Source organism: Anolis sagrei, chromosome 5 (genome assembly GCF_037176765.1).
Source record: "Anolis sagrei isolate rAnoSag1 chromosome 5, rAnoSag1.mat, whole genome shotgun sequence".
NCBI classification, from domain to species: Eukaryota; Metazoa; Chordata; class Lepidosauria; order Squamata; family Dactyloidae; genus Anolis; species Anolis sagrei.
Window position 1 is genome coordinate 103,040,505 of NC_090025.1, and position 51,521 is coordinate 103,092,025.

The 51,521-nt window shown below is 40.6% G+C and overlaps 1 protein-coding gene across 1 annotated transcript; it reads left to right on the top strand.

Annotated features, from left to right (window-relative positions):
* The first annotated feature begins 210 nt into the window (after positions 1 to 210).
* Positions 211 to 49,800, top strand: LOC132776434 (fatty acyl-CoA reductase 1-like). Its single transcript, XM_060778088.2, has 12 exons — positions 211 to 408; positions 14,014 to 14,235; positions 21,363 to 21,538; positions 22,577 to 22,756; positions 27,571 to 27,748; positions 27,993 to 28,037; positions 31,269 to 31,387; positions 31,890 to 31,957; positions 37,151 to 37,322; positions 42,292 to 42,421; positions 44,392 to 44,519; positions 46,194 to 49,800. Exons 2-12 carry the CDS (start codon positions 14,047 to 14,049, stop codon positions 46,354 to 46,356), a joined length of 1,548 nt encoding a protein of 515 aa, XP_060634071.2. The 5' UTR covers positions 211 to 408; positions 14,014 to 14,046; the 3' UTR covers positions 46,357 to 49,800.
* Positions 49,801 to 51,521: the final 1,721 nt, after the last annotated feature.

Sequence of the window (51,521 nt, forward strand, 5' to 3'; positions counted from 1 at the left end):
GGCGCGCGCCCTCCTCACTCCGCTCAGCGCGTTGTGTTCATCCAGGCTCTGCTTTGGGCAAACTGACAGGGATGAGGCTGGCTGCTGGACGGAGCAGAGATGAGGCGGCGCGAGCGCTGGCCACGCGACCGACTCTGGCCGAGAGTAGTAGCAGCACTAGCACGCAAGGCTCCACCATCCCTCCCTCCTCCTCCTTCTTTGGTTCCCTCTATCCTCGGCGGGAAGGCAAGCGGGAGAGAGAGGCAGCCTCGCCTCGCCTGGCCCGGCCTGGCCCCGCCCTCCGCTCTCTCTCTCTCTCTCTCCCTCCCTTCCCTAAGCGCGAGGCTTCCTCCTCCTCTAAATCTGAGGTAGAGGAGCCCACAAAGCAAGCAAGCGCCTCTGACTGCCGGGAACCCTGTGGACCCTCAGGTAGAGTCGGCTGCGCATGGGCGGGAAGCGGGGGGGAGGGGAGGAGGAGGGGGAGAGAAGCATCCCCCTGCGGCGCGTGGACGGAGGAGTAGATTGGAGCCCCGCCGGAGTAGATTGGAGCGCGTGAGGAGGAGGAGAAGGGGGTCCCTCGCGCCACCTCACGCTGCCTCGCGCTCCATCCCCCCTCCCCTTCGATATCTCCAGTCAGCGCTCCAAACGAGGCAACCAAACGGACCCGGCTAGGCTGTCGCTCTTTTCGCGGTCCCTTCGAAAAGGGAGAAGCGAAGGGAAGGGCGTTTCCGAGGACGGGAAGGAGCCGCGGTTTGCCTTTCACTCCCCTGCCGCCTGCCTTCCTTCCTTCCCCGAGGGCGGGAGCGCTTCTTGCCGTTCAAGTTTAAAGACCGGCTTGCCGGTTCCTGTTTCAATTAAGCTGGTTGGTGCGTGGAAATTGGACCGTGCTGGAGCCCGCCTCGTTCTGTCAAGAGATTTGACAGCCCTCCGTGCGCCTTGGCGGGTGGGGAGGCCACAGCTGCACCTAGACCTCAGAGACGGATGTATATACATGTGTGTGTGCGCGTGCATCTATTTCAGAACATTATGTCATATGTATATACAATATATTGTATTATATTATTGGAATAGCACAGGAGACAATGGCTCCTCTCTCTTCACTCTGGCCCAGAGCCACAGTTGGCGTTGGGGAGAGGGGTCTCCAGCTGATGGCATATCCAGGAGACAACGGCTTCAAACTACAAGAAAAGAGATTCCACCTGAACATGAGGAAGAAGTTCCTGACTGTGAGAGCTGTTCAGCAGTGGAACTCTCTGCTGAGAGTTCCACTGCTGAGAGTTCCAGGGGAGTATGGTGGAGGCTCCTTCTTTGGAAGCTTACATTAGGAAGAACTTCCTGACTGTGAGAGGTGTTTAGCAGTGGAACTCTCTGCCCCTGAGTGTGGTGGAGGCTCCTTTGGAAGCTTACATTAGGAAGAACTTCCTGACTGTGAGAGCTGTTCAGCAGTGGAACTCTCTGCCGCGGAGTGTGGTGGAGGCTCCTTCTTTGGAAGCCTACATTAGGAAGAACTTCCTGACTGTGAGAGCTGTTTAGCAATGGAACTCTCTGCCCCTGAGTGTGGTGGAGGCTCCTTTGGAAGCTTACATTAGGAAGAACTTCCTGACTGTGAGAGCTGTTCATCAGTGGAACTCTCTGCCCCTGAGTGTGGTGGAGGCTCCTTTGGAAGCTTACATACGGAAGAACTTCCTGACTGTGAGAGCTGTTCATCAGTGGAACTCTCTGCCCTGGGGTGTGGTGGAGGCTCCTTCTTTGGAAGCTTACATTAGGAAGCACTTCCTGACTGTGAGAGCTGTTCAGCAGTGGAACTCTCTGCCCCGGAGTGTGGTTGATGTTCCTTCTTTGGAAGCTTACATTAGGAAGAACTTCCTGACTGTGAGAGCTGTTCAGCAGTGAAACTCTCTGCCGCAGAGTGTGGTGGAGGCTCTTTCTTTGGAAGCTTACATTAGGAAGAACTTCCTGACTGTGAGAGCTGTTCAGCAGTGGAACTCTCTGCCCCAGAGTGTGGTAAAGGCTCCTTCTTTGGAAGCTTACATTAGGAAAAACTTCCTGATTGTGAGAGCTGTTCGACAGTGGAACTCTCTGCCCCAGAGTGTGGTGGAGGCTCCTTCTTTGGAAGCTTACATTAGGAAGACCTTTCTGACTGTCAACAGTGGAACTCTCTGCCTCTGAGTGTGGTGGAGGCTCCTTCTTTGGAAGCCTACATTAGGAAGAACTTCCTGACTGTGAGAGCTGTTCAGCAGTGGAACTCTCTGCCCCGGAGTGTGGTGGAGGCTCCTTCTTTGGAAGCTTACATTAGGAAGAACTTCCTGACTGTGAGAGCTGTTCAGCAGTGGAACTCTCTGCCCCGGAGTGTGGTGGAGGCTCCTTCTTTGGAAACTTACATTAGGAAGAACTTCCTGACTGTGAGAGCTGTTCAGCAGTGGAACTCTCTGCCCCAGAGTGTGGTAAAGGCTCTTTCTTTGGAAGCTTTGAAACAGCCTGGGTGGCTATCTGTCGGGGGTGCTTTGAATGCAATTTTCCTGGGAATCACTGGGTTGCTTTAGTTTTCCAGGCTGTATGGCCATGTTTCAGAAGCATTCTCCCCTGATGTTTCAACCACACTTATGGCAGGCGTCCTCAGAAGCTGTGAAATCTGTTGGAAAGTAGGTAAGTAGAATTTATATATGTGTGGAACGTGCGGGATGGGAGAAAGAACTCTTGCATTGCAGCTTCAACACCCGGCTGCTTCCTGGACATTCCACAGATATATAAACCTCACTTGCCTAGTTTCCAACAGACTTCACAGCATTCATTTTCCAGTCCCAATTCAAGGTGCAGGTCATCACCTATAAAGCTCTGAACGGTTTGGGACCTGCCTATCTTTGTGACTGCATCTCCTACCGTAAACCTTCATGATCCCTTTGATCCTCTGGAGAGGCCCTCCTTTTGCCCCTTCTTCCATCATGGGCACTGCTTGTGGGTACGAGGGAGAGAGCTTTCTACACTGTCCCCCCCCCCCCCCCGACTTTGGAACTCATTACCAGGTGAGATTAAGCAAGCCCCTACCCTAGCAGCATTTAAGAAAGAGCTAAAAACTTGGCTTTTCCAATGTGCCTTCGGAGAGTGATCATCCAACCCATTTTTGTTAGTTTCAATCTACAATTTGTTTACACGATGCACTTTCCCCTACCCCTAATGAAGCCCAAACCCCACTGCTCCCCCTTCTCGGGCTCCTCCTTTACAAATACACTTTTTCTACTTCCTATCTCACCCAGGGTTTTGACATTTTTAACATTTTATCTTGTACATTTGGCCTGCCCTTTGTGATTGAGTTTATTATGTTATTTTACATTGTCGATTTTATTTTGTTGTATTATTTTTCGGCTCGGCCTCATGTTAGCCGCCCTGAGTCCCCATTGGGGAGATGGTGGTGGGGTATAAATAAACATTATTATTATTATTATTATTATCATCATCATCATCATCATCACAGACCTCACAACCTCTGAGGATGCCTGCCATAGATGTGGCGGAAATGTCAGGAGAGAATACTTCTGAAACATGGCCAGACAGCCCGGCATCCTCAGAGGTGTGAGGTCTGTTGAAAAGTAGGCAAGCGAAGTTTATATCTCTCTGGAATGTCCAGGAAGCAACCAGGTTTTAAACCTGTGAGGCTATTCAATTCTAATCAAGGTGGCCAATTGCAACATTCACACTTGCCTCCAACACACAAGAGTTCTTTCTTCCATCCTGAACATTCCACACATACATAAACCCCACTTGCCTAGTTTCCAACTGACTTCACAGCTTCTGAGGACGCCTGCCATAGACGTGGGTGAAAAATCAGGAGACAATGCTTCTGGAACATAGCCATTCAGCCCAGAAAACTCAAAGCAACCCAATAATAATAATAATAATAATAATAATAATAATAATAATAATTTGATTCAATTCAATTTGTCGTAGATACACTCCTTTGGGCTTCACACAAACTACCAATTTGCCATAATGATGATGATGATGATAATAATAATAATAAACTTGTATCCACTATATCTCCTCAATAGGGACTCAGGGCAGCTAACAACATGTAATGACAATATTCAATGCCGTAGAATACAACCAAGGGGAAAAAAGACAGAACATAAATTAACACCGTATCCACTGGTAGTGCAGTGGGTTAAACCACTGAGCTGTTGAACTTGCTGATCAAAAGGTCAGCAGTTCGAATCTGGAGAGGGGTGAGCTCCCATTGTTAGCCACAACTTCTGCCAACCTAACAGTTTGAAAGCATGCAAATGTGAGTAGATCAATAGGTACCTCTCTGGTGGAAGGTAATGGCACTCCATGCACTCATGCCAGCCACATGACCTTGGACTTGTCTACGTGCAACGTTGGCTCTTAGAAATTGAGATGAGCATCACCCCCCCCCCCCCCCCCAAGAGTTGGACACAACTAGACTTAATGTCAAGGAGAAATCTTTACCCTTTACTTAACATAAATTTTAAATGAGACCATAAACCTTAACGTAAGCAATAACAAGACATGACCACCAAATTAAACGAACACTGAAATTACAATTTAACTCAACCAAAATACCAAGACTAAAAAGTTTTAAAATTGGCAACATATAAAAAAAACATTAAAAATGTAAAAGGATATAAACCCAAAGTAGTAGCCATTTCCATGTTCCAAGCTGATTATAAAGCTGAATATTTCATTTGTCCTTCTCATCATATGCTTGCGAGCATAGAAAAGTTTTTAATTGTTTTTTGAATGAGCGAAGGGAAGAGGGCATTTTAATTTCCTTAGGGAGAAAAATGCACAATCCTGTGCTTTTCTTTTCCATTTCTGGTCAAGTAGCTTAACCATTGGTTTGTCTCATCAAGTACGAGGTCTGCTTGTGGTCTCTTGGTATCCAGTTCATTGGTCACCATATCCGTTGGTTGTCTTTTGTTCGTGCTATACACCCTGCCCATTTTTTTGCATCAGAAATTTCATCGACCACGTAGTTTACCCTGGTTTTTGGACACAGCTCTTTGTTGCTGGCATCTCTTATTGTTACACCACACATCTTTTTTTCCATTGCTTTCTGAGTCATCACCAGTTTTTCCTCCTCTAACTTTCTTGTTGCCCATGTTTCAGATGCATATAACATTGCCAGTAGAACTGTAGTGTTGAAGATATCTGCTCTGACCTTCATTGGCAGTTTAGCATCTGTCCGTCCTGTCTGGTTTAGATTAAAAGCCATCCAAGCCACCTTGTGTCTTCTTTCCCATTCTCTGTTTGCCAATTTATTCAACTGTACTTGTTGTCCAAGATATATATGTTCAGACACTTCCTCAATTTCATCACAGTTTATAGCAGTGCGGCCCTGGACACATTGCTTATTTTTTATCCATTTTGTAATAATAATAATAATAATAATAATAATAATAATAATAATAATAATAATAATGGCAATTGGCACACTGGGTGCCATGCCAAAAGATCTCAGATGGCATTTGGAAACAATAAACATTGACAAAATCACGATCTGTCAACTGCAAATGGCCACCTTATTTGAATCTGCGAACATCATTCGAAAATACATCACACAGTCCTAGACGCAGGGGCGGCTCAACCCATTACGCAAAGTAAGCATTTGCAGTATAGTTGATTTTGCCCAGGGGAGCTCTTGAGGCGCTCTTGGGGGAAAATAGACTTTGACATATGCGAGTTGTACTTACTGGGATGTATAGTTCACCTACAATCAAAGAACATTCTGAACTCCACCAATGATGGAATTGAACCAAATATGGCACACACAGAACTCCCACGACAAACAGAAAATATATGTATCAGTGATTGGTTGGGGGCAGCGCCAAAATACTGTTTGCTTACCGTTGAAAATTACCTAGGGCCACCTCTGCCTACACACTTGCGAAGTGTTCGACTTGTGATTTTTTGATACAAAATCCAGCATATAGAGCTCATTTGCTGTGACATACTGTGGTTCTGTGTCAGTAAAATAATAATAATAATAATAATAATAATAATAATAATAATTTATTTGTCGTGTCAGGGCAACCAGTCAATTATATCACATTTCTAACAGAACAAAGCAAACAAACAAACAAAACACAAAGTTTGCAAGCTTGGTAGTTGATTAAATGTCCTTTGACCAGTAGCTGGCCACTTGGAGTGCCTCTGGTGTTACTATAAGAAGGTCCTCCATTGTGCATGTGGCAAGGCTCAGCTTGCATTGCAGCAGGTGGTCAGTGGTTTGCTCTTCTCCACACTCGCATGTCGAGGATTCTACTTTGTAGCCCCATTTCTGAAGTTGGCTCTGCATCTTGTGGTGCCAGAGCGCAGTCTGTTCAGCACCTTCCAAGACGCCCAGTCCTCTGTGTGCCCAGGGGGGTGTCTCTCATTTGGTATCAGCCATTGGTTGAGGTTCTGGGTTTGAGCCTGCCACTTTTGGACTCTCGCTTGCTGAGGTGTTCCAGCGAGTGTCTCTGTAGATCTTCGAAAACTATTTCTAGATTTAAGTCGTTGAGGTGCTGGCTGATACCCAAACAGGGGATGAGCTGGAGATGTCTCTGCCTTGGTCCTTTCACTATTGGCTGCTACTTCCCGGCGGATGTTAGGTGGTGCAATACCGGCTAAACAGTGTGATTTCTCCAGTGGTGTAGGGTGCAGACACCCCGTGATAATGCGGCATGTCTCATTAAGAGCCACATCCACTGTTTTAGTGTGGTGAGATGTGTTCCACACTGGGCATGCATACTCAGCAGCAGAGTAGTACAGCACAAGGGCAGATGTCTTCACTGTGTCTGGTTGTGATCCCCAGGTTGTGCCAGTCAGCTATCGTATGATATTGTTTCTAGCGCCCACTTTTTGCTTGATGTTCAGGCAGTGCTTCTTGTAGGTAAGAGCACGGTCCAGACAATCTCAGACATGTTAGATGACATGATCACATCGGCCGCGCCAATTCCTGAGGAATACGAGCACTTTATTGAAATAATAATAATAATAATAATAATAATAATGCATTTGTATTTGTTACCTGCCTCACAGCTTGAGGTACACCTTTAAAACACCCAGATTAAACACACTATATTCAGGTAGTCCCCGAGTTACAAGCATCTGACTTGCAAAAGACTCCTAGTAAGGAACAGGGCTCAGATAACAGGAAGTGAGAGAAACCTACCCTTGGGATGGGAAATGTACTTCTGAAAGAGTTATTATCATGGGGGAAAGGTGTCTCAGTTGAAGTTTTCTCGTTAATCTTTGTTTCTACAACAAAATCCAGTCGTCACAGGGACAGAAAGTGAAGCTGTTGAAAAAGTATTGTGGGTGACAGTTGCCAGTTGAGTTCTGGCTGGTTGGAGTAAACATCCAACAATGTCTGGGGTGAATTATAACAGAGAAGGTGATCCTGCAGGCAACCCAAACCATGCAGACTTTGAAAGTCAGAAGCATCACTTTGTACTTTGCCTGGAAATCTGCAGAGTGTATAGGTGTGATATGCTCATTCTTAGATGTTCCTGTGACCAATCTAGCTGCCATGTTTTAAACTAAATAGAGTTTCCAAACTTGGTATAGAGGTAGCCCAATATGTAGCACATTGCAGAAGTCCAATCTTGAGGCTACCAGCACATTGGGTTTTTGGGTTTTCCAATTTTAGGAAGAGTTGCTTCTGGCTTATCAGACAAAGCTGGCAATAAAGACTCCAGAAGTAAAATCAGGTCCAGGAGAGGACTTCTTTGAAACCCAAAACATACCCCCATATACTCTGGAGATGTTTCTGGGCATTAATTTACAGTGGAAGCAGGTGAAGCCTTTCAAAGTCTCTTTTGGGTAAATGTGCCTTCTGTAGTTGCCCACCCCAATTTAAATGAAGGTTGCAATTCTCCACCCCACCCCATAAGAATACTGTATGCATTTTTCCATTTTATGTACATGTTTAAGTGAGTTATTGTGAATGATCACAATCAGGTGACTATCAAATTTGTGCTGGTGCTCTCAGATTTTACAAATTCTGATGAAGTCTGTCACTATTCATACATGGTGATAATGTCCCAGCATTTGTTGAGCTAGCTGGTATTTGATTGCTAACAATTGAGGGCATACAGTATTTCTGAATGCATGAAAATACAGTGTGTCCCAAAAGGATATAGGAAATTATAGCTAAATGTACCTTTATTACAAAATATTCACTACAAAATTTTATAAAATATTATCTACAAAAATATATGGAATATAGAATAACATATAATATGATCTTGTTATTTTTGGGTGGGAGGGTTAGATAGGTTTTCTTGTTTTCACCATATTCTGGCGAAGGTACTGTTTAGACTAAAGTTAATGTCCTTTAGTTTTCAGGTGTTAAAAACACATGTCAGCATTCTCATATGAATGGTGACATTTGCCAACATCTTATTTAGGAGAAGTTGGGGGCAGTCCAACCGAAATTATATGGTTTTTGGATTATAATACAGGAATTAAACATGTGATGAATTCCATCACCACTCTTTAAGTAAATGTGGCAGTTTCAATAGTCCCCCGGAGTAGTTTTGTACCCTTTACTACTCTGTGTGTGTAGCTTCAAATTGATAATTGATGCCTGGTGAGAGTGTTCTTAGGAAAGGAATACTCAAAAAGTAGATTTGCCAGTTCCTTCCTTTGAAATAGAACCTGCAGTTAACTGGATAGTATGCCATTAAATCTTTGCTTTGTTCCACTCATCCTGAAAAGTTTAATGAAGGGCTCTTCCACACAACCATATAACCCAGAATATCAAGGCAGAATAACCCATAATATCTGCTTTGAACTGGGTTATCTGAGCCCACAATGCCATATATTCCAGTTTGAAGCAGAAAATGTGGGATTTTATTCAGCTGTGTAAATATCCACAGTTCCATCCAAGGGATTTGAAAGGGGCAATTCCCCTCCCCTTCCCTCATGATCTATAATGCACAATCATAAACTGTACAGGAAGGCAGTGCAGATGGTTTAAGGCAGAAATTGAGAAAACGAATGTTTTACCACTCGTAGCTTTTCTTTAAGGTTTTTCTGGTACAGCTGTACCAGGAGCTCTAACTTTATTTGCTATGTATTAAATGTTTGGTAGCAGTCCTGGGTTTCAGGGACTCTGCAGATAGGTGGCTTCCTTTGGTTGCAGTCATAAGGCAAGTCACCTGTCCATCATCGTTAAGTTTTGGTCCCGCCCCTTGCTCAGGGCAACTGGGAAGGGAAGGGACCCATTTTAGTATGTCTCAGCAAGGAAAGCTAATGTACAGGACGTGTGCAAGCTTCCCCTGTACAAAAGCTTCAACCCTTAAGAATTTCCAGGGAAGTATCCCCAAAGCTTTGAAGACTTTCTGGGGGAGAACAGCCCTAAAGACCAAAGAACTCCAGCTGGAGAATATCTAAGCCTTTACTGGTAGGTCCACTTGGTGCTTCAAGACACAGTTCGACCTGGTAGCGGAGCCCACATCAGTAAGGGTTAGATTACAGTCAGCCTGGGAGAAGTTAAAAAGGGGATTTTCCTTTAAAGTAAAGAAGAAGTTATTGAAGACAGTATCCTGGCCTTTGTGGGAAAGTTTAGGAAGCATTTGTTTATCTTTATTGAAGACAAGAGAAGTTTCTGTTTGTTCATTAATAAAAGACTTTGTTATACTTCAAAAGCCATCTAAAGTTATTTGTGGTGGAAAACCTCTGAGAACTTCTCTTTGGGCCCCCTGGCTTCCCGCTGGGCAAAGGTTGCACATCCTGTTCTAAAGGAAATTCTTTACAGGCCCAGCGTGCGACAGAACAAAGGGGATGTTGCATTTAGACTCTAGCTCTAAATTCCTTCATCAAGGAAGGCTTGGACAAGTTGAACCAGTGTCTAGATTAGATAGTAGAATGGATGAGGACCTGCCAAGAAACCTAAATCTTGGCAGGGGTGTAACAGATCACTAGTTCTCTAATTCAGCAAGGGTGGGATTTAGCTAGAGGTTTCCACCCATGTTTTTCATTTTGCAAAAATTGTATAAGGGCAAAAAGGAAGAGAATTCAGAAAACTGAATGAAATAAAAGTATGCCTATTATTTGTTAGATTTCCATCAAAGGTATTCTGTCATGCACAGGCAAGCTCCAGTTCAGGAAACAAAGTTCTTAAAGTCGAGAAACTTTATTTGAGATAATAAAATTGTTATATCTGAGGGATGAATAACTGCACAGTACATTTATAAGTAAAGCAGTTCAAATATTCCACAGGCTTTCATTCTATTTGTCAATATACAACACTAGCACGGCTTTCACTCTGATGGTCATAAAACAAAACAGTTAAAATATCCCTTTGCCCCAACTCTTTTATGAGACAACATTGGATCTCACAGTTAACTGCCTCCATTTCTAGCTGCAACCATGAATCTACCAGGTATAGATAAGCACTTCCTGGTTAATGGCAGATTCTTCACCTGATGCCCCAAATGCAAGCAGCTACCAGAATGCTTGAACCACAACAGCACACATCATCCAAAATACAAGCAAGCATATGTAGCAAATGAAGAATAGTTATGGCAGGACTCATGTGCCTGACATTTTTTCCTCTAAAAACAATCCCGAGACCATGTTTTTTTTTTAAATTAACACAGAAGCCAGTACATTTTTAGAATCTACCCATCCTTGCTTCCCTGCTGGGATGTTTTTCCACTTCACAAAATATTGTAATTTGCCTTTATATAATCAAGAGTCCAGTGTTTCCAACAGTTCAAAATGTTGTCTCCATCCATCATAACAGGTTGTGGAGGGTTGTCCTGATCAAGCTACTGATTTCAGCAGGCTGAAACGAAACACACTATGTAGGTGCCTGTATGTTCTGGATAAAATTAATTCAACTGTGACCTCATTTACAAGTCTGAACAATGAAGAGCCTCACTTATTTTGGAGCAAGTTTTCTTGAAGGTTATTAGTTTTTTTAAAGGTAGGCAAATATATAGCTTGTCCTACTTTCAAGTCCCAGTTGACATCATGGCATTTCTTTTCTCAGCCCCACTGATGTATAAATTCTATGCCCTTTACAACAGATGTAATTTTTAAAAGTGAGTTCATTTGTGTGTGTATGGGGAGGGGGTGTGTTATCCACATGTTATGTGGTATGATCACTCCGCTTGTTTGGTTGAATTGTAAATAGAATGTGCACCACAACCTCCTGCTGGCTTTCATACTATGGTAAGCATAGTGATGCATCACACACACACACACACCCCCCAGCTTCCTTAAAGAACCAACTCTGCCAATAGAAGACTTGTTTTACAGTGTATGTGCTTGCAGCAATTCCATGGATTTTATAGGCATTTTAAAATGCAGTGAATACTCTAATGTGGCTTTGCCAATTCCTTCCTCTGAAATGTAGCCTACAGCACCTGGTATTCATTCATTTTCACGGGAGTACTAACCAGGGCTGACCGTGCTTAGCTTCCAAGTTCAGACATGATCGGATGCCTTTAGGGTCTTTATGGTCCAAGTACCCTCTTATGTTCTAGCTTTTAGAATTGCTATATACTGAATTGGCATTTTCTGGGAGGTGACACTGGTGGAGGATCACTCAGAGACAATAGCAGTAAAAAAATTAGTTAGATCTTGTTAGTACTGCAAGAAGTATTAGTTGATTATTTTACTATTGTAAAGAAAGAGGCTTCTCTGAGGCCTAATAAAGCCTACAGCAGTTGAGTCCAGCTTGCTGATTCTTTCTTGAATTGCGGTGCTCAGAAACAATATTCCAGGTGAATTCTGACCAAAGCAGAATAGATTGGTACTGTTACCTCCTTTCAGACCCTATATACCCACTGAAGTAGCCTAGAATTGCATTGGCATTTTTAACTGCCACTTCACACTATTGTTCCATGTCCAGCTTTTCGTCTCTTAAGACTACTAGATTACTTTTGCATTTACTATTCTCAAGCCAGGTGTCAACCACTCTTTATCTGCATTGTCTGTTCCATTATTTTTGAATTGTTGAATTGTTCTGTCTTTCTCTCACTCACCTGCTCCTGTGAGTATTTCACTCTATTGATTGTTCTTTCTTTGTTGGTTTCCTTCATATCTATTCCTTATATATGCCCCTTTCGAATCTTAGCTTAATTGAAATTTCTATAGACATTCATCCTGGTTTCTTTAGACCAGCCATTTTTTCTCCCCTTTGGAACTATTTAAAATTGTGCTTCTACTGTCTTGTTTTAAGGAGCTTCAAAAACCCTTCCAGACAGGCTCAAAATCCTTGATGGATTTCAGATTAACCTGAGACATCCAAACAACGCCTCTGGTACATTTGGATTAATCTAGAGTAAACTGGGATTTCCCAGTTTACTTCAGATTAAAAAAAAACACCTCAACAGATCCAAACTTTACTGCAAGCTCTGGATATGTTTAAGTGCTAGGTCTTTGGGGATTGACTCTTGGTACCACCTTCCATGATCCCAAGGGCCAGTCCCCATTGCCATCCTGGTTCTTGGGGATGACATCTCTTGTTTTCAAGACTAATCTCACCCTCTCCTTCTGGGTAGATCTCTGGGAGGGGATTTTGACCTGTCTGGAAGAACCCTCCATCTATCATGAACTCTTCCTTTTTAATATTTGTGACAATGGGCTCACACCTGGTATTTCCCTAAGTTTAGGGAAGTTTGCTTTCTTAAAGTCTAACTTCTTGTCTTACAATTTGTGCTGTATAACAGATTACAGTAGAACAGAGTCACTCCCACATAAGGATTTCATCACTTCTACTTCATGAACCAGATCATCCATATTTATTAGGATGATATCTGAAATAGCTGATCTTATTGTTGCTTCTTTCTCTTTCCGAACAATGAATCATTGTTTTCAAGACTAATTAGGAATTGATTGGATCTGATATCTTGACAGTCTGATTTCTAACAAAGATCAAGACTGTTGACATGCATTACTGTCATCTATTACTAACACCTCTCCTACTTGAAAGTTTGGTCATCTGCTCCAATAAGTTTTCATCCAAGTCCTCAGATTTCTTGAAGGTGTTTAGTAGTTCCACACAATAATAATCCCCTTTTCTTTCCCTCTTAAGTTTTTCCAGATGTTCTTAATCTAGCTTCCAGAAATTAAGTAATGGGCTGAGCCATCGTTTTTCATAACCTACATAGTTAAATCTTTTCTTTTGACTATGTAGGTCAAAAGAAAGCACAGCCTGATTTGCTTTTGAAATTATTTTGTGAGTTCCATTGTGCAAGGTAGGTTTACAATATGATCCTACTGCTCTGCCTTACCTAAGTTCATCTTGGACATCTGGCATTTCTCAATCCATATGCTATAAGTCTTATATCATTTTGAGCATCATTTTGCTTGTATGAAAGATTAATGCAATGTTCTTATGGCTACTAAAATCCCAGATGTGCCCTTTCTTATAGATTAGAATGTATATGAATCATTTCCAATCTGTGGACCATTTTGTTTTCTGTATTTGTTGACAGATTTTTGCCAGAAGTAGAGTAGATTCTGAATATTGACAAAGCTGTATTAGTATGCTGTATCTATTCCTGGTGATTTGCACTCATTCCACCGTGCTCACAGGTTTTGCACTCTCGGATGCAATTATCCACAGGTAGAAAGTATACCCCCCTTAAAAATCCAAAATGTAAACCTTGATGTTACCAATTTATATAAGAAATATTATTTCACTGTGCTGCATGGGACAATCCTGAAACAAATGTTCATAAGGGCCCACAGTATTTCCCTCAAGTTCTCTGGATAAGGCTTCTGGATCACTTTTTTAAATTGTACGTTCATTTTCACATGGTTATTGGTTGAATGAATCCCTCAATTTTAACCTCTTTTGTTGTATTATTTAATTTTTCAGTGTATTTTTTCTCTCGGCTTTTTATTTGCAAACCTTTTCTGAACAAATCTTGCCAAGAAATCCTGTGATAGGTTTGCCATAGAATGGAAATGCATGAAGACACACACCAACAATTAAACTTTTTACAATGTATATGTGTAACATAATACAGAACTTTCTGACAACTAATGCCTTTAGTGCTTGTTTTTAACTGTTAGATACCTCTGGAACAAGCTGCAAACCAAAGGAAAATGTCTTCAGTTGCAACTTACTACAATGAGAAGTCAGTACTTGTTACAGGAGCTACAGGTTTCATGGGCAAAGTACTTGTGGAAAAACTTCTGCGCTCCAGCCCAGATGTGAAAGCAATTTATATTCTGGTGCGGCCTAAAGCTGGACAGCTGTTGCAAAACAGAGTGGAGCATATGGTGAAATGCAAGGTAGGAAATTTTAACTTTATAAAGAAAACTATGACAGTTGGTGATCTAGTCTAGCTATATAATAAAAATGAAAATATGCTTGTATGTACGTAGACAGGCAATTTCTGAGATAGCTCCCACTTCCAGAGAGCATTGTGATTCCTCCAAACAGCAGATCTTGACCAAACTTGGCACACAGCCCCCCTAAAGAAAAAAAAATGACTAACAGAAAATGCTGGAGGGGTTTGGGGGGAATTGACAGTGGGGATTGGGAGTTATAGTTCATCCACATCCAGAGAGCACTCACAATCCAACCGATAATGAATCTGAACCAAACTTGGTACACATGATCAACTTTGAATACTGGTGGGGTTTGTGAGGAGTTGGCCCATGATGCTGGGAGTTGTACTTCACCCACAATCAAAAAGCACTGTGAACGCAATCAATGATCAATTAGACCGCACTTGAGACACTTACCCAACATCACCAACTTTAAATACTGGTGGGATTTGGAGGAAATTGACCCATTGGGGGGGGGGGGCTGAGTTTGTTTCGGGTGGGGGGGGGCTGAGTCTGAGTGAAAGAGGGTCTACCCTAGCAAACCTTTTGAATCATTGCCCCAATACCCCCATGGATATGGGATATATTGAGTATGGTGATCAGATCATGATATGAATAAACATAACAGTTTAAATAATGCACCAGTAAGGCCTTTTCGCGAACCACCATGAGAATTTCGGGGGGGGGGGGGCTGAAGCCCCTCAAGCCCCCCCCCCCCCCCCACAGCTACATGCCTGCATGGTGTTGGGAGTAATAGTTCATTGACAAAGAGCATTGTGAACCCCACTAACAATGAACCCGCACGCTCCCTTTGATCATCTGGAGAGGCCCTGCTCTCGATTCCACCTGCGTCGCAGGTGCGTTTGGTGGGGACGAGGGACAGGGCCTTCTCTGTGGTGCCCCCCCCCCCCCGACTCTGGAACTCTCTCCCCAAGGACATCAGACAAGCCCCAACGTTGGCTGTCTTTAGGAAGAGCCTGAAGACCTGGCTGTTCCAGTGTGCCTTTCCAGAATAGGAAACTCCTGGTTTCAAGTCCCAATTGCACTTTGTTAGAGACTCAGGATTATCTGCACATTGCACCTACCTCCATTTACCTCTACATATTACCTGTCAAGTTCAACATTTTAATTTGTCCATTACATTTGGCCCGGCCTTGGTTTTAATTGTGTCACGGTGTCATTGTTTTACCTTTTTTATTGTTTTGCTTGATGTTTATTATTTGCTTTTGAGTTTATTGTGTATTGTATGTTGTTGATTGTTGGCGGCCTTGGCCTTTGTAAGCTGCATTGAGTCCTACGGGAGATTTTGCAGGGTATAAATAAAGTTAATAATAATAATATTAATAATTATTTGGACCAAACTGGGCACACTTACCGAACATGACCAACAGAAAATACCAGAAGGGTTTGGAGGGAATTTACCTTGGAGGTTTATTTATTTATTTATAATTCAAACTTATATGCCGCCACTCCCCTGGGGCTCGGAGCGGCTTACAAGAACAGGCTAAAATCTAACACAATTTAAAAACAATTTAAAACAATTTAAAAGCAATCTAAAAACAACAGGCTGGGGGTTATAGTTCACATACATCCAGAGAGTACTGTGAAGCCAACCAACAATGGAGCTGGACTAAACTTCGTACACATATGCCACATGACCAACTTTGAAAACTGGCCCCATGGTGTTGGTAGCAGTAGTTCACTGACAGTCCGATAACATTGTGAACCCCACTGACAATGAATCTGAACCAATAATAGTTGGATCTATGTGCATGAAAATGAAGAACTACTGCCAAAGTTTTCAGGGACAGGAAGCAGACATGGAATCTTGACTCTGTCCATGTTATTTTCTTTTCTTTTTTGTGAAATGCCGAATTTGCAATGGGGATGGTGCAGAAGCAGAAAATATTGAAAAATGCTCAAAATCTTCTGTAATCTTAGTTTTAAAAAAGTTTGACATTTCTCATGATTGTGTGTGAAAATGGAGAATGCAACAATCTAGACCCCTGTGGTTTATACCAGATTATTGTTTGCTTCTAGTCTTATTTTGTCTCTATTGTAAACTCTCTGCAATATTCATCTTAACTCCAAGTCCTTCCCTTCTGAGTTGTATAGTATCAATACACCTCTTTTCGCTCAAAGCTAAACCTTAAAAGTGGTTTTAGTTTTAGTGCTTTGACTCTTGTGTATTCAGTTGCTCATAGGCTGTTACTACAGTAGCAGTTTCTAGAATACAACTCACAGACTGCCGCTGTTGCTTGAATGTTTGAAAAATATTAGCATAAACATAGCATAAACACAGTTTTGCATCATTACTTTTTCTATCAGAAAAGAAGGATTAAGATTCATCAGATGACTGCTTAGGTGCCACTTCTGAATATCAGCTGTAGAATCCAGCCAACAAAATATAGGTTTCTGCATGATGGTATACAGAGTTTTAAATTGCTTTTGAGCCAAGACAAAATTATTTTCCCATTTCGTCCGGTAATGAGGAATAGATCATTTTTAGTATCAGGGATGAAAATAAGCAGTCCCCCAGTGAACAGTGCTAATTAAAAAAGGAATTCTCGGATATCCTTACTTTAAAAGTCATTTGGTTGCAGGTTTTTTTTGGGGGGGGGGGATTGTTTGTTTTTGTAGAAGGTCTGTCTCTGGAGGCAGGAGATTCATGACTCTCCAGCATTGGATGAGCTTATCTCAAGAAATCTTTTCTTCAAAAGCTCTGACCAGCTGTTTCCATGGAGCCAGGTCTCCCCTCACCCATTTTAATCCAGCATGAAGGTCGGATTGATGTTTCCTTCCTCTACTCCCCATTGAGCTCAATGTACCTCATTTTTCTCCTTCTGCAACCAACCTGGAAGTCAGAACAGAGCTGTCCAATCTGTGTTATCACCCCAATCTCTCAAAAATGCAGCTTAAAAATACAGCAGGCAACAATCATGGATTTCCTGATTTCAAGACAGAAATGTTGTATTGTGGAAAAGTAAAAAAGGTGATAGAAAAACAGAAAACATGTGTGCATGTGTGACACAAAGGTGGATATCCAAATTGCACAGCTATATTTATTTTTATAGGTAAAACAGGTGCCCTTTTGAGGTGTTACTACATCAGTGTTCAGCTTAGTTGCTCAAATATTATGAGCTGATTCTGCATCATAGTTAATTCCCTATTATCTTACACCTTCTATGTGTCCTGTTCTAATTAACTGATACTTTTGCCTTAACTCATCACATAAGCATTGTCTCCAAGGCTGTAGTTGATGCAAGCGGTGTAGGGGAGAGAATCAACAGTCCCTGGCTATCAGGGTCATTTGTGCCCAGCAGGATGGGCTCCTGTGGGTTCTCAGTGTGTCATGACACGTTAGTGTGTCATCTGCCATGTGTAGGTGTGTTGTGCAAAGATGCCTGTTAGTAGCCCCTCCCAGGTCACAATAGCATAGTGGTGGGAGGGCCAATTCAATCCCTCTGCAAAGGAGATGCCAGTCTTAATTATTTGGGACCAGGCATATTTTTTAAATAGATTCTTCCCCCTTCTCTTTATTTTTGAACTTTTTGTGGCTTTATTTGTTTCCCTTCATCATTTTGGCATCTGTGTTCACTGGAGAAGCTCAATGGAAAAGGGTTCAGCTATAGAACTAAGGACCTCTAGTTCAAGACTAACTTTTGACACACAAAAAAACTTCCTTATTTTGATTAGTTAAATTATTTAACCTTTAATTTAATTTAGTCCCAATACATTTTGTTATTACAATTTATGTATGTGACTCTATCTCTTTTAAGAGGCTGGGTTAACCTCCAGTTTGCTAGCAAAACTGCATTACTGTGTTGCAAAATTATGCACGTCTGAAAAGACAACAACATGAAATGTCCGGGAGGCCTTTTGCACAACGGAGACTTGTGCGCCAGCTGCGACCGTACCTCGCAAAAGTTGGTCTGGCCAGGGTGGTCCATGCCTTGGTCACCTCTAGATTGGATTACTGTAATGCACTCTACGTGGGGCTGCCCTTGAAAACGGCTCGGAAATTCCAACTGGTCCAACGAGCGGCGGCCAGGATGTTAACTGGTGCTCCTTATAGAGAGAGGTCAACCCTCCTGTTTAAGGAGCTCCATTGGCTGCCATTTTCCTTCCGATCCCAATTCAAGGTGCAGGTGCTTACCTACAAAGCCCTAAACAGTTTGGGACCTGCGTACCTGCGTGATCACGTCTCCGTTTATGAACCCACGTGTTCCCTTCGTTCATCCGGAGAGGCCCTGCTTGCGATCCTGCCTGCGTTGCAGGCGCGTTTGGTGGGGATGAGGGACAGGGCCTTTTCTGTGGTTGCCCCCCGACTTTGGAACACCCTCCCCAAAGACATCAGACTAGCACCCACATTGGCAGTCTTTAGGAAGAGCTTGAAGACCTGGCTATTCCGATGTGCCTTTCCGGAATAGGAAAACTCCAGCATTATGTCCCAGAAGCGCTTTATTAGAGTTTTAAGATTCTCTGCACATTGCACTTGCCCTGGAATCCAACATACCACCTGTCATACCCAGCACTTTTTAATCTGTACCCATTACTTGGCCCGGCCCTAGTTTTTACTGTGTTATGGTGTAATGTTTTATTGTTATTGCTTTATGTTTTTGATTTGCTTTGAGTTGTATTTCTTATGCTGTTGTTGTGTTGAGGCCTTGGCCTTTGTAAGCCGCATCGAGTCCTTCGGGAGATGCTAGCGGGGTACAAATAAAGTTTAATAATAATGTTTGAAAAGCTCTGTTTTAGAGTGTTATAAAAATCACATTGCTATGGAAGATTTTACTGAGGTCAGAGTTTTTAATATCTCCTTTCAGCATGAATATTTTGAAAAGCCTTCGCATAACATGGGAATAGTGTGCATTCCTAATGCAGTACTCTACAGCTTAGCTATCTGAGTACTGGCAGCTGCTCAGGTTCAAGAAAATAGGCTTAAAAAGAGATATCACGACAATTGTATCCATTTAGAAGCAGGGAATAAATAGCTGTAAGTGTAGGATAACTCTGCCGCTGACCCCAACAGCATTGAGACTGTGTCATTAGCTCTGTGTGTGGCTGCTCGTCCTGCCTAAGAATAACCAGCTTCTTCTTTAGTAGGTGTTGGACGTGGATAGAAGATCTCTAAACTGGAGATAACCCTCCTCCTTCCTTGACATTAGAGAAAATCTAATAGTTGGCTCAAAGTGGATTTATTTTAAAATCCATCGTAAATTTGATATTTAAGATCTTTCTTGGAACCTCTGTGACTCTTTTGAAGAATCCTAGGGATCCATGGAAAACAATTTGGGAACAACTGTCCTGTAATATTGAAACACTATTATAGACCATAGTTCAAAATTTGGGAATAAAACTTTGGTTGTGCTTTACATTAGCTGTTTTTATGATTTAAATTTCTAGTTACTGACAAAAGGCATTATTATATTATCAATTTATGATATTTATTTATATTCTGCTTTTATCTCTTTGAGATACAAAGCAGCTCACAAAATTTTAAAAACTATGCAATTAAATTTTTCAACATAAAATAATAAAATAGAATTAAACATACAAGTTAGTGAAAATCACTTAAAACACTTAAAAACAATTAAAATACAACAGCATTCCCCTGGCTCACTCTTTAAAACTTTCTTCTTTAAAAACCTGCCTAAACAAAAAGATTTTAGCCTGCTGTCAGAAGGACCACAAGAAGGGGGACACTTCTTTCCGGGGAGGGGAGTTGCAAAGCTATCGAGAAGGCCTTCTTGCATCTTCATCTAAGATCACAAAGGCCTTTCCCAATGATATCAGAGCCTGGAGTGGTTCATATAGAGATACAATCTGCCAACTAGCCTGGGACCTGAGCCATATTGATGTAACCACAGACTCGGATTATGACAAATTGAATGTAGTAATGATGAGATAGATAACTCTCTTGTGTCTTATTTTTTATTACTAATAGCATTCAAAGAAACAACCCTAAAAAAGACATATACAGAAAGACGAACTTTAGGGGGAAAAGGGACCATATCCTCCTTACAAAACCCTTTTTCTTAATATAAAATGCAAACCTAATTCAAACTTTACACAACTCAAATCTAAAATGATCATTCGAACTACTACCACCCTATCCTACTAAATATCATCTACATATAGAACAATTAAAACTAACCTAAGAGTCTCACACTCTCTGCCTGTTTTCATTTCTCAGTTCTCAATGTACTGTTCCCTTGGAAGATCTCTATATGACCACTTTTCTGCTTTTAATAACAACTCTTTCGAGTTAGAAGAATGATAGAATTTTGTCCCAATTTTTGATGTTAAAGGTGATAAATATATCTCAGTCTTTCTTGAAATTATCTTGTTTCATGTCATGTTGGACTGCACAGAACTGGAAGTGATGAGATTGCAGCTGCATTATCATTCATTTTCCTCATTTGCATTCCTTTCTATCCAAATATAGATAGACAGACAGACAGACAGATAGATAGATAGATGTAGATGTATATTTGGTAGCATTTAATGCTGAGTCTGGAGAACAAGCCCTATGAGGAGCAGCTTAAAGAGCTGGGCATGTTTAGCCTGAAGAAGAGAAGGCTGAGAGGAAATATGATAGCCATGTATAAATATGTGAGAGGAAGCCACAGGGAGGAGGGAGCAAGCTTGTTTTCTGCTTCCCTGGAGACTAGGACGCGGAACAATGGCTTCAAACTACAAGAGAGGAGATTCCATCTGAACATGAGGAAGAACTTCCTGACTGTGAGAGCCGTTCAGCAGTGGAACTCTCTGCCCCAGAGCGTGGTGGAGGCTCCTTCTTTGGAAGCTTTTAAACAGAGGCTGGATGGCCATCTGTCAAGGGTGATTTGAATGCAATATTCCTGCTTCTTGGCAGGGGGTTGGACTGGATGGCCCATGAGGTCTCTTCCAACTCTTTGATTCTATGATTTATACAACTTCTGCTCTCAGTGGGTAGTTCTGGGTTGCAACTCCCAGCATTCCACATCATTGGCTATATTGTGTCAGTTGATTAAGGCTGGTAGGAATTGCCGTTCAACAATATCAGGAGGATCTCATTTTGATTATGGATTACGTTTGTGTTCTAGTTGTTTGACAGAGTTCGTGAAGAGTGCCCCAATTTTCATGAGAAGATTAAACCAATAAGTGCTGAACTCACCCACCCAAACTTGGCCATCAGTCCAGAAGATACAGCAGAGCTCCTGTCTGAAGTCAATATTGTCTTCCATTGTGCTGCAACTGTTCGCTTTGACGAACCACTGAAGTATGTTAATCTTACCTTGCCTTTATTACCACACATGCTAATCTGGAAGTTCAGACTTTAATGCTGGGTAGAATTTATCTTTGAAAAGAAATGTGTGGGAGAGTACTCTATTGTTTCCATGAAAGATACCAGATCGTGGTGTTTGATACAACGTTGGCAGTAGAGATTAAAAAGGTTTTGCAATTGTGGCAAGTTCAAGTTTTCTGGTCCTGGGAGCCTTTGACAGACAGTGATATTTATTAAAAGATACCATTTTTTTTAAAAGTCAGAAGTGGACTTCTGACAATTTCTCTGTATATATATATAGTTTGGAATGAGATCTGGAAATCACTGGAATCCTTTATATACAGTCTACAGACTCCCAAGATAAACTTTCTGGGTAACAACAACAACCAATCAGCTAAACTCTTCTTTGAAATCATCTAGGAGTAGCCATTTACCTTTTCAATAGCTTCTAGGACCTTTCTGCATTTATCAAAAATATGCCATTTTAGAAATAAACCCAGAAGTGGACTTTTGGCAACTTTTCTCTCTGTATATACTCCTAGGTCAGCGATTCTCAACCTGGGGTCTCCAGATGTTTTTGGCCTTCAACTCCCAGAAATCCTAACAGCTGGTAAACTGGCTGGGATTTCTGGGAGTTGTAGGCCAAAAACATCTGGGGACCCCAGGTTGAGAACCACTGTCCTAGGTAATTCCAAAGAAGAGTTTAGCTTTTTGCTGTTGTTGTTACCCAGAAGGTTTGTCTTGGGAGTCTGGAGGGTGTAATAGCCACAACAAGGCTTGTAGACTACATATAAAAGAATTCCAATGATTTCCAGATCTCACTCCACACTGGGAAATGTCTATTTTGTTCTTTTTTAGGGCATATCTTTTCTGCATTGGACAAGCTACAGAAAGAGTGGAGATAGTATTTGGGCTTCTTTTCTCTCTTAGTCCGTTAAATGCTTATCAATCCTTTATGGAACCAACAATGTTGCTTATAGAAGTTCATATCAACCAGAGCTCATCATAACTTTTCTATGATTTCTCAACCAGGCATGCCCTTTTACTAAATGTCAGGGGCACACAACAACTCCTGGCGCTGGCTCGCCAGATGAAGAACCTTGAGACTTTCATCCATGTTTCAACTGCCTATGCAAACTGTAATCGGAGATATATTGAAGAAATCATCTATCCTCCTCCCATGGAGCCCAAGAAACTTTTAGATCTTGTGGAGTAAGTTTAACCATTATCTTGAATAAATTACCTTAGTATATAGAGCATTTAGTATATCCTGCAAATCAAGCTGACGATAATTTATGGTAGCAAGTTCTCACAGCTGCAATATATGTAAATTATATAATCACATAGAATCGTACTAATCTTTCTGGTCTTACCATATCTTTCCCACCTGATAGAAGGTTGAGATATTAATAGAGTTGTCAACAAATGAACTCTTTAACTGTAATTTTTCTTTAAAAATGTATGTTTGTTTCTTCTTCGTGGCCTCTGTGAATTGCAGAAATGATTTTATCCTACACCTATACAGAGGATTGGTTATACATGGACGATGAATTTTGGATTACGATTCCAGTCATGAGATGCATAGGATTGTTATTGGTGGCCCAATAATTTGTACTGTATATGTGTTTTATGCTTTTAAATTGAATATTGTTTTTTAAGTGTTGTAAACCGCAATGAGTCGCCGATTTAGGCTGAGATATTAGCGGTATACAAGCGCATTAATAAATACAGAGCACCTTCAAAACCTTCCAGAGTCCTAAAGATACTTTTTGTGATAATCCCGCCCACTCTTCCTTTGCTTCCAAAACCTCAGTTCCTTTTTCCTCTGTGGCAACAGCAGCAATTTTTGTAGGAACTTCTAGTATGTATTTTCTCTGTTTGTTTATGGTTTGGGGTTTTTTGTTTGTTGACTTTCTCCCCTTGATCTTGGACTGTTTCACAGCTTCCTCTCAACTTTCTGGTGCCCCAAATGATCATTTTCTATCTTTTGTTGACTCTCTTGTGCCTTGACTTTGGACCATCTTGACCTGTATTCATTCTCCTGCACAGGCCTTAGAACTTTTATTGTATTTTAACTTTGAATATGTTCTCCGCTATCTTCTTTAATAAGTGTTTGGCTAATGAGGGAAAAATCCTTGATAAGGATGGCTACAACACGTGCCTCCTTTGCCTGGGCAGGGCACATATTGTCCAGTCCCACTTCCACTGCCAAGCTTTCATGCCTCAGGCTAGAAGAAATCTACAAAAAAAATCGGAGCAGATAATTAAACATAAAATCTGTAAGAATATTGAAAGGAATGCCATTATGGATTTTTCAAAAACAAGTCATTTGTTTTTTTCTATCTCTTTAGTTGATAGATTCACAGGCCTTATCTTAATTTCAGTAGGACCTTAGAGAAGGTGTCCTAGAATACTGTTGGTAAAATGTGGTAGTATTTGGTGCTTTTTAATTGGTTGACTGATCAAACCCAAGGGCAATTACCATTGTTTACCCTTCATCCTGGGGAGATGTAGTAGGTTCCCACAGATCCTGTGCTCCATACTGTTTGCATCTTTATCAATAACTTGGATGAAGGAATAGACTGCATACTATTCAGGTTTGCAGATCGCCTCAAATTAGAAGGAGTCAATAATACTCTAGAGCAGATTCTCAAACTGTGCTCCTCCATATGTCTTTGAATTTCATCTCCCACCATTCCTAACAGCTGGTAAGCTGTCTGGGATTTCAGGGAGCTGGAGGAAAACAGTTTGAGAAACACTGTTCTAGATGACAGGTTAAGAATCCTTAATCTTAACAGATTAGAGAATTGGGCCAAAACTAAAAACTGAATTTCAACAGTGAGAAATTTCAACACAAAAGAAATGAAATGCAAAGATGGGTGACACCTGGCTTAATGACAGTACATGTAAAAGGAATCTAGGTCTCTTAGTAGGCAACAACTTCAACATAAGTCTGCAGTGTGATGTGGCAGATAAGAAAGCCAATGTGATTCTAGGCCCCATCAATAGGAGTATAGTGTCTTGATTAAGGGGAGTAATAGAAAAACTCTATTCAGATCTTACCTGAATGATAAAAGCATCTAGAAATGATACCCCATGTGAAACAGTATAGAGATAATTTTTAACCTGAAGGAAAAAAAATGTTAAGTATTGCCATACTTGAATATTTGAAAGGATGCCATATTGAAGATGAAACAAGCTTGTTTTCTGTTGCTTCATAATCTAAGACATGGAACAGTGGATTCAAACTTCAAAGAAAGGGATTACATTTAAACATTAGGAAAGCATCTTGGTGGTAAGAGCTGTTTGACAGTGGATTACATTGCCACAGAGTATGGTTGTGTCTCCTCCTTTGGAGATTTTAAAGCAGAATCTGGAGGGCCATTCGCTGGAAGTGCTTTGATTGTGTGTTCCTGCATGGCAGGGGGTTGGACTGAATTACCCTTGTTGTTGCTTCCTCACTTCCAACTTTGATTCTACTGGCACTGTTCTGGAATGGCTGTTCCAGGAGCTCCAGTTCTGTTTGCTTCGAGCTAGAGGTTTGTTTGCAATCCCAGGCTTGGGATGTTGCAGCAGGGTGGCTTCCTGTTATAGTTTGCAGTCATAGGGCAAGCCCCTGTCCATGATTGTTAAGTTTGGTCCCGCCCTCTGTTCAGGTTCTGAGAGAAGGGAAGGGAGTTATTTTCAGTTAGTTTTCTGCAAGGAAGTCAATGTACAGGATGTGTACAGATTTCCTCCTGTAAAAAGGCTTCAACCCTTAAGACCTCCCAGGGGAGAACCAGTCTTAAAAGCGTCTAAAGTTTCCCGAAGGTTCCAGGGAAACAGCTTTACAGCCCTGAAGAATGCTGGAGGGAATAACAGCTTTAAGCATCAAGACTTCCAGCTAAGTGATTACAAGCCTTTTGATAGGTACTCTCGGCGTTGAGACGCAGTTCGGCCCGGTAGTGAATCCACATCAATAAGGTTTAAGTTCATAGTTAGCCTGGGAGAAATTTAGAAAGGGGTTTTCCTTTAAAGTGAAGCAAAGAATCAGTTAAGAAGTCACCAGTTGTTTGAAGCCTGAAAGTATTTGTTTGACTCTTTGAAGACAAAAGGAGTTTCTGTTGATTATTTACCAATAAAGAGTTTGTTATTTCATGAGCCTTCTAAAGCCTGTTTATGGTGAAAATCCTTTAAAATTTCTCTTCGGGCCCCCTGGCTTCCTGCTGGGCTAAAAGGTGCACGTCCTGTTTTAAAGGCTCTTCATTTCAAGCCCAGCGGCGACGGAACAGGCACTGATGGACATACTGATGTACCAACTAATGTCTACATATGAAAAATCTGAATGAGAAATTTATTGATAAGTGCTACCTCTTGTATTATGTTTACCAGAAAAGAATAAGCTCTGCACAACCCTTTGTCAGATATTTTTATGCTCTTAAAAGTTCATTTTAATGTTTTTTCTGATAGTTTCAAATGTAGTTCTAAACAAAAAAGTAAAATTGTAATACCTTGATTAAATTTCTCAATAGAAGCTTCATGTAGGTTTTTTTATATATTTTATTTTTGTTTTAATTTTTACGCACAGTTATTATCACTTTTAATGGCTGAACCCTGAAGAATACAGATTCCAGTTCTGTGTCTCAGAGATGAGGGGCCAAATGAAGAAGGAAAAACCTTACTGAGTAGATTAATTGAAAATCCTCCCTGTCAGGTCTCCTGATTTGCATATTTTAAAATCTAATTATGTGGATTCTGACAGACTACAGTCTACAGACCACAGTCATCAAATGCAATGGGGCGTGTTGGTTTAACACTAAAAATGTGTGTGTAAATGAATACTTGATCAAATGAGATGATGTGAGAAACACAAATAAATTGCCAAGAGAAAGAATTTTATGACCTTGCAAGACACTCCAGAAAATTAAAGCAGTAAGATGATCATCCTATGTTCTTAAGTGGGAAAATGTTCCAGTTGTAAAGAAATCTCTGGAAATGAATTTATATGGATTTATATTGAATGAATACTCTAAATCAGTGGTTCTCAACCTTGTTAATGCCGTGACCCCTTAATGCCGTTCTATATGTTGTGGTGACCCCCAACCAGAATATTGTTTTTGTTTTTACTTGATACCTGTCATTTTAGTACGGTTATAAATCATAATGTAAATATGTGATATGCAGGATATATTTTTATTCTCTGCACTAAATTGAGCACAAATACCCAATATGCCGAAATGTGAATTCTAGTGGAGTGGGGGGGGGGGGGGGGGGGAGGATTGGTTTTGTAATTTGGGAGTTGTAGTAGCTGGGATTTATACTTCACCTATAATCAAAAAGCATTCTGAACTCCACCAGCGATGGATTTAAACCGAACTTGGCACAAAGAACTCCCATGACCAACAGAAAACACTGGAAGGGTTTGGTGGGCATTGACCTTGAGTTTGGGAGTTGTAGTTCAACTATATCCAGAGGAGCACTGTGGACTCAAACAAGGATGGATCTAGACCAAACTTGGCACAAATACTCAGTATGCCCAAATGTGAACACTGATAGAGTCTGGGGAAAATAGACCTTGACATTTGGGAGTTGTAGTTGCTAGGATTTATAGTTCACCTACAATCAAAGAGCATTCTGAACTCGACCAACAATAGAATTGGGTCAAACTTCCCACACAGAATCCCAATAACCACCAGGAAATACTATGTTTTCTGATGGTCTTTGGCGACCCTTTGGATACCCCCTCACGACCCCCAGGTTGAGAAACACTGCTCTAAATCTGATTGTTAATTTCAAATAGAGTCGAACCATCAAATCACTTGGATTTGAAAAAGTGTTGTACTATAAACCTGTGATCTTCTGCTCATATGAACAAGTTATCCTTCCTGCAGTGCCCAAAGGGATGGAAACATTAGCACAGTGACTTCTTTTAAAAAAACATGTATGGTTTGCAGGGCAAACCACTGAAACTCTGTCCATTTTATTTCAGTTACTGTTTTGCTCTTCTGTTTTCTTCTGCTCACATCCATTCTTTATTTTTCCATTAGATGGATGGATGAGTTCCTCATTGAAGAGATCACACCCAAGCTGATTGGAGACTGGCCCAATACCTACACATTCACTAAAGCCTTGGCAGAATATCTGCTTCAGCAAGAGAAAGGGAACGTAAATGTTGCCATCGTCCGGCCATCCATTGTGGGAGCCAGCTGGCATGAGCCTTTCCCCGTAAGCATAATTGCTCTTCCTTTCTGCTGAAGATACTGAAAATGCAGCTGTTGCTCTGTCTTAGTAGATCACAAGTTGAGCGGCAGCAATGGGTTACTTCTAAAACAAATTAACAACAGAAATGATTTTTTTTTAAAGAACCCACTCTTTTTCCATGCTGTGAAATGAAGAAAATGTCCCTCATGGAATGTCCTCTCCCTGCTTCCGAAAATCCATGCATTTTTCCCTTTGTGTTCTTTTTCAGGGTTGGATTGACAATTTCAATGGAACAAGTGGCTTCTTTATTGCGGTATGTACAGATACACTTAAGAATGTCTAGAGCAGGGGTCCTCAAACGTTTTAAACAGAGGGCCAGGTCACAGTCCCTCAAACTCTTGGAGAGCCAGATTATAATATGAAAAAATATGAATGAATTCCTATGCACACTGCACATATATTATTTGTAGTGCAAAAAACACACTTAAAAACAATACAATAATTAAAATGAAGAACAATTTAAAAAATATAAACTTATTAGTATTTCAGTGGGAAGTGTGGGCCTGCTTTTGACTGATGAGATAGGATTGTTGTTGTTGTTGTTGTTGTTGTTGTTGTTGTTGTGTGCTTTCAAGTTGTTTCAGACTTAGGTTGACCCTGAGTGAGAGCTGGGTAAATGACCTTGGAGGACCGTATTCAGCCCCCGGGCCTTAGTTTGAGGACCCTGGTCTAGTGCCTTGAAGTTTAAGAGCCAGCAAGAGAAGGCTGGAGCCCAGAAGGGGGAGCCTGAGGAAATGGGGGGAGGTAGAGTCTCATGGTGCCTGCTGAAAGCAAAATAGTGCTGTTGTGGTGACACTTTTTCATTGTTCTGCAGTAAGAAGTTAATTGGTCAAATAATCATTTTGGAGAGGGTTCTGTAAATTAAAAAGGGCTTCCAGATGATTATATTGACTACTGTGTACTTTGCTTTTTCTCTTTGCGAAATCTAAAGAAGGTTATTTGAATAGAGATGACGGAGTCTTCCAAAACTCAGATATACTTCAAAACCCTCACAAAGAATATGACTAATTTTTCAGAGGTAGTCAAAGATTTTTTTAAAAGTGTCCTCCATATCTGATTTTCAAATCTAGCTGGAGATCTGAAATGCCCCCTTTCTTCCCTTGTATCCTGGAAAGGATAGCATCCTTTTAAACCAGTCTTGTCCGACCTGTGACCCGTGGCCCGCATGTGGCCTTGCACAGCTATAAACATGGTCCAACACAAAATTCTAAAATTTACTTAAAATATTTGGGGAGTGGATTGTAAATCGGTAGTGCAGTTTTGGGGTGCAAAGTTTGTACATGACAATTGAATGGAATGGAATATTCAGAGTATGATACGTCCACAGATTCTGAAGTATCATTTGCATTTGCATTACCAGAAAAAATGAAAAGTTCAAAATTGACTAACAAAACAAAGAGAAAAAGAACTCTGTATTTATGTAATCTGTGGCAATTCTTCGTCCAATAAGGCCCAGGGAAGTCAAGAGTTTGGACACTCCTATTTTAAACTATAGCAGCAGCAGGAATTGACTAAAGAATGCTTTCATGCAAATCACTTGTAGTCTGGGTCCTTTAAGTCTTTTTTGGATTAGTTGGTTGAGTATTCTTATGTATACTGTATTTTTTTCTATTGTGAGTCCCGCGTCCCTTCCGGGGGAGGGGGCAGGTTATAAATAAAGTTTTATTTATTTATTTATTTATTTATTTATTATTTTGCCTGATTTGTGAGAGTACTGATAAAGGTATAACAGGGAGGAATAATTCACACTGTTTCGAAGGGGGGGTATGAAGGGAAGCTGAATATAGCCCCAAGATAAACTATTCCATGGGTGGTGGTGGTGGTCATGGGAGAGAGTTCCAGTCAGATGGCAGCCACCAAAAAGAACCCCCCTCTCGGTGGTGGAACTGAAAGAAGGGTCACTCCTGAAGATATCAGGGCCTGGGCAGGTTTGTACCAGGAGATACAATCTGCCAAATAGCCTGTGCCTATGCCAGATAAGGCTTTATAGGTCACAATCACCACTTTGAATTGTGTCTGGAAGCAGACTGGCAGCCAGTGGGCTGGTACAATGGGAGTTATACACTCCATGTAGGGATTCAGGCTCTCAGTTCCAAATTTGGTTCAGCATATATTTCATTTGCAATGTAAGAGGGCACAAAAATCTGTGTAAAGTCATAAGGAAGGAAGCAAATTACCTATTGGAATAGTCTGAAAAATGAATTTCACCAGTTAGACTGCATCCCCTCGGTTTTGTGTTGAGGCTAGATGACCTCAAATTAGGATCCAACCTCAAAAATCAGGCCTGGTCCTATTTGTGCTACTACCAGCCATCCCAGCTTGTTCGTTTCATTTTCTGAGCAGAAAAACTCCCTTACATTGTGATCTAGAAATTGAGCTTCCTCCTCCTTGCTCTTCATTTCAAGTTAATTAATTGTAAATAAATACTCCCAGTCACTAGTAAAATGTATGTGTTGCCTACTTCCGGGTTTTCTGTGCTTGGGACAGTCCAAGAAAGAATGGGCCAGAGAGGAAGTCTTATTTCACCCATTTTTGCAGTTGCAATGTTTTGAGGGGGAGAAGGGTACAATATTCTTCTTGTATGCCTGAAAGGAAGGGAAGACTCGGATTTTTAAAATAATATCTAAGAATGCTTGAAAAAACTAATGTTTTTCATCGCAACATGAGTACAGTGTTCCCTCACTTATCGTGGGTCTTACTTCCAGGCCCACAAAAAGTGAAAATCCGCGAAGTAGGGACACTCTGTATTATCCGCCATCTTTGCCACCCTCCCTGCCCTCCCTTCCTCGCTCCCTCACCCTTTCCTCCATCACTCACTCATTCACCAGGCCAAGCCCTGGTTCTGCCATTGCAATCCGTTCTGGTGAGTGAGCGAGCAAGAGAAGGTGGCAGAATAGAAGCCTGGAAGAGGCAGCCAGGCTTCTGCAGCTGCTGCCACCTTTGCCACCCTTACCTTCTAATTCGTTCGCTCACCCTCCCCCCACACTCCCCCCCCCCCCCGCTCACTAATCACCGGGCCGAGTCCTGGTTCTGCCGCCGGGACCTGGCCCGGTGAGTGAACAAGCAAGAGAGACCAGGTGAGTGAGCAAGCGAGGGCAGCAAGGGCAGTGGCAGAAGCAGGAGCCTGGCCACCTCTTGCAGGCTCCTGCTTCTGCCTTTGCGGCCCTCCCTCCCTCGCTCGCACACCACCCTCCCTTGCTCACTCGCTACTCACCGGCCCACCCTCATGGCAGAATCAAGACTTGGCCTGGTGAGTAGCAAGGAAGGAAACTCATGAAACAGCTAGTCCGCAAAAAGCGAACCGCAAAGTAGGGAGGGAATACTGTGTAATTAATCTAATATTTCTCATTAACAATCAAATTTCATTTTAGTGCGTTTAAATTTGTTTTTGATGTTTTAGAATTCATGTTCTGATTCACCTGTATTGTGACTGAGATGTGAAATTGTGCTGCAGAATGTGCTGAGTTCTTTCCCTAACTCATAGGCTGGAAAAGGAATTATACGGACTGTAAAATGCAACGTGGAGGCAGTAGCAGATATTGTTCCTGTAGATGTTGCTATCAATTTAATTCTGGCTACTGGATGGCACACTGCAGTTCACAGGTAGGACTACACTTTTCAATTGATTTATTATTTGCTTTACATATTTAACAATTACATCTCAGTCGTTTACTCTTAGCAGCTAAATATTATTTTAAGAAGACTAATTTCAGACTAGGTTTGCTTTTGAATTCAAACAATCAGAGAAGGACCAAAGTCATGCCAAAATGCTGTCAATAATTGTGACCTCAACTGAAGAACTTCTAGCCCAATAATGCCATAGAGTCACACCTGAGAAAATGCCCAGAGAATACATATTTTGTCAGACATTGATAAATTAAACAATAAATAAGAGCAATGTTTCTCAAACTCTGTTCCTCTAGATGTTTTGGACTTCCCACAATTTCTAACAGCTGGTAAACTGGCTGGGATTTTGGGAGGCTTAAGTCCAAAACACCTAGAGGAGCGGAGTCTGAGAAACACTGGAAAAGAAGATTGTACTGTACTATGTATTATTTACTCTCTTCATTTCAGTTTGTCTTTTTCCCCCTTGTTTATTTTTCAGACCAAAATCAATGCCGATATATAATTGTACCACAGGTGGTATGAATCCATTTTGCTGGGGAGAGATGGGTAAGTTTTACTACAATGCAGACTAGAGTCCAGATTTATATGCACTCTACCAGTATAAAAGTTTGATTGGCTTTTCCACAACATAAAATTCCAATGTTTGACAATGTGTTGGGATTTATACTTTTAACTTTTCCATCAATGATGTGGAATTAAGATGATAGTGACAAACCAAGAAACGGATCTTGCTATGGTTAAATAGCTCAATAAAAACATCAGTGCAATATACAGCTTTTTAAAAAGAGAAAACCACACATGTTGCTAAAAATGTCACTATGGGGCTTCACTCAGCTGGTAGCTGAAGGAAGCCCCATAGCTGCAAAGGGGGCAGGCAGGTGGACGGAGGAGTGAAGCTTCACTTCCTAGTGTGACTGCCTCCTTGGAGCTACAGGACATGCATTTTCAAGCAAGTCAAGTGTCTGTAACTGTGGAGGGGAGAGGCAGGCCACCTACCTTCCTCTCGGCTATCCCCTTCACATAATAGCAACACTGTGAACTAAGGGTGCAGCTGATATGTAAGAAATAGTATTATACCAATTTTGCCACCCCAAAAATGGGAGTGCGGGTGTTAGGCGATGGCAACTGTTATGTGACGGAATATGATACTTTCCAAACTGAAAATAAAATTGTCAGTATAATACTGTGTTATTCAAATCCATACTGTAAGAGAACAAAAAATTGCAGTTTCTTCAAAAAAGATGTAGCATTGAAAATGTGCAGAAAATGACAACCAGGTTAGATGTTTCAGGTCAAATGACATTACATCCAGAACTAGTTAGTAAACCTGCATTCTTGACACAGAGAAACAACCTACTTTATGTCCCAACCATCCTTGAGACTCAGCCTGGGAGAAAGGTAGATATAAATAAAGTGACAGATGGTTATTTTAAGTGTCAGGAAATTAAATTTGCAAAATCTAGACCAAGTTAGCAGTTAGCTGGTAACAGTGAATGACCCCATATTCTAGTATTGACATGAATGGATGAGAGAAACCTTTTATCAATCTCTCAATACCAGGAATAATTGTATACACCTCTGTCATGTCTCTCATTACTTGGATTTTATTCAATTCTAAGCTAAATTTTTGCAACCTTTCTACATTGAAGAAGCTCTCCTGTTTAAAAGAAATCACTCTGATCTCAATCCTGGTTGAGAAAAGAGGTACAGTTTCCCCAAAACAAACAACAACAAAAACGGAACAACAAAAAGACGATTTTTTAAAAAAAAAATCCATCAAACATACTTGTCATGTAAAAAAACAATAATTTCAGTTAGCACAGGGCGGAATATTGGAATATCATGTGGTGCTAGAACTGAGTCTGAGGTATTTTCCATGTACAGTATAGGTCCAGCCTTGTCAAACAATGGGGTTTTTCCAGACTGGTCTGAAGAAGGATTAGTTCTTAAGACAGCTCCTTGGATTTTGCCAAGTTTTTGTCATCTCTGTACTCATTCATTCCATTTTTGGGGGGAGACTAGTAATTTCTTAGATCCATACTATGGTTCTTCCAAATACATTTATTAAAAAAACAACCAAGGCATTGGTTGTTGTAGGTATTTCAGGCTATATGGCCATGTTCTAGAAGCATTCTCTCCTCTGAGGATGCTTGCCATAGATGCAGGTGAAATGTCAGGAGAGAATGCTTCTAGAACATCGCCATGTAGCCCAAAAAACCTACAACAACCCAGTGATTCCAGCCATGAAAGCCTTCGACAATACATTAAACCAAGGCATGGTTTGCTATAGTGATCCTTTGGGTTGATTGGGAATTTTCTCTTCTCTGATTTTTAAGAAAATTGTTCCATATAATTATATTGGAAAAGTACCATTTCACTTAATCATTGTTTATGTGTGTCACTTGTTGACTAATGGAGACCCCTTGAATTTCATAGGGTTTTCTTTGGCAAGGAATATTCAGAAGTAGTTTTGCAAATAAATACAGCATTCAAATTGAAATTTGAAACAAAGAAATGAAATGAAACACATATTTCTGATAGTTTTGAAATTACAAAATAAAAGCTATATTCATATTTGCGAGTTGGCTTTATTTCCACTTGAGAGTGGAAATAAAATATTGCACCAGACACCAGAGATTGCTAGAAAATAGTCTGAGTCAACAGAAACATTGTTTTTAAAAAATGCAAGGACTACAGCAAGAAATACCACGACCTCCCAATACATTTACGCCTTCTAGAGGAGTCCATTCAGAGCTAACTGCCAGAAGAACAGTGTTAGATGGAGGTCCCCTGCACAATAGCTCTTTTGTCTATCAGAAAATCTCCTGATTTAAGTAATACAGTGATCCCGGCTTCAGAAAAAGACAGTTTTAAGCTATGCCTTTCCTTCAAGCATGCCAAAAATACAGACTCCTCCCAATTGCAGCCATTTTAAAGAACTCAGACCCAGGACCCTCTAAAAGCTTTCTTCTAACATTCCACACACCCTAACACAAGAACTAAGTCAGACTCTATTTCTCACTCTCAGTCATCTGCAGAAGAACTGGGTTCTGATTTTGCATCCTCTTGTCTTTCCCACCAACTCTCAATTGATAGATATTTGTAGAGCCACTATCTTGTATTCCGACACTACTTTTGTGAGACAGTACAAGTAAGGCCAATTTTTTTTTGCATCTGTCAAGGCCTCCGTTGGTAGGAAGGTGTTTCAGGGTTGGTTTTTTTTTTTAACCTGTGACACGTTCATTTTTGGCAGGAAAGAGAGAGAAGACATCTCCCCCACCCCAAGATGCCCAAAGTAAACGTTGCTTCTGATATTGACTTTTTCTTCACTTGTTTTTTTTTAAATAATTTTTATTGATTTTGCAATAAGAAAAACACTCAACAAGCAAAAATACATACAAACGACATTTGACATATACAACAGAGACAAACTCACATCAAAACATCATATATCTAAAACCTACTTCCCCTCTTCTTCCTTTGCGTCTCCCAATTTTTCCCTAGTCCTTTTATTTACATTAATTCTCTCTCCTTTTCTGAAATCATTGTCCCTTTATTCCATTAGAGTTCCTTTTCCATGTAGTTTTCAAAAGTGCTCCAGTCAGTCCTTTTTGTTCCATTTCCATTATCTTGCCTAAGCCAGTAGGTCAATTTGTCCATTTCTTTGATGTCTGTCACTTTCTCCAACCATTGTGTTCTTAAGGGAGTCGAGTCCAGCTTCCAAAGTCTAGCAAAGGACATTCTAGCAGCTGTGGCTAAAAAAGTAAACAACTTTTCCGTGTTATTATCATTGAAAATGTTTACATCATACATTCCTAACAAGTAATATTCTGGACACATAGGGAAATTTAAGTTTAAGATTTTTTTACATTCTAAGTGAATCATCTTCCAGTATTCTCTTGTTTTAGGGCAGGACCATCAGACATGATAAAAAGAACCTTCTTGAGACTTACATTTCCAACACTTATTATCTAAATTCCTATACATTTTCGCCAGTTTCTGGGGTGTTAGGTACCAGCGATGCAACATCTTAAGCCAATTCTCCCTGAGATCTGAGGCGTATGTGTATTTTAACCGTTTCATCCATATTGTTTCCCATTCCCTCAGGTGGATTGTTCTACCTATATTCCTGGCCCACTGAATCATTGAGTTTTTGATCACTTCAGTCTCTGTAGCCCAATTAATTAGTTTATTATATAAAGTTGCTATTTTCTTTTCACTCCTTTGTACCTTTTCCCCAAAATCATCCTTCTCGCCAAATCCTATTTTTTTATCCTCCTTATAACACTCCTTGATTTGTGCATACTGAAACCAGGAAACATTTCTGTGTTGGTCCGAGATATCCTTCTGATTTTTCAGTTTCCTTAAACCATTTCTTTTAATTAAGATGTCGCTATATGTCAGCCATTGTATCCAGCCCAACAATCTTCTTTGGTTTGCCTCCAGCAGCGAAACCCACAATGGTGTTTTGTTGAAAAGATACTTTTTATGTCATTCCCACACCTTTATCAAAGCCGACCTTATGAAGTGGTTTCCGAAGTTTTTTCCTTCCTGGTCCTTTCATACCAAAGGTATGAGTGCCATCCTTTACGTAGATCAAAACCTTCTATGGACAATATCTTAATTTTGGTTAGTTTGGTCCAGTCCCGTATTCAAGTTAAAGCACATGCATCATAATATGATTGAAGGTCTGGGAGGCCGAAGCCTCCTTTATCTTTTGGCATAGTCATTATTGAGAGTTTTATTCTAGGTCTTTTGTCTTTCCAGATGAATTTGGAGATGTCTTTATTCCATTTATTTATTGGAAGATGTTCTTCACTTGTTTTTAGCATCTTTATAGTCTGTGCCTACATTTTTGAATGTCTTGACTTCGGCTTAACTGGAGAGCTCTAGTAGGGCTTCTCCCAGTTGAAAGTTTGGTTAGTTTTTGCCTGTCAGATCAAGAAGATGCAGCAACCTACCTACATCAGGATGTTCTCTTCCTCCTGCTGAAAACCCACTGTGTGATATACAAAAGTGAAGAACAAATTTCTTACCTGTAACTGGTTCTTCAATAATAATAATAATAATAATAATAATAATAATAATTATTATTATTATTATTATTATTATTATTTCTTATCTGCCTCTCGTGGCTCCATGGTCATCTGTGCACTGACACAAGCCTGCTCTATCTCCCCAAAGTCACATCACTGACACTGTCAATGGACATCACAACTAAGGTAACAGTACCTTGGCAGCTGTGATATGTGCAATAAGGAGAGAGTTCTACTGTGTTCAGAATGTAGTTGCTTTACAAGTGCAAAACCCACTGCACGAGTGCACAGGTGATTACTTAGTGAACTACAGTTAGCATTAAATAACCTGTTTTGCTCAAAACTATGCGAAATTAGAAAGGTGAATTTCATGCATATTTAAGAAAGATATATACAATCACAAAAACCTTTTGGTAGTTGGCTGTTCATCTGCAGTCCCTAACACAAATACAGTCTTTATGGGCTTGTAAACAGTAGATAGATTTCACAAGGCTGAAATGGGTTTTCTCCTTCCATGTGGATTCCTGTCAAGAGTCTAAAATTGTTTGCAGGTGTTTTGTTTTGTTTTTGTTTTTGTTTTTTTGCAATGTCTCTTTTATTGTTGGTACTAAATAAATTCAGGTATATTCACATATTCCTGCAGGTATGTGTTTTGGTACTATTCGTCTTTTGATGAACACGTCTGTTTTCTCTTATCATGCAGAACATCATGTCATATCTACATACAAGAGAAATCCGCTGGAGAAAGCCTTTAGAATACCTAATGCTAACATGACCTCAAACTATTTGATGCATCAGTATTGGACAGCAGTCAGTCACAAAGCTCCCGCCTTTCTCTATGATTTGTATCTGAGACTAACTGGAAGAAAGCCAAGGTGAGAGGAGGCATGTTGTGTCAATGTGCTAACAGTTCGTGCTATGCACAGAGCCTTTCCACAGTTATGATAAAATCAGGCCTGTTGCACAGGCTGCTTTTCCTGCTTTTGTGCTGTTAATTGAGTGTGACTCTGAATTGGGGATGGAGAGATAAGATAAGCTAGGAGCTTGTGTGTGTACACACAAGCACAAGCTCCTATGAATTTCATAGGAGTTTCCTAGACAAGGAATACTCAGAAGTGTTGCCATTTCCTTCTGAAATATAACTAACAGCACCTGGTATTCTGTTGGTAATCTCTCATCCAAGTACTAACCTGGACTGACCTTGCGTATCTTGCAAGATCAGATATGATCTGGCACCTAATCTGCTCTGATTAATATGATGGCATTTGCTACAGGTAGCAATCTTTGCAAGCCTTTGTTGTGTAATTATTAATTTGCTTGTTATCAGTCATCCTGCGTGTTTGCTTGACTCCAGACACTCAGTTCATTCTAGCCATCATCTCTTCTCTCTCTCTGTCTGTCTCTCTGTCTGTCTAGTTAATTTGATTATTTCCAATGTTATTTCTCATGTTTCTCAACTGCTTCTGAGAACCCTAGATTATTATTTTCTTCTGTTTATTTTTTTGTGTGTTTTCTGGTACACAACAACCCTTTGAAGTATATGCAGTAGCTAGAAATAATCCCCTCTTTGGCGCTGTTGAGTTTTTGTGAATTGGTGAATAGGTAAACAAGCAAAATGTCCTTACTAAATGATATAGTTATTATTAGAAAAATAAGGGGATGGACTATAATTACTATATCATTTAGTAAGAAAAACTCAACAGCCCCAAAAGAGGGGATTATTTCTAGGTACTGCATATATTTGCCATGTCATACTTATTATTAGGAAAACTACTTACAACAGGGCCCCCTGGTGGTGCAGCAGGTTAAACCATTGAGCTGCTGAATTTGCTGACTGAAAGGTTAGTGGTTCGAATCCGGGGAGTGGGGTGAGCTTCCGCTGTTAGGCCCAACTTCTGCCAACCTAGCAGTTCGAAAGCATGCAAATATGAGTAGATCAATAGGTACCACTTCTGCGGGAAGGTAACGTCACTCCATGCAGTCATGCTGGCCACATGACCTTGGAGGTGTCTGCGAACAACCCCGGCTCTTCGGCTTAGAAATGGAGATGAGCACCATCCTCTAGAGTCAGACACGACTATACCTAACTTGATAAACTTGAAAAACCTTGATAATTCCTTGATAAAAATCTTAAACATCATATAATTCCATAGTATCATCATTAGCATTTTATCAAATCTCTCCTTTTGAACAAAGCAGAGCTTATTCATCCAACTGTACCATAAGAGATAAATTTCCTAACACACACAAAAAGAGGTATACAGGGTGTGACAGCATAACTTCCTTTTTTAAAATGCACGCCATTCAGTCGGTTGAAGACGTAGTGGAGCACTAGTGGTCTCGTTCGAGAGGCGGGAGTATAAAGTTTTGTCCTGACACAGTTCAGTTGCCATCATGTGTTGGAACAGTGAGGAGCATGCTTTTGTCATTGAGGCCTACTTGCTGTTGAGTGGATGTTCTGTTATCACAACCCAGCGTGCCTTTCGGAATTGCTTTAATTTAGCCCCATTGTCCCCTGTCCTGGACCGGATATCAATTAGGTCACTACATTCAAACAAACTGCAAGTGCAACAAGACGAACAACTGGGAGTCTCTCTGCCCATTGGATCACCTGAGAACATTGAGCCAGTGAGAGCTTCGATGTTGCGATCACCACGGCAATCTGCGCACAAACATGCGCCTGCCCTTGGACTTTCCGATTGTTCTGTGAGGAGAATTCTTCATGATGATCTTCATTTCCATCCTTACAAGATGGCGATTGTGCAGGAACTTTCTGAACGTGACTTCAATTCTCAGAGGAACGCGTGTGAGGTTCTTCTCGAAGTCGTTCCTGAGGACACTATTGGGTTTTTTTAGTGATGAAGCCCATTTTCATTTGTGTGGATCCGTCAACAAACAAAACATGCGCTACTGGGCTGACAAAAATCCTCGAGAATTGCATCAAAGGCCTTTGCATTCACCTAAAATCACAGTGTGGTATGCAATTTCCTTATTGGTCCCTGGTTCTTTGAGGAAAATGAAGTCACAGTGACAGTGAATTTGATTATTTCCAATGTTATTTCTCATGTTTCTCAACAGCTTATTAGAACCTAGATTATTATTTTCTTTTGTTTATAGATGGGTTGGACTTAGGAGACATTTGGTTCCAACAAGACGGTGCAACTGCGCACACTTCAAGAGCTTTGATGGCTGTTTTGAGAGCGCCTCATCTCAATTAGGGGGGATTTGGAGTGGCCGGTCCGCTCTCCAGATTTGGCCCCTTGTGATTTTTTTCTATGGGTTTTTTTGAAATCCCATATTTATGTGAATTGACTAAGGACCCTACAAGATTTGAAGACCAACATCCAGGAAAAAATTGCCAACATAACGCCTGCTATGCTGGCAAGAGTCATGGCAAATGCCAGAAATCGGTTTACTCAGTGTATGGAGAATGGGGGACGTCACCTACCTAATTTGATCTTCAAAACTTCTTAAAACAAAACTTTAGTTATGCGCCTACATTATAAAAAATTTCTGATTCATACAATGGGTTTTATTAAGTTTTGAAAAAAGGAAGTTATGCTGCTGCACTCTGTACTTCTTTGGGATAAGCATTTTTCTGAAAACAACATTATTGAATATGTCATACCTCTCAATACTACTTCTCCCAGTTCTCCCTCTTCTACAAGCTCCTTGGCACTACTTTATCCTGTCTGCTATCAAATATCAGCCACATTATCTTCCCAATATCACCTTTAAATCTTCACAAGTCCATTGAGCTCTATAACAGACCTCTACACACACACACACATATATTCTAGGCCAGTGGTTCTCAACCTGTGGATTTCCAAATGTTTTGGCTTTCAACTCCCAAAAGTCCTAACAGCTGGTAAAGTAGGAGTTATAGGCAAAAACACTTGGGGGCCCACAGGTTGAGAACCACAGTTCTAGGCTAAAGTTGACATCAATTCCCACCCTCTTTACTTCTTCCCTTTCTTCCTCTGGAACTTCTACTTCTCCGTCTTCAGTGTCCTCCTCAGAATCAAATTTCAAGTTATATTTTACTGTAAATCTTTTAAGGTCACCCCTTCTCAATTAATTTCCAGCCATATTACAAGATCAAAATCGTCCATCTTGGGTTGCATCTTTCACCTTCTCTGTTAAACTGATTTTGGCACCTTGTTGTGTAACTAAGACACAGCTCAAAGATCTTATGATCACACTGTTTTCAGTAAGGCACCTCTTTTAGCCTATTATTTGTACTCCACTTTGTTTCTCAGAATTGAGATCCAAAGCAGCTTACAATATAATTAAAACATACAAAAAAGAAATATTAAAATAAAATAAAACATAAGTATTAAAACATTTCAGGAGTCCTTCCTTTATGCCCCAAGCAGACAAGGTAACTGTACTGAATGTTGAGCAGTATCTGCTGAATTATGGATTTAGTCCTACAAAGAATAGAGTTCCAAACAGTCTTCTTTCCCAAAACACACTCTTCTCTTTGTTTTAATATAGTTTTACTGATGGACTACAATTTCTAGATATATTCCAGTTATACTATTTCCCTTTCAAATCTTCCTTTATTGTTGTATTTGTTCAAGGACTTTTGGTCTTTGTTCCAAGACAGAATGCCAAATAAGGATTTTTTTTTGTATTCCTGTCCCCATAAACGTCTGTTTCTTTTGACATTCATAGCTATAAAGGCCTGTTCCTAGTCATTTCACTCCATGTCTCTGTTCCAGTAGACTTACATCTGTGAAAACATACACTACCAACTTTTTTCTCTTAGTCTCAAAGACTCAAGATTCTTTTGGATTCTAATCTCAGTCTTTGATAAATTGGGATTACAGTTAGTTAGGCAATCCCTCGTTGTCCGAGTAAGATTGTCTTCCAAGATCAGTGTACTGGCGGTCGGTCCGTAGGTGACTGTGGAGCCCTATTCTTGATCTGCATCTTCTCCTGCAGTGAGGGCATCGGTTTCCAGGTTGAAGGCGGTCCCGGTCGGGGTTGGCTTGATGCGCCTTCCTCTTGGCATGTTTATCTCTTTCACCCTCCATTCGTGCCTCTTCAAATTCTGTAGCACTGCTGGTCATATCTGACTTCCAGCTGGAGCATTCAAGGGCCAGGGCTTCCCAGTTCTCAGTGTCTATGCCAGAGTTTTTAAGGTTGGCTTTGAGTCCATCTTTTAATCTCTTTCCTGTCCTCCAACATTACGTTTTCCATTCTTGAGTTCGGAGTAGAGCAACTGCTTTGGGAGACAGTGGTCGGGCATCCAGACAATGTGGCCAGCCCAGCAGAGTTGATGGTGGAGGGCCATCGCTTCAATGCTGGTGGTCTTTGCTTCTTCCAGTATGCTGACATTTGTCCACTTCTCTTCCCAAGAGATTTGCAGGATTTTTCAGAGGCAAAGATGATGGAATCATTCTAGGAGTTGCATGTGACGTCTGTAAATGGTCCACGTCTCGCAGGTGTATAGCAGGGTTGGGAGGACAATAGCTTTATAAATAAGCGCCTTGGTATCCCTATGGATGTCCCAGTCCTCAAACACTGCTTCAATGCTGCACTCACAGAGCTCAGGCGGTGTTGTATTTCAGTGTCAATGTTGATTTTTGTGGAGAGGTGGCTACATTACATTGCCTCTTGTAATGTATCTTAAAAGAGAAGACCTGGGGGAATGGGCCGTTTTTGAGGGGAAGAATTACCTGATTTAAATTTCACATTGTTATCAGAAAGTTATTACATCATCTATTTTTTTCTATAATTTGAACTTTCAAATGTTATTTCCAGTATAAAACAACTACTCATTTTAATTCTAACTGTAGAAATGTTGGACATTTCAAATTTTTCAATTTTCTCTGTTAGAATGATGAAGCTATTCAGTCGTCTGCACAAGTCTATGACATTCTTTGAATATTTTACCAGCCGAACCTGGGAATGGAGTTCAGACAATATGAATATGTTAATGAACCAGCTCAGTCCAAAGGACAAAAAGGTAAGTATTGTTTTATGATCTGTGAGCAAAGAACAAATAGCAGATCAGTTCTGAGAACATCTCCAACTATACTGTTGTCTCTTTTTGTAGTACATTTTCAGAAATGTACTAGGAATATTAAGTGATTTTGTGCCATGGCATGGTTCAAATTTTAATAAAGGTAAATGTGGCATTTGCATCAGTCTGACTGCAGTAACTATTGTGTTTATCAGAGCATGTGGCTTTCTGTTTTGGCTCTTCAGCCACAAGGTTATCTAGAACCATTATTCAGCGCTGCCAGGCAGATGTTTTACAGTAAGAATGATTAATTAAATTATGTTGGAGGAGGCATGGCATTTCCAAGTTTTCATATACTGTGGAAATCTAATTTATTTCTAACCAGGGAATTTTCAATTTGATAGTGAAAACTGTAGATCCCCACAACTCCAATCAAACTGAAGAATTGGTCCCAATCTACAGGGGCCATTTAGGTCAGAGTAGTTTAGGAGCCCACGGTAGCACAATATGTTAAACCTTGTGCCAGCAGGACTGCAATTCAAATGTGGGCATAGTGGGTTGAGCTCCCTCTGTCAGCTCCACCTACCCCTTCGGGGACATCAGATAAGCCTCTCACAAGGATAGTAAAACATCAAAACATCCGAGCATCCCCTGAACAATGTCTTTGCAGACTGTCAATTCTTTCACACCAGAAGTGATTTGCAGATTCTCAAGTTGCTCCCAACATAAAAAAAAAGTTTAGGATCAGCCCCCCGGTGGCCAAATGCCACACTGGGCTGATCCATGGTAACACAAGTGAAGCCACTTTAATGCAACCTTATAGCAAAGAGTTGCTAAGAGAATCAGAAAAACTAAGCTCAGTGTCCTCAGGCTTGTTCAAGAAGTTAAAAATATTAGAAAGAAGAGTCTTATTATGTTTGGTAGAAGAGGAGGAAGGAATGACAGGGCTACTGCATAGAAAAGATGGTAAATGTCTTACAGTGATTTTTCGTTGTGGCCTCTATGGAGGCCTCAAACAAACTTTCCAGAGTTTTATTGAAACACTACCCGTCCCCTGCCACACGTTGCTGTGTCCCAGTCTGGTGATCTGGAAAATAAAGTAATGAGAAAGTGTTGGTTTCTAATATATGTATTTTATTTATGCTTGTGGGCAAACAGTATTTCTTCTTGTTTCTTTGTCAGTGTTGATGTAGAGATTGTCTGGTTTGCCTACTCAGGAATATGCAACATATAATTGTCCTTCTTCAGGCGTCCTTTTCAAATCTATGATACTATATCTGTCATATACATATATATGTGTGTGTGTGTGAATCATATCTATCTATATCTTTTTTTGAGTGATGGTCACTCCTTGGGTTGTTGGGCATATTCTGTCCAAATTTGGTGTCAGTGGTCCAGTGGTTTTTTGAGTTATGTTAATCCCACAAACGAACATTACATTTTTATTTATATAGATTTTGGTGGTAACTCTCCACTGTTCTCTCCCATCCTGGGCTGTGTCCTTCAACTGGGAGGAGATACAAAAACTGGGGCATCAAGGTCCTTCATTTCCTTCCCAGAGCCTTTCAAGCTTTTGCAACCAACTACAACAACTCCCTTGTCATCCATATTCATCAGTCTTAAGTCTCAAGGCTTCCCTCTCAAAACCTATGGAAAAATGTCTGCTAGCGTTGTGTATTAATAGAGCTCATGTTCAGCTCTCACTGATATAACAGCATATGCCACATAGTGTGTGCTGTTGACCCTTGGAGACTGAACTCAAAAGATTGAGGGATCAGTTATATAAAAATAGTGGCTGCTAACTCCACCTCCAAGCAAGTCAGTGACTGAGCAGAAGCCCCACCTCATTCGTTCATGTGCTCAGAAAAAAACCAAAACAAGTCCTACCCCTACAAAATTTCAATAACTACTGTCCCTCTTCCCCTCCGTTTGTGATACATCACTGCTGTTCTTCTTTTCTTCTCTAATTCCAGTTATTCTGCTTTGATGTCCGTCAGCTGCATTGGTCAGAATACATAGAAAATTACTGCTTAGGAACGAAGAAATACCTTTTGAATGAAGATATGGCTGGAATTCCTGCAGCAAAACAGCACTTGAGAAAGTGAGACAAATAGAACCTTTTGTGAATACTGCGGCACCATGTGCTATTGCACTGTTAGAATCTAGTGGTGCAACAGCAAAAAAAAAAAAAACTGGCTTTTTAGCTCTAAATGAATAACTAGAGAATAGCTCAATCAAGTTACCAAAAAGTCATAATGTTTTGAATAAGTTTACAATTTTGTCCTGGGCCACATTCATAGCTGTCCTGGGTCGCATGTGGCCCGTGGGCAGCACTTCGGGCTATACTAGTGGTTCTCAACCTGTGGGTCCCCAGGTATTTTGGCCTACAACTCCCAGAAATCCCAGCCAGTTGACCAGCTATTAGGATTTCCGGGAGATGAAGACCAAAACATCAGGGGACTCACAGGTTGAGAATCACTGGGCTATATTGCCTATCCATCAACAAGAACAGGTTAATTGGAACAAGGTCATACCCAGAAGTTAGTGCTGGGGACCCACTGATTGAGAACCACTGCCCTAGATTTCAGCTAAAGAAGGCAGTTATGAGACCTATATTTAAAAAGCCATCCTGGAACCCCTCTATAATGACAACTATTGGCGAATGTCCAACATCCCCTTTTTGAGCAAGGTTTTGCAGTGTGTGGTGGCCTCCAAACTCCAGAGATTTTTGGATGAAACTGATTATCTAGATCCATTTCAATCTAGTTTCAAGCCTGGCTATGGAACAGAGATGGCTTTGGTTGTCTTGTTGGGAGTAGACGGAGAGTGTGTCCCTGTTGCTTCTCCTGGACCTCTCAGCAGCTTTCGATACCATCAATATCCTTCTGAGTTGTCTCACTGAGATGGAACTGGGAGGCACTGTCTTACAGTGGCTGCAGTCCTTCCTAGAGGGTCATACCCAGAAGTTGGTGCTAGGGACCCACCAATTGAGAACCACTGCCCTAGATGTTTCAGCTCCAGGCTATCTGGCCAATCGCATGCCCTTGTACAAACCTTCTCAGACCCCGAGACCTTCAAGAGAGGCCCTTCTCTCAGTCCCACCTCCATCTCAAGCTCAGTAGTTGGGAACAAGAGAAGAAACTTTCTCAATAGCTGTCCCAAGATTCAGGAACTTCCTACCTACTAGGCAAGCTAGAATGCCCCCCCCCCCCCACTGCTGTCTTTCCGGTTGCAGACTAAAACCTTTATATTCAGGTAGGCTTTTAAAGATGAAGATGTCTATGATATCGTTGGGGGTTCTGTGATTTTTAACTTTGAATATGTTTTTAATAGATTTTAACTGATTTTTTTAGTGCTGTTTTAATGTTTGGATATTTGGGCAAACTTTGACCCTCCATTGGACTTCAACCGGCTGTTATGAATTGTGGGAATTGAAGTCCAAAACCTGGAGGGCCAAAGTTTGCCCTTGCCTGCTCTAGAGCAAACTACAATTCATTATCAGTGCTATGATACAAGATTCAGGGTATATTTTGTCCATTAACTGTTTGCCCACCAAACAGTTAATATTTTAGGTTCTTGTGGGTTTTTTCGGGCTATAGAGCCATGTTCTAGAGGCATTTCTCTAGAGGCATTTCTCTGAGGAGAAATGCCTCTAGAACATGGCTCTATAGCCCGAAAAAACCCACAAGAACCTAGTGATTCCAGCCATGAAAGCCTTCGACAATACAGTTAATATTTTGTTGATGTTTTACTCACTTTCTTTCTTTTTCTCCAGGCTCAGGAATATTCAGTATGCACTTAATACCATCTTCCTTGTGATCATCTGGCGCATTTTTATTGCAAGGTCACAAATGGCTCGGAACATATGGTACTTTGTTGTGAACCTCTGCTACAAGTTCCTTAGCTACTTCAGAGCTTCCAGCACCCTCAGGCATTGAAATACCGCTCCAGTTATTGAGCACCATCATCTCATGAAAGGCCTCCAGCTGTTCAAACAACTATTTTGGAGTTTTTAAAATATCAGGGTATCTCTCAACTGCCAAATTATTTGACTAGCATTCAGTGTACATCATTACAGAACCTCTGACTTCTTTTAAAAAAATAACAACACTTTAATAAAGTTATTTCTTACTTCTTTGTTCCCTCCAGTCTAAGCCATATAAAATCAATGATAGACAATTTGGACTTTTGGGAACTTTTCCTTCTTCACAACACAGGTTTGTGGCTTACTCCAAGCTGTCTTCAGTGTACAGAGCTACCTAATATCATACACGCATACACCAAAATCCATATATTTTAAAGTTCTGTCATAGACAATGGTGTAGTAACATGGTGCCCCTTATATAAAAATTGCCAAAATAAAGGTTTGCTTTTTGTTTGTTTGGAAATTGGAGGGGGGTGTATTTTCAAGATATAAATACAGAGGGCTGACTAGTTTTTCAACATCATTCATAGTTGAATTAAGATTCTATTTGGGGAGAAGGATTTTTTTTTGTCATTTCAGGAGTGACTTGAGAAACTGCAAGTCGCTTCTGGTGTGAGAGAATTGGCTGTCTGCAAGGACGTTACCCAGGGGACGCCCGGATGATTTTGATGTTTTTATTATCCTTGTGGGAGGCTTCTCTCATGTCCCCGCATGAGGAGCTGGAGCTGATAGAGGGAGCTCATCTGCCTCTCCCCAGATTCGAACCTGCGACCTGTTGGTCTTCAGTCTTGCCAACACAGGGGTTTAACCCACTGCGCCACTGGGGACTCCTGGGGAGAAGGATATTTCATTATAAATATAGTTCAAAACTCTGCCTCAAACAAAATGAAAAGGAAATAAATCTAGATGAAGCCATTCCTTCTTGGGGAACCCTGAAAACTGCTTTGTGAAAACCAGTTTCAGATCCCATCATTCTCTTCAACATACATTGTAAGATACTTTTGTGAAATCTATGGTAATTACGCCAGTATGCATATGCAGATATACATGCATTGGCATAATTATCAAGGATTTCACCAGATATTTGAGCATTAGTAACAGAAATATATGCATATACACACTTTACAAGGAAATTACCAGGGCTTTCCCATTTTCATGATTAATTTATAGGTCACAAATTTGCAGTTGTCTTTGTAGTAGAATTTCTTTTTCTAGAATTCAAACTGCAGTACAGTAGACTCTCAGTTAACTAACACCCATGGGAATTGGTAGGTGCCGAATAAATATGCTTTCTGGCTGCTTGAGAGTTACTATAAAAGTAGGACTGACTCATACTGTACTCCATACTATGCCATAGTTTCTTAAACTGGATCCCAACCCCAAATGGGGTCCTCTTAGCTCAGTGTTGAGATCATGAAAAAATTTGGCATTAAAAGGTTTCTGAACACCCATTTACACTAATCCATTAGCAACAACATGCAGTGTTCGTAGTGGATGCTGCAAGAAATGCTTCACCTGTACTCCACAAAAGAATCAGCCTGTTTAGCAAGCCTTACAAATGCTGATTTGTTACCAATAAATAATTGATTTTTATACTTATTTTATATACCAATATAGATCATGAAAAAAAATAGTAGGTGGAAAGGAGTCAAAGGTGGGAAAAGTTTAAAAAGCCTTCTACTATACTACACCATAAACTCTGTATTGATTTATATTCACATTGAAATACAATAAGTAAATAAAGACAAACCTAACTTAATGTAACACAGTTGTATTTTATTATATACTAGCCGTCCCCTGCCACGCGTTGCTGTGGCCCACTCTGATGGTTATGGGGGTTTTGTGTGGGAGGTTTGGCCCAATTCTATCATTGGAGGGGTTCAGAATGATCTGTGATTGTAGGTGAACTACAAACCCAGCAACTACAACTCCCAAATGTCAAGATTCCATTTTCCCCAAACTCCACCAGTGTTCACATTTGGGCATATTGAGTATTCGTGTATAGTTTGGTCCAGATCCATCATTGTTTGAGTCCACAGTGCTCTCTGGATGTAGGTAAACTACAACTCCAAAACTAAAGGACACTGCTCACCAAACACTTTCAGTATTATCTGTTGGTCATGGGAGAACTATGTGCCAAGTTTGGTTCAATTCCATTGTTGGTGGAGTTCAGAATGCTCTTTGATCGTAGATGAACTATAAATCCCAGCAACTACAACTCCCAAATGACAAAATCATTTTTTTGAGTGAAGGACATACGATGGGTTGTTAGGTGTATTGTGTCCAAATTTGGTGCCAATTCATCCAGTGGTTTTTGGGTTCTGTTAATCCCACAAACGAACATTACATTTTTATTTATATAGATTTTATATTTTACTTTATTCATTATTGCTTTGATTTCTTTTTGCCAGTTGCTTGGGAGTTTTGATTGCTTGTGTCCGCTTAACTGAGAGTCTGCTGTATATTGTCGGAGACCTAAAATCTTTTAATTTGCAGCTCTAGTACAATCCAAACAATGGTTTAGCACACAATTGCACAAATTCCATAGGTAGCGAATTATTTCTTCCCATCACTGATAAGGGATATACAGGTTGAGCATCTCTTATCCAGAATTCCCAAACCCCAAATATTCTAAAATCTAAAAATGACAGGTTGAGATAGTGACACCATTGCTTTCTGGTAGTTTGATGTACTCAAAACTTTGTTTCATGCACAACAGCATTAAAATATTGTATATACAGTTATCTTCAGACTTTGTGTACAATGTGCATGTGAAACAAATGTCATGTTTAGACTTGGACCTCTTCTCCACGATAACTCGAATTTGCACATATGTGCAAATTCAAGTATTCCAAAATCCAGGGGTGGAGGGATCAAAATCCTGACATTTCTGATTTCAAGGATTTTGGATAAGGGATACTCAATCTGTTCTTCCTATTTCTGTTCTGTTTTGCAAACTTTACATCAGTACTCACTTTCAACAAGGAAAAATATATAGGTGGTAAATAAGACTACTTTCATGTTTACGCTGAGAAGTCCCTTGTGCCTAAACCAGAAATACTGATGCCTCTATATCAATACAAAAAGAATTATCAGGAGGTGGTTCATGCTATCATCCCTACCCATTAGAGTTGGATAGGTTCGGTTCGGAAGAACCTAAAAGTTGTAAAAAAAAACTTCCGACTTTGGGCTTCCATGTTCCTGATCCCAAAGAAGGGGCTCAGTCCAGATGTCCCTTGATGGGATCTGTATATGATTTCTATTCTCCCCTAATTTAACACAGTTTGTGCCACACAAAGTTCTGGAGTAGAACAATTACTTTCAAAGTAAAGACCACCCAATGAAACGGGAAATAACACAAACCAGGAACAGATTTTATTATATACTAGCTGTCCCCTGCCACATGTTGCTGTAGCCCAGTCTGTTGATCTGGAAAATAAAGTAATGAGAAAGCGTTGGTTTCTAATATATGTATTTCTTTGTGCTTGTGGGTAAACAGTATTTCTTGCTGTTTCTTTGTCAGTGTTGATGTGGAGAGTGTCTGGTTTGCCCACCCCTGGAACATGCAATATATTATCCTTTAAGGGTCCCTTTCAAATCTATGATACCATATCTCTCTGTGTGTGAATCATATCTATCTATCTATCTATCTATCTATTCATCCATCTATATCAGTGTTTCTCAACCTGAGGTCCCCAGATGTTTTTGGTCTTCAACTCCCAGAAATCCTAACAGCTGGTAAACTGGCTGGGATTTCTGGGAGTTGTAGGCCAAAAACATCTGGGGACCCCAGGTTGAGAACCACTGGTCTATATCTATGGCTGGATGGCTCTTTATCAGGAGGACTTTGATTACATTTTCTTGCCCTGATGAAGGGAGTTGGATTGGATGGCCTTAAGTATTTTCTGTTGGTCATGGGGGTTCTGTGTGGGATGTTTGCCCCAATTCTGTCATTCGTGGGGTTCAGAATGCTCTTTGATTGTAGGTGAACTGTGAATCCCAGTGCCTACAATTCCCAAATGTCAAGGTCTATTTCCCCCAAACTCCATCTGTGTTCATATTCGGGCGTATTGAGTCCTTGTGCCAAGTTTGGTCCAGATCCATCATTGTTTGAGTCCACAGTGCTCTCTGGGTGTAGGTGAACTACAACTCCCAAACTCAAGGTCAATGCCTACCAAACCCTTCTAGTGTTTTCTGTTGGTCATGGGAGTTCTGTGTGCCAAGTTTGGTTCAATTCCATCGTTGATGGAGTTCAGAATGCTCTTTGATTGTAGGTGAACTATAAATCCCAGCAACTATAACTCCCAAATGACAAAATCATAATTTTTGAGTGATGGTCGCTCCTTGTGTTGTGAGAAGTTTTGTTGCCAAATTTGGTGTGATTTCGTTCATTGGTTCTTTTGTTTTTAAGGTACTCATTAGGGCTGGGCAGTTTCGTTCGTTAATTTCGTAATTCTTTATTGATTCGTATTTAAATTAGCTTACGATCCGATATTGAGCCATGCAGGAGCAACTAAAAATCGAAACGAATTTTTCAATTTATTTCGTAATTGTTTCGTAATTGGTTCGAAATCGTTTCGAAATGGTTTCGAATTTGTTTCGTTATTATTTCCATATGTCTGGTGCAAGTTTTAGGGTTGTTGTTTGTTTTATCAGTGATAAAAAATAAATTATCACACCAACAGTCAACAACAGAGGGAGAGGGAAGCTTCAGAAGTTCCCCCTGTCCCATTTGGAGGGTTTTTTTTTGCATATTGCGCAATCGCGTCCGCCATTAACGAATCGATTGGTAATTGTTTCGTAATTTACAAAACTTTGTATATTTTGAACTTTTTTAAAAAAAAATCAGAATTCTTTTTAAAAACGAAACTCAAAAACCCCCTAAAAACAAATCGAGTTTAGAAACAAATTTTTCCGTGGTTACCCAGCCCTAGTACTCATTATGCACAGAGCATTTATACATATATATAGATTTAATTTAAAAATGCTTTTTAAAAAAACTTTGAATTTATTTCCCTGGCAGGGATTGAACTCATGACTTCCTGATTCTAAGGGTGGTGCACTATCCTCGAACCACAATTTCCCTATAGCAAATAGCAATTTGGAAGTTATACTTACTTATTTACTTCCCAGTGGGAAGCCGGATCAGTCTTTAATTATTTTTATAAAAACTTTGAA

Bases quoted from the DNA above. Each gene is read 5' to 3' on its own strand.
- LOC132776434 (XM_060778088.2), top strand. From the start codon at position 14,047: ATGTCTTCAGTTGCAACTTACTACAATGAGAAGTCAGTACTTGTTACA. The intron at 27,749-27,992 runs GTAAGCATAATT...GTTCTTTTTCAG, and splicing joins GCTGGCATGAGCCTTTCCCC to GGTTGGATTGACAATTTCAA. The intron at 31,958-37,150 runs GTAAGTTTTACT...CTTATCATGCAG, and splicing joins ATTTTGCTGGGGAGAGATGG to AACATCATGTCATATCTACA.